Source organism: Alnus glutinosa, chromosome 12 (genome assembly GCF_958979055.1).
Source record: "Alnus glutinosa chromosome 12, dhAlnGlut1.1, whole genome shotgun sequence".
NCBI classification, from domain to species: Eukaryota; Viridiplantae; Streptophyta; class Magnoliopsida; order Fagales; family Betulaceae; genus Alnus; species Alnus glutinosa.
Window position 1 is genome coordinate 1,841,189 of NC_084897.1, and position 70,652 is coordinate 1,911,840.

The 70,652-nt window shown below is 37.7% G+C and overlaps 6 protein-coding genes across 7 annotated transcripts; 4 read left to right on the forward strand and 2 right to left on the reverse strand.

Annotated features, from left to right (window-relative positions):
• Positions 1 to 9,050: 9,050 nt before the first annotated feature.
• LOC133852166 (pentatricopeptide repeat-containing protein At3g62470, mitochondrial-like) lies at positions 9,051 to 11,469 on the reverse strand. Its single transcript, XM_062288859.1, has one exon. The coding sequence runs from the start codon at positions 11,291 to 11,293 to the stop codon at positions 9,245 to 9,247; it is 2,049 nt and encodes a 682-aa protein (XP_062144843.1). The 5' UTR covers positions 11,294 to 11,469; the 3' UTR covers positions 9,051 to 9,244.
• Positions 11,470 to 13,625: 2,156 nt separating this feature from the next.
• LOC133851213 (DNA mismatch repair protein MSH6) lies at positions 13,626 to 25,364 on the forward strand. The gene is made up of 21 exons (XM_062287543.1): positions 13,626 to 14,785; positions 15,379 to 15,475; positions 15,838 to 15,940; positions 16,032 to 16,085; positions 16,192 to 16,266; positions 16,409 to 16,477; positions 16,597 to 16,680; positions 17,225 to 17,419; positions 17,944 to 18,494; positions 18,578 to 18,707; positions 19,255 to 19,346; positions 19,463 to 19,641; positions 19,728 to 19,930; positions 20,034 to 20,135; positions 20,721 to 20,883; positions 21,189 to 21,478; positions 21,559 to 21,696; positions 23,612 to 23,691; positions 23,832 to 23,931; positions 24,179 to 24,308; positions 24,655 to 25,364. Exons 1-21 carry the CDS (start codon positions 13,879 to 13,881, stop codon positions 24,903 to 24,905), a joined length of 3,993 nt encoding a protein of 1,330 aa, XP_062143527.1. The 5' UTR covers positions 13,626 to 13,878; the 3' UTR covers positions 24,906 to 25,364.
• LOC133851214 (uncharacterized) lies at positions 24,761 to 28,118 on the reverse strand. Of its 2 annotated transcripts, none has more exons than XM_062287545.1 (7): positions 27,862 to 28,118; positions 27,679 to 27,750; positions 27,187 to 27,254; positions 26,823 to 26,961; positions 26,050 to 26,130; positions 25,865 to 25,960; positions 24,761 to 25,761 (listed from the first exon to the last, which is right to left on the reverse strand). In XM_062287545.1, the coding sequence occupies exons 1-7, from the start codon at positions 27,994 to 27,996 to the stop codon at positions 25,690 to 25,692; spliced, it is 663 nt and encodes a 220-aa protein (XP_062143529.1). In that variant the 5' UTR covers positions 27,997 to 28,118; the 3' UTR covers positions 24,761 to 25,689. The 2 variants fall into 2 exon arrangements, with proteins under 2 accessions (XP_062143529.1, XP_062143528.1); XM_062287544.1 differs by having other exon boundaries at positions 26,823 to 26,964.
• Positions 28,119 to 39,826: 11,708 nt separating this feature from the next.
• On the forward strand, positions 39,827 to 40,907 carry LOC133851769 (universal stress protein A-like protein). Its single transcript, XM_062288343.1, has 4 exons — positions 39,827 to 40,108; positions 40,202 to 40,311; positions 40,409 to 40,527; positions 40,656 to 40,907. The coding sequence occupies exons 1-4, from the start codon at positions 39,937 to 39,939 to the stop codon at positions 40,738 to 40,740; spliced, it is 486 nt and encodes a 161-aa protein (XP_062144327.1). The 5' UTR covers positions 39,827 to 39,936; the 3' UTR covers positions 40,741 to 40,907.
• Positions 40,908 to 44,550: 3,643 nt separating this feature from the next.
• Positions 44,551 to 48,946, forward strand: LOC133851334 (GTP-binding protein SAR1A). Its single transcript, XM_062287696.1, has 3 exons — positions 44,551 to 44,903; positions 45,328 to 45,459; positions 48,285 to 48,946. Exons 1-3 carry the CDS (start codon positions 44,775 to 44,777, stop codon positions 48,603 to 48,605), a joined length of 582 nt encoding a protein of 193 aa, XP_062143680.1. The 5' UTR covers positions 44,551 to 44,774; the 3' UTR covers positions 48,606 to 48,946.
• Positions 48,947 to 54,639: 5,693 nt separating this feature from the next.
• LOC133851807 (uncharacterized) lies at positions 54,640 to 55,550 on the forward strand. The gene has a single exon (XM_062288391.1). It carries the CDS (start codon positions 54,796 to 54,798, stop codon positions 55,384 to 55,386), a length of 591 nt encoding a protein of 196 aa, XP_062144375.1. The 5' UTR covers positions 54,640 to 54,795; the 3' UTR covers positions 55,387 to 55,550.
• Positions 55,551 to 70,652: the final 15,102 nt, after the last annotated feature.

Sequence of the window (70,652 nt, forward strand, 5' to 3'; positions counted from 1 at the left end):
GGTTCTCTATATATACAAGTGCTAGCCACCAGTGGAAATCACGGTTGAAATACAATTCAGATAAATCTTTTATGGTATCAGAGCTACTAAAAGACTAAACGTCTATCCTCTTTCTTTCTTCTATTTTCTCCTTCATTGTTCAATGGCCGAATCTAGTGTTACCGCTGATTCCACCTCTGCTCAACCCGCTCCGATCTTCAATATTCCGCACATGAATCATTCTCCCTCAATCAAACTAGCCAAGGACAACTATATGGCCTGGCAGTTTCATCTTCTGGCGTATCTCCGCGATCAAGATGTTTATGGCTTCATTGATGGCACGATTCCTACTCCTGCTCAATCGATTGTCAATCCCACTACTGCTCCTGGCTCTCCTGCTATGATTGCCAACCCGGATTACCTCTCTTGGTACCAAAAAGACCAGCTTATCATCAGTGTTCTGGTCTCAACATTATCCGATTCTTATGTATCCCATGTTGTTGGCTGCACCACTTCTCGTGCACTATGGGAATCATTGGAGAAGATTTTTGCTTCCCAAGCTAATGCACGCATCATGCAGGTGCATTTCCAGCTAGCTACCTTGAAGAAAGGAAATTCATCTGTCACCGACTATTTTCATAAACTGAAAACTCTTAGTGATACCCTTGCTGCCTGTGGCCAACCCCTCAATGATTTTGAGGCTGTTTCCTTCCTACTGGCCGGTCTTGGATCGATCCCCTGGTTACCTCTGTAACTACTCGCATAGATCCCATCTCTCGTGATGACATTTACGGCCTTCTCCTGGCTCATGAGATGCGACTCGAGCAGCAAATGGCCACCACAGATCTCTCCAATGCTACTGCTCATGTAACTGCACGCAACACTAGCCACTCTGGCCAGCGTGACTGCAGCTTCAATGCTGCCCGAGGTTGTGGTTTCCCCAATGGTTGTGGCTATCGTAGTACCTTCCCTGGTGGACGTGGTCCTTCCTCTGGCAAACGTGGCCGTGGCCAGCAGTTTCATGGCACCAGTTCCTCCAGACCCATCTGCCAGATTTGCAACAAGCTTGGCCATTATGCCAGCACCTGCTACCAACGGTTTGATCAATCTTCTCAGACTCACTCTCAGTCACCATTGCAGGCCTTTTACTCCTCTCCCAGTCTCCCTACTGATGATAGCTGGTTCCCGGACTCAAGTGCTACTCACCACCTCACTCATGACTTGAACAATCTCGCCATCTCCTCAGATGCATACACGGGTTCTGACCAGATTCGTGTGGGAAACGGTACAGGTTTGTCCATAAATCATATAGGTTCTGCACGTATCTCTTGTCCACGTCGTTCCTTTGTTCTTAAAAATTTACTTCATGTCCCTTCTATATGCAAAAATTTGCTCATGACAATTATGTATTTTTTGAGTTTCATTATTCCTTTTTTGTTATCAAGGACTGCCGAACCAAGTCCATCCTCCACCAAGGTCCTCTTAAGCATGGTCTATATCAGCTGCTGCCCTCCCTCACCAATTCCACATCTCCTACTGCTCTTCTTGGTGAAAGGACCTCTGCTGACCAATGGCACAAACGCTTGGGCCATCCTGCTCTCCGCACTGTGAAGCACGTGCTATCCAAGTTTTCCCTTCCAGTTTCATCCAATAAGTCGGTTGCTTCCTGTGCTTCCTGCCAGCAAGCAAAAGCTCACCAGCTTCCTTTTCCGACATCTAGTTCAATTTGCACTCGTCCTTTAGAACTTTTATTTTTTGATGTTTGGGGTCCTTCCCCTGTTGTTTCATCAAATGGAAATAAATATTATGTTACATTTATTGATGCTTTCAGCAAATTCACTTGGTTGTTTCCCATTCAATGCAAATCTGATGTCTTCTCAGTTTTCAATAAATTTCTTCTAACGTCTATTCAATACTAAAATTCAACAAGTTCAAACCGATTGGGGTGGGGAATTTCGTTCTCTCAACACCTTTTTTCATAAACTTGGCATCATTCATCGTGTGTCCTGTCCTCACACTCATCAACAACAAGGTTGTGTTGAACGCAAACATCGACATATCATCGATACAACACTTGCTCTTCTTGCTGAAAGTCATGTTCCCAAATATTTTTGGGATGAGGCTTGCCAAACTTCATGCTATCTCATTAATAGACTTCCCACACCAACTTTGCAAAACAATTCTCCTTTTCAAAAACTTTTTAATCGCAGTCCCGATTACAAGTTTTTAAAAATCTTTGGTTGTGCATGTTTTCCCAACCTTCGTCCTTATAATAAACATAAATTTGACTTCCGGTCTCAGCAATGTGTTTTCTTAGGATACAGCCGCAATCATAAAGGATATAAATGTCTTCATCCTCCAACTGGTCGTATCTATATCTCTCGTGATGTTGTATTCCATGAGTCAATCTTTCCATTTTCCTCTTCTTCCTCAGTATCTAAACCTGAGTTCCAGCCCTCCTGTACTGTCTTACCATCTTCATTAACTTTGCCAAAGCATTTTGTCCAACTTCCGTATACAACATCCACTCTTGCTTCCAGTGCTGTCTCTCCTACTTCGGGTTCTGCTTCTTCCCCATCCAGTATTTCCTCTAGCTCCTCAGCATCTCCTTCAGTCTCTAGTTCACCTATTTCCCTATCTCCCACTCCCTATCCTGCTCCCACCCGAATTCACCCTATGGTCACCCGTGCACAGAATCAAGTTGTGCTCCCACGAGTCTTCACAGATGGCAGAATCAGATATCCTATATCTTAGGCTTTATTGGCTGTACAAGATTCTGAATTTGCCGAACCTACTTGCTATTCCAATGCTGTCAAAATACCCTAATGGAGACAAGCTATGTGTTAGATGATGTGAATTTTAAATGTACTTGCAAGTGCACGAATCGTTTGCAATAAATGGTTTTGCAAGTGCGAGGTCGATCTCACAAGGAATTTTGTTTTTGAAAAACAATTTTGTTTCTAAACTAATTAAATCTTAACCTAGTTCCAAAAATTAATAGATTTTGATAAAAAAAACTAAATAAAGTAAAATAAAACAAAAGAAAAGGTACGAAGGTTTTGAAATCCACACCCACCAAATCATAGCAACATATTCTTATGTTCATCAATACACATCTGAAGTTCTCACCATACAACTCTTATGTATGTTCTACTATGCTTAAAAAAAATCATTAAATCATTCAATGAATCTGTTCTTTGCACAAATCATAAAAGATATCCGGTTTAAACCAAATCATCAAATGTATCCGTAGAACGAAACACAATGAATATCCAACGTTTTGATAAATAAAAACCGAAGCAATCAATTATGTGAAATTATCTCAAATCATCAAATGTATCATTGAATTACAAAAGATATCCAAGAATCATCCCACAAATTGAAAAGAAGTAAAACATTGAAAAAATTAAACCAAATAAAATTGGATAGTATAAACTTACACGAAAATATTGTTGCTCTTCAATGGTGAGGCTTCATCTTCAACCTTAGTTGAAAAATTAGCTACACATGGCTATTGAAAATAAAACCTACCCTAAAGAAAAACTAAAAAAAGAAAATATATTTGAACTCTAGCTTCATCCCTTTTTATCTTGAGGTTTAGAGGTCTATTTATAAGGGGAAAACAAATCCTAGAAGCCCTAGAATTCCTAGAAAAATCGGAGGTTAGTCTCCTAGTTTAAGTAGGAGACTCAAAACTCAATTCAAGAAGGAAAAGGACTCCAAATCTGTCCAGATTTGTGGTCTTTTATTGCGAGACACTCTTGGCATAGCAGACGTCCGAATTAGGAAAATCCTATTTCATAAGGATTTGTAGAAAATTGAGTTAACTTTCCAACGCCACTTGATTCACCTTAATCGGATACTTGAGCTTAAAGTTATGACCAAAAGACTGTGACATATGCTGAATTTAAAATTTAGTCCAATCCGATTTTGACTCCAATTAGAGAAATTCCAATTTAGTCATCTTCTTGATTTGGTTGAACATAACCACATCATCTAGGTCTTCTCAAAGTGTGCTTTCTTTCACCATAAAGCTATTGTTTTATCTCAATGACCTGCAAAATACTAAAATAGCAAAACTAACCAAAAACATTAGAAAATAACAAAACTAAAGGTTTAGTAAATGCAAATTAAGGAGTCTACATATGCAATATTTGGTACTCATCATTAGACACTAAATAAGGCAACTAGCGTATTAGGATTATTTATCAATTAGGGTTTCTGTTAGACACTAAATAAGGCAACTAGCGTATTAGGGTTATCTATCAATTAGGGTTTCTTCACCTAAGGCAAGCAGCTACCTCCTAAGGCAAGCAAAGCTACTTTCCTACTCAGCCCTATCCCTATATAGCAAGTCAATAAGCCATGTTTCTTTTCCTTGTTTGCTGAATAATCTAGCTTATAAATGTAACCCTAGCCTATGAGCTAATTATCAAATGAATTATCAATGAAAATTTCCCTCTTTTAGTTTCAGTAATTTAGGTTCCTATCAATTGGTTTCAGAGCCAAACAAACTCTGAATTTTGTGTTGTTCGATTACAATGACAACGACGGGATCAGTTGATCCAGATCATCTCGCTCGTTTCATGGAACGATCGGAGCGGCACATGAAGGAGGTGACAAAAGCCCTTGCCACCCTAAATCAGAAGTACGATAGGCTGTCCACCCGCGTCCAGCGGCTGGAATCCGAGTTCAGCAAAGGCTGTGCTAATGGTGGTGGTGCCCCACCACCTCCTCCACCGCCTCATGCCATGGACAACAACTCCAGTACAGGAAACAACCACGAGCCCCGGTGCAATGACAACACCGAACATACAATAATTCCAACAACAGATTCGGTGGAAGACACCTACCATCTGCTCGACGAAATTCTTCCACATCACGGTTTAGAATCTATCGTGAAGAAGAAACTTCCAGATCTAGTTGATTGTGATAACACTAAGCAGACCTCGTGGGATGGAAGGTCTGATCTGAAAATCACTTTGGTTTGTGCAGTACCTAGTGTGATTATATCTCAGTCCTCGAATGCGGATGCGGTGGACTTTGTTGTCTTGAAACACCGATGGCGTTGGAAGCAAGTGGAAGAAGAAGAGGATGCAGAAACTACCGAGGTACTAGGGATTTCAGTTGCTGCCCTTGCCGGAGAATGTTTTCCTAATTTCCAACCTTGAGGACAAGGTTGATCTTGAGAAGGCGGGAATGTTAGACACTAAATAAGGCAACTAGCGTATTAGGATTATTTATCAATTAGGGTTTCTGTTAGACACTAAATAAGGCAACTAGCGTATTAGGGTTTCTTCACCTAAGGCAAGCAGCTACCTCCTAAGGCAAGCAAAGCTACTTTCCTACTCAGCCCTATCCCTATATAGCAAGTCAATAAGCCATGTTTCTTTTCCTTGTTTGCTGAATAATCTAGCTTATAAATGTAACCCTAGCCTATGAGCTAATTATCAAATGAATTATCAATGAAAAGTTCCCTCTTTTAGTTTCAGTAATTTAGGTTCCTATCATTATGCAGACAGAATTTAATGCCCTTCTTCAGAATCAGACTTGGACTCTAGTTCCTCCTCAACAAGCTACAAATCTAGTGGGCTGCAAGTGGGTGTTCAAAGTTAAGAGAAAGGCGGATGGATCTATTGAACGGCATAAAGCTCGTTTTGTAGCTAAAGGGTTTCATCAACAGGCTGGCCTAGACTATGGGGAGACTTTCAGCCCGGTTGTTAAACCTACAACCATTCGGACAATGTTATCTTTGGCTTACTCTCGCGGCTAGGCTATGCGTCAATTGACGTTCAAAACGCCTTTCTACATGGTTTTCTCGATGAAGAAGTCTATATATCTCAGCCACCCGGATTCTCTCATCCAAGGCTACCGAATCATGTTTGCAAACTACAAAAAGCACTCTATGGCTTGAAACAAGCCCCACGGGCCTGGTTTGCCCGACTGAGCACCAAACTATATGATCTGGGTTTTACTAGTTCTAAGGCAGATTCATCTCTTTTTATTTTACGGACTACATCATTAACTATGTTTGTTTTGGTCTATGTTAATGATATCATCATCACTGCCTCTGTTCCAGCAGCTATTTCTGATCTTTTGCAGCAGCTTCGGGTCTCGTTTGCAGTCAAAGATCTTGGCAAGCTCAACTACTTCCTCGGTGTGGAAGTTGTTCCACTGAAATCTAGTCTCTTACTCTCTCAAAGACGCTACATACTTGATCTCCTCAAGTGTACCAATATGCTGGAAGCTAAGCCAATTTCATCTCCAATGTCTTCTTCAAGTTCTCTCTCAGCATTTGATGGTGATTCTATGGACGATCCTTTGCTCTATCGTAGTACCGTGGGATCTTTGCAATATTTATCTCTCACACACCCAGACTTGGCCTTTGCAGTAAACCAAGTATGTCAATTTATGCACAAGCCCACTAAACTTCATTGGCAAGCTGTCAAACAGATACTACGCTATCTAAAGCACACGGTCTCTCATGGTCTTCTGCTCACTCGGTCGAATACATCTACTCTTGAAGTCTTTTCCGATGCGGATTGAGCCGGATGCCCTGATGATCGAAAATCTACTGGCAGCTATTGTGTATTTTTTGGATCCAACCTGATTTCTTGGAGTTCTAAGAAACACCCGACAATGCCCAGATCGAGTACAGAAGCTGAGTATAAGTCTGTTGCCAATGCCACTGCCGAACTGCTATGGATTCAATACCTTCTTCGAGATCTTGATGTCCATCTTTCTTCTCCTCCAAAGTTATGGTGTGATAATATTGAAGCAACATACTTGGCTGCCAATCCGGTTTTCCATGCTAGAACCAAACATGTGGAAATTGATTTTCCACTTTGTTCGGGATCATGTTGCTGCCAAAACTCTACAAATTCTGTTCATCCCCAGCAAAGAACAAATAGCTGATGTTCTAACCAAACCGGTTGCTTCAAATTGGTTTCCATGGTTTTGCTCTAAGCTCAACGTGCAAGCTTCCCCGTTGACCTTGAGGGGGGATGTTAAAGCACTCGGACTCTTGTCAAAGAGTCCGAGCACTAAAGGTCTCTTATCTTCAACCGAAGATAAGAGATAACTTCTAAAGTTTGACTTGTAAACAAACCAGTTAGACTTAGACTAGAATTCTAACTGGTTATATTTGTTTAGATCAGAATAGGTTTAAATTAAACCTATCCTTGAGTGTAATCCTATTTCTATGTAAACTCTCCTAGATAGAAACCTTCTCTATCTCAAACTTTTGTAATCAGGTTCTCTATATATACAAGTGCTAGCAACCAGTGGAAATCACGGTTGAAATACAATTCAGATAAATCTTTTACACGGGATTAGTGGCCAATGCAAGGGCACTTACGTTGTCACACCAGATTGTAAGGGCAGTGGTTAAGGTAACACAAATATCCTTGAGTAACATCCGTAGCCAAAACATTTCGGCAATGGTGATAGCTAAGGCTCGATACTCAGCTTTGGTGCTGCTACGAGAAACAATGGGCTATTTTTTGGCACTCCAAGAGACTAGATTGCAGCCTAAGAAAATAGCAAAACCTGTGGTAGAGCGATGATCATCAAGGTCGCTGGCCCAATCACTGTCATAGTAGGCAGTGAGATGAAGAGGACCTCGAGTGTAATGCAGGCCATGATCAACAGAAGATTTGAGGTAGCGGATAACTCTTTTGGCAGCAGACCAGTGAGCAGAGGTAGGAGCATGCATATGCTGACACAGCTGATTGACAGAAAAAGAGATGTCTGGGCGAGTGAGGGTGCAGTATTGTAGAGCCCCCACAATTTGCCGATATGCTATAGGGTTAGGCAACGAATCTCCATAAAATTTGGATAACTTGAGACCAGAAGGTGAAGGTGACTTTGCAGGTTTGCTTCAAGCATCTTGGAGCAATTGAGGAGAGTGTGAATGTATTTGGCTTGACAGAGATGCAGGCCAGTAGCTGTCCGAGAGGCTTGAACACCAATAAAAAAATGGAGAGGCTCGAGATCCTTGAGAGGGAATTCCTGTCGCAGCTTAGAGATTAAGGCTTGAATGATGTTTGGATTGGAACCTGTGATAATAATGTCATCCACATAGATTAGCATGATTTGGCAGTGGCTTGATATGGCAAGTTGTATCTTGTGTATCCTGCTGTTAGGTATGACTTGTGCGATGGAGGGCTATCTTGCCTAATGTGATTAATTACCTCGGCTGATTCCACAATTTGAGGAGTAACAGGTGGATTGGAGGATACTGCTTGGACATCACGACTGGATCCCATGATTTGAGGAGTTGCATGATTTGGTCTCTTAGTTTGGGAAGTTCCAGAATATGCTGGAAGTGTATCATGCTCTGGATGATTGGGTGCATTGACAGAATGTGTGTCAACGGCTACTTTTGTTCCAACGGCTATATTGTCTCTAACAGGATTGGCATGCAGCAAATGTTAGAAAATCTTTATAGGACCCACTTGTACAAGCAAGTGGGTGGACAGCCCCAATTTTTCTTGAACAAGTGGACCTCATATTAGTTTCCTCACATTTGCTACCTTTTAACGGACAAATTATCCCGGCATATTTTAATAATCAGGATTAATTCCTCTTCTATGTGGTTCCTTCCCCAAATCACTTGCGGCAGCTGCTACGTTCAAAGGACTAGGACCATACTGTACTTATCACCTTACATATTTATGAGATCCGGATTCTCAACAATTTTCTTGCCAGGATTACTAGGCACCAAATGTGAGAAAATCTTTATAGGACCCACTTTCTTGTGCAAGTGGGTGGGCAACCCAAAATTTGCTTTGACAGATGGACACTATTAGTTTTCTCACAATTACTGCCCAAGTTACAAGCAATCCGGATAACAAAATTGTTATAGATCTATATCCATAATTCTGAATCCAGTTAACCAAAAGTAATTCAAAAAATTGAACCAGGCAAAATTGTGGCTCCCTTAATCCCTGCCTTGTTCCTTAGATTCTGTAAATCATAAAATGTATGGTCAGAAAGCAGTCAAAATGAAAGAATATAAGGTTTTGGAGGTTGTATTCGTTAATAGAAGATCCAGATTAACCAAGAGGATGTCACTAAAAAAATTAATTGAACCAGGTTGATAAAAACACTTACAAATACAAAATATAACAACTTCCAAAAATATACAACACTGCTCCGGTAAGCCCAGTCCCAAATAATAAACTACAAATCATACCAAAAGTTGGGCAGTCAAGTGTGGACTTCAGTCAGACGGTCGCAGAATCATTGGCCCTGAGTAGGTAGCTTAGGTGTACAGCTCACTAGCTTTAATAGGATCTCTTCTCTTAACCCTTTTCTTCATCATGTCAGCCCACCTGGCAAAGACATTGGACTCTTCAAACTTACCCGCAAACTTCATCTTCCGAGCCAACTCCTCAAGTATGTCTGGTTTCCCAGCTCTAGAGAAATCAGCTGCAAACCTGTTGTAATCAAGCTGAGGTGCTTTCATTCCTTTCTCTATCATTTCCTCCAAATATTTACAAGCATCTCCCGATCTTCCCTGACTTATGAGCCCTCTAATGAACACCGTATAGGAATTATCATCGGGGCAACACCCCTTCTGGATCATCTCATCCCAAACTGCATGACCCATTTCGTAGTTTCTTGTTTGGAAGTAGGATTTCATTATCATGTTATAAGTGTGGATTGATGGTTCGATGTCACTCTCAATCATCTTCTTATATATCCTCACTGCATTATCTGGCATTCGTCGACACGTCATCAATTTAATCAAGGCATTGTATGTGTGTCCATCAGGAGGACAACTCTTTTCTTTCATCTCCTTAAGCAATCCAAATACCATGTCCATATTCTTCTGGTTCCCAAACCCTGTGATCAAACATGTGTAAACCACAGCATCTGGCTGGCATCCAGATTCAATCATTTCATCAAAATATTCAACCGCTTCTTCCATCTTTGTTTGCTTGCATAAATCCCGAATCAAAATGGTATAGCTCCTAGCATTGGCTGATGGACCCTTGGCCTTCATGACTTCGAACAATTTGATGGCGTCAGACCTCTTCTTACACCTCAGCAACCCTTCAAGCATAATATTATGTGCAACTATATCAGGCTTGAATCCCTTTTCAATCATCTCATTCCACACCCTGCCTGCTTCCATCAAATTCTTTACTCTGCACCAACCATTAAGCAGTACTGTATAAGTTTGCAAATTATGCGTAAACCTACCTTTCAACTTCTCAAAAAGTGTCTGTGCTTCTTTACCAAGCTTTGCCCTCCCAAGAGTATCAAGCAAGCAATTAATTGTATCGACACCCACTTTAAATTTATACTTCTTCATCAGCTCAAAAGTTCCAACAGCTTTCTTCCTTTCCTTTGCAGCAGCAAAAGATTTAATTGCAATCATAAAAGTCTCGATTGTCAAAAGCCCTTTCTCACCCATCTCTTCAAGCATTGACACCATGGTCTCAAACTGCCTCGTCTTCCCTAATACATTCATCATCACATTATATGTCCTCGAATCATGGACAAACCCTGGCTTCTGCCCCGCCCAACAGAAAAACCGAAATGCCGGTTTTCGAGCGTGTTTGAACCGTTGCAACACATCCACAACCAAATCATGCGACAAATCAATCCCACATTCATCTAGAACCGTCTCCATGTTCCTATCCAGTGCAAACAATTCATCGATCACCTTGCATACCCGATTGACCTCATTTGGGTCCACACCCGACTCACCCCCAACTCCTTCGGTACAATCACCATCACCATTACCATCATCCCCACTATTATTTTCGGCATCAGAATCTATGCCACCGCCTGTCACACGAGCAAACCCCCTATAACCAAAATCTAACACTTTTCCTGGCAAATTAACAATGGGCAACACTGGAAGTCTAACATTGATGACCCTACAGTTTGTACTCGGCAAACCCCTATGCCTCAAATCTAGCATTTTTCCTCGTAAATTAACAGTGGGTAATGACGCAATTCCAGGATTAACATTTCTAGAGCTGTGAATTAGCAATTTTTCTTGTAGATCAGAGAGTGAAGTGGGGTGTGGCAAAAGAAGTGGAACTTGACAATGAGAATGATAGAGACTACAATGAGAATGAGAATGAAGCATACGAGACAGGGGCATAGAGCTACCATTAGGAAGTCGCACTTGCTCTCCGCGATGCGGTTCTTGTCCTCGTCCCTGATCGAGAGCGCGTAGCTGGGTGGCGGTGAAGTGGCCATTGAGGTTGGGTATTACCGTTGAATGGGGCTGAGAATGTCGGTACTGACTCACCAAGGTCGATGCTTTGATGGGTTTTCTTAGAGAGAGCGCCATCGGGTTGCCATATATATATGTGAGTGGAAGATCGAGATCGGTGCGCCGGTTGGTAGTGGAAGGTAGGGATAGCGGGTGAGAGAGGGACACAGTGTCTAAATGATAGAGTTCAGTGGCCAAATCTGCAACGAAAATGGGCAAAATGTCGTCGTTTAACTTGTCACAACGAAATGCTTAGCATGCTACGATGAAAAGCTTCGCCTTAACAGAATATGTTATCAACTCTTGATGTTAGGCTGTTAGAGCATTCCTAGCAGCTTCCCTTCCCTTTCCCTTCATTTTTCCTAAATGTAGGGAATAAAACTACTTTTTACTTTCCTATTAAAAAACACCCCACAGCAGCTTCTCTTCATTTTTCTCTATATCATTAAAATATTATTTTGTTACTTTTACTTTAATTAAAAGTAAGAAAAGAAAGAGATAAAGTAAGAGAGAGATTATATTTTTAGAATAAACAATTGAATGGGAAGTGAACAGTGCTTCCCAATTCCTATGGAACAAATAATTGTAGGGAAGCTGCTGTGGGATGGTTTTTTTGACTTTCTTAAAATTTTTCCTAAAATTTAGGTAACAGATCCCTTATAAGGAAGCTGTTAGTAATGCTCTTATAATACTTCCGACCTAATAATTGTCGTTGAGTAATGCAATATATTACACAATTATCTCACTAAACTGATGTGATATTATTCACTCACTGTTAATTTTTTTTTTCTTTTAATAATGACTATTACAATGGTGAATTGGTAATTTCGCTTTAGTATAATGAGAGTGGTATATAGTGTTCCTCAATCGTCAATACCGTTTTACCACAATTTTACTATTATCTCACTATTTTAATGTGACATTGCCAATTTATTATTGGATTCTTTTTTCTTTTTTAATCATGACTAATCTAAAGGTAGATTAAAAACGTTATGTTAGCATAGTTAGATGATAATGAAATAATAACGTGGTGTATATCATTACTCTTTTAAATTACACAATTTTATGTTTGATTGGTTGTCCATATCAAATGGGTTTCCTTTTTAATTCATTTAACATTTTATGATCCATTAGCAAGAGAGTAGAAAATAAGATACACAGTGAATGAGGTAATTAAGATGAATGTGTCAAATTTTAAAAGGTTACAACTTTGAACAGAGTTTTATCCGGACTCTCTTTCAATTCAGTTTATAAAATTGTTATATATATTATAAAAATGTGAAAAATACATAATTTTTTTTATTAGCATTAAAAGAATTGAAGATATTCTATTTTAAATTTCAAAAAAACATATATTTCTCATATGTTAAGTGACATATGACAATTTTATAAATTGTGTTGAAAAAACTCTTTACAACCAAATTTTGGATAAAAACTTTGTTTTAAACATGTAGTGTTGCGTTACTCGACAAATAAATGTGTCATTTCGGGTTTAGAAAGTCAACAAGTTTAGCTAATCGTGTTGGGTTTAAGTTGACGGGTCAACTCGAACCTAACATACCAATTGTGACGTCCTACATCGCATGAGAATGAGGATATGCTTATATGTATAAATCACCCTTCTTGACGCAACGCCTTTTAAAGTCATGATGGCTATAAATCTATCAGAATTCCTTAGTTTAGCGTGCTTCTGCGATAATAGTACTAAGATGGGTAACATCCAGGGAAGTCTAGTTTGGGAGAGCTAAAAGTCAATAATATTATGTCACTGAGATGAATCATTACAAATTGTATTAGAGCTATTGCACAGCCTAAGATAAGGACAGCGTGCATAAGTTCACGAGGGTTGCCAGCAGGCATATGCTGGAACGCTAAGAATAGGATGATCCCATAAGGGTGCAATGACATTGGGTGAGGTAATTATGACGTCCCATATCGCATAAGAATGTGAATGTGCTTATGTATATAAGACATTATTCTTAACACAACGCGTTTTAATGCCGTGATGACCATAAACATATTGAAACTTCGTAATTAAACGTGCTTCTACGAGAATAATACCTAGATGAGTGATCTTCTAAAAAGTTTGGTTTGAGGGAGCAAAAAACGGACAATATTGTATATTTGGGGTGGGTCGTTACACCAACCTGTTTTGTCGGCCCTAGTCCGAAATGCTCATCTTTTCCACCACGTGTACTTATTTATTTTATTTTATTTTGATTTTGTGTACTTAATTCTGAACAGTTCATATTTGCTCATAAATAAAAAAGTATGGGAAATTTTTAATGAAAGTAATGAACAATGTTTTGTTATTTATTTCCATGATGATGATCGGTCATAATTTAGTGGAGAAAGTGGCATGAGGAGGTGGCCACTTTATCGTACGGGGAACTCATTTTTTATGGTCCATTCCATTGAAAGGCAATTAATCTTTAAACATAGAGACGCACAAAGCTCACGCTTCCACAAGATTCCCGCCAAACCACATTTCCAGACCCGAAACCCTTTCCCGGGAATTTCCCCTGCATTTCCCGCCATCCCCACACTCTCTATCCCACATACAGAGCTCTGTGTCCTTCACACCTTTTCCATCTCTCTCTCTCTCTCTCTCTCTCTCTCTCTCTCTCACGCGCGCACACACTCACAGAGATTGGTTTACATCAATGGCACCGGCACGGCGCCAGAGCAGTGGCCGATCGCCACTCGTCAATCCGCAGCGCCAAATTACTTCTTTCTTCTCCAAAACGACGTCGTCTCCTTCTCCGATTCTCCCCAAGCAAAGCCCTAAAACTGTTTCCGATTCCGTCCCTAAAAACCCTAAATGCAATCCCAATCCTAGTCCAAGCTCGAGCCCTGGCCCCACCACCCCTTCCCCTCTCCAATCCAAGTCCAAGAAGCCCCTCTTGGTCATCGGCTCATCTCCGTCGACTCCCGACGAGAAGAGATCCTACGGCGAGGATAGTGTGGGAAGGAGGGTCAAGATCTTTTGGCCGTTGGATAAGGTCTGGTACGAAGGTTCTGTGAAATCCTTCGACAAGGATGCTAACAAGCATTTGGTTCAGTACGATGACGCCGAGGAGGAGTTGTTGGATTTAGAGAAGGAGAAGATTGAATGGGTCGACAAGAGCGGGAAGAAGAAATTGAAGCGGTTGCGAAGGGGTTCTTCGGATTCTAAGGACGGCGAGGAGGTAGAGATCGTTAAGGAGGAGGAGTGTGTTGAGGAGTTCAGGCGGCCGCGGCGGAGAGGTGGGAAGGTTGTGGTTGAGGACGAGGAGGTGGAGAGTGATGGTGGTGGCGTTGATGGTCATGATGATTCTAGCGATGAGGATTGGGGGAAGAATGTGGAGGAAGAGGTGGTTGAGGATGGTGAGGATGATATGGATTTGGAGGAGGAGGAGGATGAAGGAGTGAAGGCCTCGAAAGGAAAGCGCGATGGCTTGAAGAAGCGGAAGGTGAGCGAGGGAGAAAAATTGGGTTCTGCTAAGAAGAGCAAGAATGGTAGTGGCGGTGGTGGTGGGGGTGTGGGTAAGGGAGGTTTGAAGGTTTCTTCGGTGGAGCCTGCTGGTAATGGTGAGAATATGTAATGGGGTTTCGGTTTTGGGTGTGTTCTTGTTGATTTGTGTATGGAGACAAGAAAAATGTCGGATAAAAGAAATATGTAGGAAAAGTATTTGCTATGTTTCATATATTTGTGTATCTTTTCGAAGAATTCATACTTCATATGTGAGGGGTTTTCTATGGACCTCTTTGTTTCTGGGATTCGGGTGTTTCTATGATCATGACTGCTCTTACAATTGCAATCTCGTGAATTGAACCATATTTTTTGAATTGGGTTTTTCTGTAAATGTGGAGATTTTAAGCTAAAGAGTATTGCTCTGTGTTTTATGGTCATATTAGAATAGAAAAGGATCCATTGGAGAAGGAGGATTGATTTGTAATTAGAAATAGTATGTGATCGTATTCACTGAATTCTTAAACTTTATCCCATGACTCCTTATGGTCTCCTTTCTCTATCGCTTTTTAGTTAAAAGAAAGGATTGCTCTTCTAATTTTGCTTATTCTGGTTCTGATGTCTGCTTTGGCCATGAAACTCACAATTTCAGGTGCAGATATTTGAGCTTTATATCTTATTGGGTACTGATACTGAAGTTCTTTTTCTGTAGGTGGGAAGGCATCTAACGACCTTGGTAATGCCCTAATGGGTGATGCTTCAGAAAGGTTTGGTATGCGTGAAGCTCTAAAGTTTCGCTTCCTTGGGGAGTGAGTTCTCGTTATACCTTTGTAGTTCTTCGTTTCCAGTTCTCTTTCGTTCTATAACTGTAATTAGTTGCTGTTGTGAAGGACTGGCAGAGTCATGATTGCTTCTCTGTCAGTGGCAGCCTATGTACACTCTCATTAGTCATTAGGTAATGCGATACTGTAAAATGTACCTCTTTCTACTTGTTCATCCATGTATGGCATGGATGAAGCGTTATTATTGGACAATTGGACTGCTTTTAAGTGAGAAGGAACTTGGCGTTATTAAGCACAGATTTATATTTAAAGCTTTTATGGCATTTTAGCTAGTAATCTTGATAACTTTACCTATTTGTATATGCTGAAATTGTCTAGTCTTGATACAGAGAACGCAGGGATGCAAAAAGAAGACGTCCTGGGGAAGCAAATTATGATCCGAGGACACTTTACTTGCCTCCTGATTTTCTAAAGAGTTTATCAGGTGGTCAGGTAATTGCTTTTAGAGAATAAGTGATTTGAAAGTCTTTATGCGTTTTTCATTTTGTTTGTTTTTAATCTAGATGCCTCTTTTATTATGCAGAGACAATGGTGGGAGTTTAAGTCAAAGCATATGGACAAGGTTTTGTTTTTCAAGGTATAGATGTAGTTAACATTCCCTAAATAAAGCTAGATACTGTTATCCAAGTAATCATTGTCATTACTGTAGTCAAGTTATAATCATTTGATCTTTGTTGTAGCAGATGGGCAAATTTTATGAACTTTTTGAAATGGATGCACATATTGGATCAAAAGAGCTTGACTTGCAATATATGAAGGTATTAATTGGATTGAGTGCATTCAACTTTAATTATCTTTGACTGTTCACTCTTGGATAGCATTTGATGTCTGTTTGAGTATATCCATGTTGTTTCCCGGTTGTCTTTTCAAGTTAATATTGACAGCTACTTGCATTTGTAGGGAGAACAACCACATTGTGGATTCCCAGAAAAGAACTTCTCAATGAATGTGGAAAAATTGGCTAGAAAGGTTGGCTCATTCTGTCAGTTGGTTTTCTCTTTAATGAGTTGATTATATTTGGATTTCTTTGATGACCCCATTTTGTACCCTGAAGAGGAAATTGAACGTAAGCTGCCTTGACAGAGCAGGGTTATCGAGTTCTTGTTGTAGAGCAGACAGAAACCCCTGAACAGCTAGAGCTTCGTCGCAAAGAGAAAGGTTCCAAGGATAAGGTCTGTTTACCCAAAGACTCAATGTCAATCATCACTTTTATCTATTTTAGAAGTAATTCATTTTCCTGAAATTCGTTACTGTGTAGGTATGGTTTTGTTTTAATATTATTGTGTATTATAATTAAAATTCTGATTCCTAGAGGTCTAATTGTTATTTCTAATCTAGGAAGTTCTTCCAGTCCAAAGATAGATTAGATGATTAATTTATTAAATTTACATGTGACGTCTGTCTAGATGGCATTAATGGAAAGTTTGAATTTACTTTGTGATGGTTTTAATCATACTATCCTTCTGGATTGTTTTTCAGTAGTAAAATGGTTTTTGGTTACTGATATTGATTGAAGAATTATTATGGGTAGAAAGTATGACAAGATTTTATGCATGGTCGATTCACCATCTCTTTTCTACACTGTCTGATTGTTTATCATAATTATTTTCTTAGTTTGGCGTCTATCTTGAAATTCTATGGTGGATTTTTGAACAGGGGGAGAACAGAAAGAAAGATAAAGTTCAGTGTTTTTGACATTCTTCTCTGTGTTGATAGGTTGTGAAACGTGAAATATGTGCGGTGGTTTCCAAAGGAACACTAACTGAGGGAGAGATGCTGTCAGCAAATCCTGATGCTTCTTACGTAATGGCAGTAGCTGAAGGCTGTAAGAGATTGGTGAACCAAAAGGCAGACCGCATTTTTGGTGTTTGTGTAGTTGATGTTGCTACCAGCAGGGTTATTCTTGGTCAGGTGTGAGTCTAGTAGAATGTTCAACTGCTATCACATGCATCTCTACTGTTCTAAGGCGTAACATGTGTGTGATTGTACACTATGGACGTAGCAGACTAATGTGATTTGGCTGATGCTCTTGTTCTCTACACTGGGTTGGATTGATTAGTTGTCAAATGAGAGCTGGTTTCATGTAGCTGGTCCTTTCTTTTATCTTCTCCCTTTTGGATTAGGTTCCAGTGTGGGTTATGGGTTGGGGGCTGCATGTCATTTTTAATAAAAGGTCTTATGGACTGATTGTTAGTTGTTTATGTGTGTTTATTCTGCTGTTAACTATTGGCTGAGATGGGTGGCCGTTGCATTCCCTTTTGCAAATTTAAGTTGTTTGTGGACTGGTAAGATCACAAGAATATTGTCTTTACATGTAATGGGCAATGTTTTGTAGTTTTCTGTACATGTATAACATTTCCCGTTAGTTACTCTATTAAATCACATTTTTGTGCGAATACGTGTTATTTGACTGAGTATGTTCCTCTGTTTACCAGTTTGGGGATGATACGGAGTGCACTGCCTTGTGCTGTCTCTTGTCTGAGCTAAGGCCGGTGGAAATTGTAAAACCTGCCAAACAGCTCAGCCCTGAAACAGAGAGAGTATTGCTGAGACATACAAGAAATCCTTTAGTGAATGAGTTAGTTCCACTCTTGGAATTCTGGGAAGCAGAGAAAACTGTACATGAAGTCAAAAGCATCTACAGCCATATTGTTCAAGATTCAGTTTCTGGATCTTTAAATGAAGCAAATTTGCATTGCATTAATTCTCACATTGAGGAAAATGGGCTGGGCTACCTACCAGATGTTCTTTCAGAGCTAGTGAAGGCAGGCGAGAATGGCAGCTTTGCACTTTCAGCTCTTGGGGGCACCCTTTTCTATCTTAAGCAGGCTTTCCTGGATGAGACATTACTTCGTTTTGCAAAGTTTGAGCTACTTCCATGCTCTGGTTTCGGCAATATTGTCTCAAAACCATACATGGTTCTTGATGCAGCTGCCCTGGAGAATCTTGAGATTTTTGAGAATAGCAGAAATGGAGACTCGTCAGGGTAACCTTCCTGTGTGTTCATATTTATCTCTTGTTTATTGTCTTTTGACATTACTCTGATGTCTTTGCCCTGCCTTTTTGAAGGACGCTCTATTCCCAATTGAACCATTGTGTGACAGCATTTGGGAAGAGGTTGCTGAAAACATGGTTGGCAAGACCTTTATATCATCCAGAGTCAATTAGGGAACGCCAGGATGCTGTTTCAGGTTTACGGGTGAGGTCCACATTGATATTCTTACTCATTATATTTCATTATTCTTAATTCCTTAAGGGTTCTGAATATGCAACATGCCTTAAGGTATAGCAAAATTATGTGGTGTTTATGATCTTATAAATTTCATTGTCAGAATGTATATTACCAACCATCGTTTTTAGTTTCAAAACTCATGGACTTCTTAAATAGAGTAGAAACTGGATTGTTAATCATGTTTCTCAGTCCACTAAATGAAGAAGGCTCTCTCATTTGTTCTAATGTTTCACAACCTAACACTGCCTTTGTGGAGGGAGTTTTCTAGAGGTCAGTAGTTTGCATGGTAACCATCAATTTACAAGTCCAAGTCAGAGTGTGAACCTTTTGCTCTTTCACTTGTTCTTTCTCAATAATAGTATTTATTTTTAAGATGACCTGCACAGACTCATTAAATTGTTACTGTTACACATCATACTACACTTGTATGAGGCTGGGCATGAACATGACGGCAAGATTTTTAGCAGTGTTTTTGCTGCTATACAAACATTTTTATATATACTTCGTTTTTCAGGGAGCTAATCTAGCTTTTGCACTTGAATTTCGAAAAGCATTGTCCAGGCTCCCCGACATGGAGCGGTTGCTTGCACGTGTTTTTGCTATCAGGTAAATCCAGTCTGCCTAGGTGCGCATGTTTGTATTAACTAGATTATATACCATATAGATGATTTACTGATGGTTAGGTTGTAAGATTTTTGTTCACTGACATTAACTTAATGCAGTGAAGCAAATGGAAGGAATGCCAACAAAGTGATTCTATATGAGGATGCAGCAAAAAAGCAGCTCCAAGAGTTTATCTCAGCTCTACGTGGTTGTGAATTGACGGCCCAAGCATGTTCTTCGCTTGGTGTTATTTTGGAAAGTGTTGAATCTAGAGTGCTTCATCATTTGTTAACACCTGGTACGGTTTGCTTTGATGATTTTTTTTTTTTTTTTAATCTTTTTGGAAGAATCTAGTTTGGTGTCTTATTTTTCATATGTATGCAGGTAATGGTTTCCCTGATATCAATTCAGTTATAAATCATTTCAAGGGTGCCTTTGATTGGGTGGAAGCCAATAATTCTGGACGTATAATCCCCCATGAAGGAGTTGATGCAGAGTATGACTCTTCCTGTAAAAAAGTTAAGGAGGTTGAATTTAGTTTAACAAAACACCTCAAGGAACAGCGTAAACTACTTGGAGATGCATCTGTAAGAACTTTCTATAAATAGTTTGGTGTTTGAAGCTTGAGTAGTCTACTTTGTTTATTTTCCAAATAAATAACTAACTTCTTTTTTCCAATTATCTGTTAAGATTACATATGTCACAGTTGGAAAAGAGGCATACCTCTTAGAAGTACCAGAAAGTTTGCGTGGGAGCATTCCTCGTGATTATGAGTTACGATCATCTAAAAAGGTAAGCGCAAAAGGTGTGGTGAATGAAGTAGCCTTAGCGGTTTTTATTTTTGCTTCCTGACTTGAACAAATTTTGGATACCTGGGCTAAGCTCATTTATCTTAATTGCAATTTGACTCTGAATTTTAATGTGATAATGCAAATGAAGTAAGCTCTATCATGTTGAATAACATGGCATGGTTATTTGTAATACCAGTATTTATGATTCTTTTGGGGGTAGTTCGGCCACCCCAAACTGGCCTTGGGGGTGGCCGGCCACCTCCATATTTTTTTTTAGTTTTTTTTTCTTTGATTTTTAAATTGTTTTATTTTTTATTATTTTTTTAATTGAAAATATAACACGTGGCAAGGGTATTATAGGAATATTTCGACAAATGGGGTTTTCTTAGCACTTTTTGGTAGTTTGGGGGCTATAGTGCTAGGGTTGGTAGTTTAGGGGGCTACTTAAAAAACTGCTGGTAGTTTAGGGGGCTTAAATGTAGTTTTCCCTTAAAATTATTTCTAATGTTTGCCTCATTTAGCAGTACTTCATTTTGGAATTTATATCCTTCACTATTGTTCTTACTTCTTTGCCCGGCAATTTCAGGGCTTCTTCAGGTATTGGACTCCAAATATCAAGAAGTTGGTGGGAGAGCTCTCGCAAGCTGAATCTGAAAAGGAATCCTCACTGAAAAGCATTTTGCAGAGGTTAATTGGACATTTCTGTGAACATCATGATAAGTGGAGACAGTTGGTTTCTGCTACTGCAGGTATCTCTTTCTCTCTCTCTCTCACGCATGCTAGCATGATTATGCATATGAGAAGAATGGGATATGTCATGTGCCTCATTTTGGGTATCAATGGTAGATTTTCAGATCATAATATATAAATGTCAGCCTTTATATTAGTCCAAATTAAATTTTATGTCTTGGAGACTTCTTTTGTTACTCTTAGAAGTTATTTGAAAGATATTGTAAGAGTTCAACACCTTGAAATATAAAAACAATACTCTCTAGTAGTCTACATGGTATAAATTATGCTCATTTTGTATGGCTGAAATTGGCACATGTTGCAGAGCTGGATGTTTTGATCAGTCTAGCAATTGCAAGTGACTATTATGAAGGGCCAACATGCCGGCCAAGTATATTAGGCTCATCAAATCCAGATGAAGTTCCATGCCTTTCCGCGAAAAATTTGGGACATCCTGTTCTTAGAAGTGATTCTTTAGGCAAGGGTACATTTGTCCCCAACGACGTTTCGATTGGCGGTTCTGATCATGCCAGTTTCATCCTTCTCACTGGTCCTAACATGGGTGGAAAATCAACTCTTCTTCGCCAAGTTTGCTTGGCTGTAATTTTGGCCCAGGTAAGGTTTCTTTGGTTTTTGTTTACACAACTTTGCAAGTTTTATTATCTTTACTAGGTTTCACCTTTGGTTCTTCACAGGTAGGAGCGGATGTTCCTGCAGAAAGCTTTGAGCTGTCATCTGTGGACCGAATATTTGTTCGAATGGGTGCCAAAGATCATATAATGGCAGGCCAAAGTACATTTTTAACAGAACTTTCAGAAACTGCATTAATGCTGGTGAGATTTCTCAGTAGATCAAAGGATTTTCATTACAGAATATTGTTATTCGCTGTGCAAGTATATAGATTATGTGCAGAATCGTAGATAAAAAAAATTTCAGTATGTAAAAATTGATTAATTTGTCCATGTAGCTTACTTCTGACAACAATTTATTAGATCTCAACTGTCAAAAGACAAACCAGTTGTTGATTTTCTTTTATGCACATGAATGTGTTTTTTTTTTTTTTTTTTTTTTTAGTCTAGACATAAATTTTCTCCTCTGTTACTTCTTTCCTTGAGTCATGCTAAACATTTCTGTCAAAGAAATAATAAACCTGATTCTCCTTGCAAGTCCTTTGAGTATCTCATGATACGAACCCACTAATAATAAAACATAGAAAAGGGTAAATCGACTACTTCAAGAGAGCCGTGATCTCCAATGGCTACTTCGAGTGAGTCTTGACCTCAAAAACACAGAAAACTGTATTCTAAAACAATAATCAACTCCTACTTTTCTAATTGATAGCTCCCCTTTAAATAGAGAAACAATATATTACAATTTACATAATAGACTAATTAGGTCTTGACTTCTAAGACTATGACAAATGTAATAAGGAAGGATTCTAACTCTTTATTGGACTATAAAATCTACAGAGATATACTCCTTATTGGACTCTAGCACGATATGGGAAATATAAAATAATTATGATCATATCATTCCTTTTCCCTAATAATTTCCTTGTCCCCAAGGAGAAATTCTAAAACTAAACTACTAGACAATGAAAATCAAATAACAATAATAAATACTAAAAAGAAATATCATAGTAAACGAAGTCTCAACTTTATCCTGGTGCATGTCAGAGACTTTTCTTGTAGTTATTGGGATTGTGGGATCTTATTTCCCCATCAAATTTTTTTTTTTTGAACCAAAGCCAAAACAAAAGCTCTCTTCTTTATCTCTCTCACACCACAGTGAACACAAGTGACTCCCAGAGGCATGGAGGCGCCACGTGGGTTGATGATGGCGTGTTTGAAAGGTTGGGTCCGGTGCTTTTTAAATTTGCGGCTGGGGTGGGCTGATCTGCCGCCGGTCAGCGGTGGTTTGGTGGGATGCCGGCACGGATGGATTTTTGTTGCTTCAACAATTCTTTTCTTCTTTATTGTGACGGTGGCAGCCAGTGGGGTAGGTGTAGATTGGCTTGCTGGAGAGGGGAGTGGTGGAGACAAACTTTTAATTTCTTTTTCATATGCTCCATCTTTTTGGTGAATATTTTATTTCAAGCGAAGAATTCTGACCGCATCTTTTCTAGTCTTGTTACTTTGCACTCAAGAAAATTTGGAAAGACATGGTAATGGGCATGGATTGGTAATTGTTGTTGAACAATCAACCTTGCTTTGATACCACTTGATACCAACACACTAATAACAAAACATAGAAAATGATAAATCGGCTCCTTTGAGAGAGCCGCGATCTCCAATGACTACTTCGAGGGAGCCTTGACCTCCAAAACACAAAAAACTGTATTTTAAAACAATAATCAATTCCTACTTTTCTTATTGATAGCTCCTTTTTAAATAGAGAAACAATATATTACGGTTTTCATAATAGACTAATTAGGTCTTGACTTCTAAGACTATGACAAATGTAATAAGGAAGGAATCTAACTCTTTATTGGACTATAAAATCTACGGAGATATTCTCCTTATTGGACTCTAGCACGACATGGGAAATATCAAATAATTATAATCATATCATATCATCTCATCTCATGAGATGTTTCTTCTTACACGAAAAGATTCAGTATGGTTTGATCCACTATTTTTTCAAACTTTTGAAGACTTGTTTACCGAAGTAAATTTTCATTATGAATGCAGATGAATTTGAGTGAAAAGTTTTCGTGACATTGATATATTTTTTTTATGGTTAATGCAGTCTTCAGCAACACGTAATTCACTAGTGGCACTGGATGAACTTGGACGTGGGACATCAACTTCAGATGGACAAGCCATTGCGTATGTATCAGTCATGGAAGATATCAAAACATGATTTTGCCTTCAATGAATTCATTATTAGTGATCAGTTCTGGACAAATTTTCACTCTGTTGTATCTGGTTGAACTTAATTTCTACTTTGGATTTCCTATCCTTGGCAGTGAATCAGTTCTTCAACATTTTGTCCACAAGGTGCAGTGTCGAGGAATGTTTTCTACTCACTATCACCGATTAGCTGTAGACTATCAGAAAGATCCCAAGGTATACCTCTGTTTGTTTTTTTGTCATGTCTTTTCTCTCCTTTCGGTGAAGGGGGGGTGCACTTTGAAGTGAAATCCACTAGCACTGTTTATTGGCAACATGATTGCGATATATACTAGCATCATACTTTATATTAGATTTGTCATGGTTTTAAAATTTTTCATATGGGCAGTGATATTGACACCCTACCAATAGCCACAATTTTTTTACCATTTTGCATGATACGTTTTTCTTCATGTTTGTACAGGTTTCACTCTGCCATATGGCATGCCGAGTTGGAAATAGAGTTGGAGATGTGGAAGAAGTTACATTTCTTTACAGGTTGACACCCGGTGAATGCCCTAAAAGCTATGGTGTCAATGTTGCGTGGTTAGCTGGTAAGACTGTTTTCTGTGCTATTACCTCTTTCTTGAGGATCTTTTCTCAAGAACCAAAAAGAGTAGTGTAGCCAAAATGCGACCCTGGCCTCAAATTTTGCATTTACTCTTTTTAAAGTAAATTATGGTTTGAACTTTAAGTTGGGGGACTTATTAGGTAGACATGGTACAACTCAGCATTTTATAATGTTTGTCGTTGGTGTCTAAAAATTAAAATTTGCGCATAAAATGCTAATACCTGCAAATGATCAGTTTTTGTGTATGATGAATTTGCCTAATAATCACTACTTTATTAGTCGATAGTTAGCACTGCTTTTAGGTGAACTGTTACTATTGTTTATTTCAGGACTTCCTGATTCCGTACTTCAAAATGCTGCCGCTAAGTCGAGAGAATTTGAGGGTGCATATGGTAAACACTGGAAGAAATTTGAAGATGGCTTGTCTAATCAAAGTTTGGTTGACGAAATGGTAGAATTTGTCCAAAAGTTTATGGATATTGCAGCAAATTTGAGTTGGCACAAGTCTCCTGAGAGCATTGGCACTAGCTCCCTGACTGAACTTCAACATAGAGCACAAATACTCCTACAGAAAATTTGAACTGATTGAAAATATTGCCTTGTGAGACTTGGTGGCCCTTCAGCAGTTAATTATGTATATTCAGAATCTACCTTGGACGGTACCAAGTCATTGCCAATTTTGTTGGAGCACTGCTTTCATACTTCAAAATCACCTGATGTGATGTGAGGCAAATCTCTGCCTGTGCTTGATAGAACATGTGAGATAGAATCGGACGATTCGAACGACTCAAGTCTAACCCGATTTCCGCCAGACTTTCTGGTAAGTTGGACACACCAACATTTTTGTATAGAAATTATGTGAGAAAATTTCGAAGCAAGCTTAGTTGTTTATGCCTGAAATGGAAGGAAAGTGGTGTTCCTGCTGTAAACAACAGTTGAATGTCAGTGTCAATGTAGTGGGTTCAACTTTTAGCCAACAAACCAAAAGGTTGTTGGCATTTTGCTCATTTATTTAGGACTTGGGTTGCTTGTTTTTGAAGTGAATATATATAGGTAAAAGTTAGGTCGTTAATCCAACTGGCCAGTGTAGCTGTTGCAATGTTTCCATCTTTTAGTGTTTTATTTTAATCTTTGGGTAAATCTTTGGGTGGGTGGTGGGTGGGGCAGAAGAAATCTGTTATATACCGAACTTGATAGTGCAAACAGGGATCTACTCTACCTGAATATCTAGAAAGAATGCTTTTTTTTTTTTTTTTTCCTTTTTCATTTGTAAACCCCCCAAAAATGGAGTTTTGACAAAGTGAGCAATGATATAATGCCCTGATACAATTCAACCAACGAAAGATCATAAATAAAGAGCAGCATTAGACTGCATGATGCTGCTGTTCGTCTTCTTCGCCGTCTCCCTCGAAGTTTGAGGTGTCATCATCGGTATCCTGTCAAATGGAAAAATGTTTCCATTGTCATATATATAAGCTTCATTTAGGGTTCCTAAGAAATTGAAATTTGTTTGATTTACAAATGAGAAAAGGAACTAACCTCATACTGACTCCGGAGGCTATTATGAATGGCTGTGATTGTCCGCATCAATATCAACATTGGGAGAATAATTCCACTAGCCCTTAGAATAAGTACCTGTAAATTACAACATGATCAGTTTAAATGACTCAGAAACTGGAATTTCAGTTCAGATGGCCCCGGAGGGAAGAAAATGGGCTACTTACAGTAAGAAGTGTGAAGGGGTAATCTTCCGTTCCACCACTAAGCACAGCAAAGAGATGTCTCACTAGCAAGATTACTGTAAACTGCAAATTAAATCAACAACTAATCATACCTAATTCTATGTAAAGTAGCATCACTAATACAACAACTACAAATGTGATTTTCAATGTGCTTTTTACTTTATGGGAAAAAAAAGAAAAAGAAAAAGAGGGTTCATTTGTCCAAATAGGTGCTCGGACAAGTACAACTTATTTGGCGCCTCTTACAATTACCGGGGATCTCGGTCTCTAAAATAGGTCAAACTTTTAAAATAGTCTATTTTTTTTTTAATTTGCATAGACACTTAAGCATAGTAAATACAGAAAGGGTAATACTATTTAATAGACTGTCATATAACTGAGATGATATGAAAGTAAAAATTAATTAATTAATTTTTTTTTTGTTTTACAAGTACGGATTTAATGGCTGAATCTTATATTTTAATCTATCAAATAAAATGCTGCAGAGGAGAATACGTCTAATGTCTAATTATTGTATTTACATTAATGTACCAACAAGCTACAACTACCCAAGTGGCTGCCTCATAGTCAATGTATTATGTATATACCTACAACTGGCCTTGGAAATGGTCAACGAAATACGCAGTACATATTTTGGTAAGTCTAGTTCAGCATGTGTACGTTTAGAATAATTAATTAAATATAAATTAAGAAGAAAGGCAAACAAGAGGCCAGTTGTCACCCCCATAATCCTATCCAATGGGGTCAAAACTTACAATCAGCGCCAACGTTCGACAGCAAGACGCGCCTCTGTTTTCCCCGGACGTGCACTCCGAGTACTCGCTCACGGCCGCCAACCTTGGGCTTATTTCCTCCGCCTCCTCTTCCTCTCTTCTTGGAATTTGCAGGCTCTCTCTGCTTCAATTTACACGTGAATTAATTCTTAATCAAGAGGTGAACAATCAGTTGTAAAGTGCGTTTAAGGGCTTGCTTCAATTATAAACTACGTAAACATAGGTGGGTGCCTTTTACTATTATTGAAGCGAGAGCCAAAATTCTAATGCCATGCAGTGAGTCGAGTCGACGCAGCCTCTGTTTTCACTTTTTAGATTGGTGCAAATAATGAAGAGGGAAAAGTACCTAATTGTTACCCCTGCATCAATCAGCTGAGACTTCTTTGAAGGTGCCGTGTATCCTGGTTCATATTGCTGCACAAATTCGTAGTTTCATTATCATTAGTTACACCTAATTAACCTTGAAAGAAACAGAGAAAAGCATGTTATTTCATCTGATTAAAGTCCTCGAGCAAGAATATCATTAAAAAAATTAGTACTATATTAAGGATATCATTAAGAAAAAAAATCAAAACCAATTGTAGGATTCCAAATTTCATTAATATAAGAAAGAGAGAGCCAAGAGAAAGATTACTTAGCAAAAGACAAATTTAAGACACCCAGAATCCGAAAAAAAAAAAAAAAAAAAAACAGAGGACGACGCAAAGTAGTAGACCCAGTTTGAATTACAAGAACAAGAACTCATAAACACATATCCGAACGATTCATTTAACAAAAAAAATCCAAAAAATAAAAGAACCCAGAAATCAATTCCAATTTGAATAAGAGAAATTCAAACCTGGAGACATATTTCACAGGTTGTGCTCCCCTTCTCGTTGCACCACCTCTGTATGCAATCTCTGTGTGCAAACTGGAAAGGAAGATAACAAAAACAGTGAAATTTAGTGGAAACAACTTGGAAATCAGAAACAAGACAGACCCATATCAAGAAGAAAAAAAATTAAAAAGCTTTTTCTTTTACCTTAACGGTTCCTGAACAAGCACAAGGAGCTTCCAAGCTCTTACAGCTCTCTAATTCTTCTTCGTGACAAATTCTACAGTATGAAATTGCATAATTTGATTTCAAATCATCCACAAACAACACAACATCTCCCATTTTTTTTCACAACGCTCTTCTCTCTCTCTCTCTCTCTCTGTTAATTCAAAAAAATTCTCTGTTTATTTCTTTTTCTGTCTCTCTCTTTCTCTCTTTCTCTGTGTCCTAGTGTCTCCTTCCATAGAGTCTGCACTTTAAATAAAAGGAGGTGAACCTGGAGTTACAAAACTGCCCTTGTATTTTTCGAATGTGTTTGAATATTCACTTGTTTTTATTTTATTTTAATTTAATTTAAATTTTTTGGACGGGCATTGAGGTGTCCAGATCAAGACGCGCTTTGAAGAGACCTCGAACATGAAGAAGTCATTGACAATTTCACGCAATGAATACGGCAATGAGAATTATTGCGAAGGGTCAAACAAGCTAAGCTCGAATGTTCCTTACAATAATATATTTAATAATTTTTTTATTATTTTTAAGAATTTCATGTATTTTAATATCTTTTTGGACAAAAGGTTTTTTTTTTTTTTTTTAAATTAATTTTTCCAATTCACTCTATTAAATTGACATATATTTTTAAAACATGTGAGAGTGTGTTGCGTGTGTTTTTTTACTTAATTTTCTACAAAATCAAAAGGGTTTAAAAACTCTTGCCCTTGGTCGGACCATATGAGAAATACACTTGCTAGTATTATAATTGTTGATATAGTGACGTCACACGTGAAATGTTCGATGTCGAAAATTTGCAAAAAGGCTAAGAGTTAGAGTGGTACGCCAGTGGTGCATGCTACTTTTACACATTTTCTTGCTTACAGTTTGTTTATAGACTTTCGCTAATTTAAGCATCAGAGGTGGTTCTACAATTACTATTGGCATGTCACTCTAACCCTTTTCCATTTTTGTAGGTCTCCGACATCGGACAACCGACATGCATGACCGATGTATCAACAATCCTATTACAATATATATATATACCTTTCGTTTTCATTGATTGTTGGAAGAAATGGGAGTATGAGGCTTTTAATTTTAAATTTTCTCCAATCTATCTTCTTCTCATTTAAAACATCCATTCCTTGCAGCTAGGAATTGAGCATTTTTTCCATGAAGGATGCATTTCCAACCGTGATAGTGATCTCAAACATGATTGATTTTGGTGTAGATCTCATGAAAAAATTGCATTACGAAAATTACATACATTGATGAATTTGACATGAAAATAAAATATATATATATATATATACATATATTCAAATTGAGTTAAAAGAAATGTTTCTAATATATTCTTTCAAATTTATATGTGTCTTTAGAGCATGTGATGCTAACATATACATTTTCACGCTGATCTGCTGGGAAGTGCCAGGCACAAGTCAACTTGTGTCGGATCTTGCATTCTCTCATATAATCTTAAAATGCATGTGATAATCATATGCTTTAAAGACACATATTAGTTTAATAAACTAATTGAAAGAATTTATTTCAAACTGATTTATAGAAAAACTCTGTAAAAAAAAATAATAATAATAAGATTAGAAAGGGTTTTAAAACCAGAAAACTAATTTCTCTAAAAACCTTTAATAAACAATTCAAAACACAATACTTTTTAAACACAAATTCCATAAAAACACTTATCACTTTTATACCACATTGAAACACCTTTTTAAACTCAAAAAATTAAAAAAAAAAAAAAATCATTATAAAACAAAAGCGTAAAATAAATAATCATGATTATAATGTCAATAGCCGCTCCCTTATGCGTATTAAATTATTTTGTTGGTGCAGATGATCACGGACAGAGGGGGCAATGTTGTCTTATACTGTTATTCCATGACACACAGATAGAACATCATCGGATTCATGAAAGAAATGGAAAATTTGCATTATTTAATTTGTGATGCCCTTTTCTTGTCCCTCCACGCCCATTTCAAAATCCTCCCCTTCCAGGTTTGAATCTGGACCCTCTGATCCCCAATTTAACGGCTCCAATCATTTGGACCACCTCAAAATTTAAATTTAAGGGACCCTTTAATTTTAAACCAAAAAACAAGAAAGAAACGCGGTCACCGAAATGTATGAGCAGCTGTGATTTAGTGGGCCCTTTTGGACGCTCGATGATGTCGTGTTCCTTTCTTTTTCAAAGCCTTGATATTTTAATTCTTATTTTTTCAAAAAGAAATTCCTAATTTTTATTAGAAAACTAATATATCTTTTGGTGTATGGGCTTTGCTGACATTTGTGCTTATCCCTTTCTCGGTCTTATCGTCTATCTAAGAACTTGGATCATCTAATTCACAGATTTTTTCCTCTTTAATCCATCTATACAATTATTACGTGGATTTTTTTTTTTTAAAAAAAAAAAAAAATCAATAACAGATTAACAGTATCACATCAACAAAGCGAGATAAAAGTATAATATATAACATCACCTTTTTAAAAATAAAAAATAAAAATTATTTACTCATTTTTCTAAATGCTTAAGAAACACGTAATAATTTTATAAATAATTAAAAAAAAAAAAAAATTAAGAAAAAAAAAAATCAGACCCAATTTAAAGAAAAAAAACTCTATCCTTATCTGATTATGTGCGATATATCCTCTAGATATGGAGATCACAGAAATGGCACCAAAGGGATTGAAAACTTGAAATTATTTGAAGGTTTGAGCAAGTTGGTGGGGGGGTGGGGTGGGCGTGGGGACAATGATGTTTACACGAAGAAGAAGCTGATATTAGCCGCCCCGCTCACGACTTGCCCAACCTATGGCTGTTCACGACGTCTTTGATGGAAATTGAGATATTTAATTGAAGATAATTAATTAAGCTGCTTAACAATCTCATTAAGTTGAGATTAAGCTAACATGCAAAATTGTTGGAGCAATTTATATATATGGGTATATAATTTTATGATATCTAAACCCATGTGTATACTTTGCACGAGTTCCACGTCCTTTTATGGGACCTCACCTCATACAGGGGTGGAGCCGGCCGTTGTTATGGGGTGGGGCCAATTTTTTTTATTTTTTTATTTTTTTATTCTTATATTAAGATAGGGAAATCAAAGTATAAACGAAAAATATATTATATTTAAATATTAAATTAATATATATATATATAATGAAAAATAAATCAAAACTCAAATACTTTTCAAGTAGATAAAAACTTTTTAGATGTGTTGTTTTTGTTCAATCACAAATTTATTTAATATTTTAACACTTACGTTATGTAAAATTTTTAATCAAAATGAGAATTTTAGAGCGAGGGTTTGAATTTATGACATGCTCTGATTTCATATTAAATTATTAATTACTCAAAAAACTTAAACTTAAAAAATTATTATTATTTAATTAATGTTTAAACAGTTTTAGCAATGACAGAATATAAGTACCTAAATACTTGTTTGGCAAATGAAAGTCAAAATGCTAAAACCCTTTCTCACATGCCTATTTGATTGGGAAAATAAAAACACATGAAGTTATGAAGATGTATATAGTTCACTCAGATGCAAATTTCTCTCCATTTCTAGGAGATTTTGTCATACTGTGCAGATTTATTATTTATTCAGCAAAATAATGATGAAATGAAAAGAAAGAGCAAAGCATGAGACAATAGTAATTGAGAGAGAGAAGACGGACAAGCTCACAAAGATTTGTTTTTTTATCCCTTTCAGTCGTTGCTGCATCATTTAACTGTCTCTTTTTAACTTTAAAAAACAAATTGTATTTTTCAAATTTAAAAAACGATGTGTTTTGAGCTTTATTAAAGCTGTGCATTTTGACAAAAAAAATAAAATAGTCATTTTCTTCCTTCTTCTACCTTTCTTTTGACCTACTCCTTAACCCTAAACACATAAACAGAAACAGATAGCTGGAAGGGGAAAAAAAAGAGACAGAGAGAAAACAAATTTGCAAGGTGAGGGGGTGTAGGGACAAAAACAATTTGGGTAGGGTCCAACTAGGCTTAAAATAATATTTAACTTTTTTAAAAAAAATATAACCGTCCTGTCGCCTCTCTCTCTAAAAAACTAGAGTCTCTCTCTCTTAAAAAGTCTCTCTTCGTCTGTAGCCTTTCTTGCCCGGGGGAGGCTTCATGCCTTCCCCCCGGTTGCTGTTTTCTTCCTCTTAGCCTTTTGGGCTAAGGGGGTTTTGTTTCCTCCATGGTTTTCTAATGGAGGCTAGAAGTCCCCCAACCATTAGGGTTGTGTGGTGGTTTTTGTCCCCCCGGTTTAGGTCCGGTGGTAGTAGTGCCCCTTCTAATCCTTTTGGACTATGAAGGTTTTGGTTTTGTTTGTTTTTTCGCTGTTTTATGACAGGAAAACACCTAGTGCGGTGCAGGAGGAGTGGTGTTCTTCTAGTGGCGTCGGTGGCAGCGTTGGCCGTTCCTCAACGTTTTAAGCATGCTGCGAGGTCAGATCTGTGTTAATCCGCTGTCCTCTGATCGTCATGCGCCTCTCAGCTTATGTCGCCGGGGTCTTCTGGTCTTGCTACTGTTTTCTATGGCCGGAAAGATGGTTAGTGTTCGGCGCGTAGCCCTTACGTGCTAGGTTTTATTGTCATTATGAGGCGCGCATGAGGGCCATGCTCCGTTCCTTTTGCCGTTGTGTTCGGTGGCGTCCAGTGGATTTTGGTGGTTGATGTTGGTGGGGTGTCTTCTAGGAGGCGTTCTTCTGGTTGTTGATTTGTTTTGGGTGTTTTTCCTGTTTGTTGTTGTATTGGTCTGAGCTTGGCTCAGTTTGGGGTACACACCTTAATGGTGTTGTTCTATGTACACCAGTTTGGTGGTGATTTGTACTTTTTCTGAATGATTAATGAAAGTTTAACTTTCCCTCAAAAAAAAAAAAATTAAAAAAAATTAAAAAAAATTCATAGGAGTTGGGGTTGTAGCGGATCATGGTTTTCAGTTATTTGCTGTTTGAGTTGCTAGTAATTTAGATGAAAATTATGAAAAAATCCATATGAAACCCATCGGTCCAAATAGGTGGTTGAGCAGCCTAAAATTTATTTGGACAGATGAATTTTATATGGGCTGTCTCACAATTATTGGAGATCTCTATCCGGTTGTAACGGTACTTCAAATTGGGTTAGAGATTTTGTTTTTTTTTTAGTTCAGTCTATTAACTTGATATTTGTCTTTAGAGCACGTGATTCTCATATGTAGAAGCGGAACTATAATTTTTTGTGTGGGGAGCCAAAAATTAGTTTTAGAGGCTACTTCATATGTGTTGAGATTTTTGTAGAAATATGATATTGACCTAATTAGAAATATACATGATAAATATATTATATTTTTCATATATTCTAATAATATGAAAATACAAATTTTGTTAAAAGACTTCAAAAGAATTTATTTTTGGAGGACAAAAAATATAAAAATTTTAAAAAACTTTGGGGGCAGCCATATAAAATGTAGTTTTGCCCCTATCAAATACACAGAACATATGCTAATTTATATTAAAAATGTAGGTAAAAATCACGTGCTTTAAAGACATATGTTAGTCCCAATGGTATTATCTATTATTTTCGTCAAGCAAATCCATACTAATGAATCGGTTGAAGGTTTGAAGGAGGGAAAAAAAAAAATATTGTGTTCCAGAAAATATAAGAAATACTATAATTATGGTATGCTTCATGTCCCCTCTGATTTATTGAATGCAAGAGTATAGAATGCTCCAATCTTGGTGATCATGACAGAAATTCAAAATTAAATTAAGGTTTCTGAACATCAAGATCCTCCTTTAACTTAAAATAAAATAAAAATAGAAACATTTATGATCCAAAAATTTTCAGATAGTTAAAAAAAATAAAGAAACACAATTGAAAATTTAATATGATAGGTATTTCCTAAAATATTTTACTCGAATTTCAGAGAATTTGAATAAGAAGTGAAACGGGGAACCCCTAATCATGAGGTGTTCGGACAATTAAGAATGCGAGGCCTATCTGCCAAGGCAACTTAGGCCCGGGTCTCCTCTCTCATTTTTTTTCCGAATTTCTTGAAATCTCAATTCAAACTTATAATATGATTAGGAGTGGAGTCTACAGAGTGGTTGCAGAGTTGCCTTTGCTTCAAAGTTCATGTAATAAGGGATTCTAAACCTTGTCAAAGGGGTTTAGAGAAGCTGGCCCATGATTTGGTTAAAAGATTTATATTTTAAGATGCATTGGCCCAATATCATTCGGTTTATATCGGGTCCAGTCTTGGGTCCCTACCCACTCCTAGCTAAACAAGAAATAAAATAAATTTAGTCGAAGAAAATTCTTTTACATCAATCTATTAAATTTAACCTTACTTACAAATAAAAAATTAAAAGAAAAAAAAAAAAGTTGTGACCCACGGACGACGGCCGTGGGTCAGCAGACCCAGCCGTGGCGTTTGTTTTTCCTGTGCAAGATTTATTTCTTTTCAAGCTTCTCGTCTCCATTAATATTGATCGACAAAAGGGACACGGCATCCACGCCGTTCCAACTTCCACTTCAAAACAAATATGTTCTAGCGTTGACATGGCGCATGCGTATGTTCAGTTCTGATAAAGTGGACGGTGGGTGATTGGCAGCTTGAACGAGGTTTCCATAACCGACCACTGTTGATGCTGGAGTTGAAGTGGTCGGTTAAGGTACACGTATACAGGGCGTTGAACTTCACTATTTGTACGTGACTCGAAATCCATCAATTATATATGAAAATGGAAAATGCTTGCTTTTTTTTTTTTTTTCAAATGATGTGTCGTAGGACGGGGACAGATTTTTCAAAATAGTAGATCTCGTTCATGATTGATACATTATTTAAGAATAAACATTCAAATTTTTTTTTGATAAGCAAAGTACTTCTCTTTGAAAATTGCATCAGAAGTGCCGCAAAGCAGCGAAGAAAGATAACGTGAATTTTTTGTGGTTGGGTCTAGTGACCTACGATAGGTCAGTGACCAACTAGACAATCTAGACCTACGGATTACAAAGTGGGTGGGTTAGATCAACTCATACCATTTAGAGTGTATTTTAAAAATTTCACATCTCTCCGTTAGGATTTAATATAAAATCTGAACGGATGAGAAACATTGCAAAAAAATAAAGTAAAAGTTCAATTCACTAAATTGAAATATTTTGAATTTTAAGAGAACATTGGAAAAAAGAAAAAAAGAGAAAAAAAAAGAGGAGGGGGGATAACATTCTTTCCCCTTATAATTATTAGCGGTCATAATATTTAAGTTTACCGATTGTGTGACTTAGTCCTACGAGCTACGCAAAGAAGATAAACTAAGTAAAAGGGTTCAAAGGTTCAATGCAATTTAGATATGTTTTACATTGTTTTTCTAATGCTCTTCCACTCCTTAATATCCTAAAACAAGCCACGATAACAAGTTCAATACCTCATTTTTTTATACGCATTTGAACAAGGAAAATAAAATCCCAAACCACTCCTTAATATCCTAAACCAAGCTACTCACTAGTCTTGTCCTAACGACCAGCATGCATAGAATCTAATGCATCATTAAGTCACGGCCACAACCTGCTCATAACCTGTAATTCGGTGCCAATGTGCCACTGCTAATCATGACTATACCTAGTTAGCAGACGGCACTTGGCCAAAGCCATACCCTATTATTGAACACTCTGCACAAGGAGAAGACACATGATCATTTTAGGTACAAATGATCATGTGTCTTCTAATATGGTGCGTTTGGGTATTGAATTTTGAGAATTAGAATTGAATTCTAATTCTATTTACAAATATCGAGGTAAAAAATTGTGTTTGGATGTTGAATTTTGAGATTGAAAAATATTATATTTTAATGGTAAAAAATGATTGGAAGTTTAAAAAGTTGTGTATAATGATTGGTATTTTGAAAAGTTGTGTAAAATAATAATTTAAATAATAATAATTTATTATATATTGATTATTTAATTAAAAAATAAATAAATATTTTTTTAAAAAAAAAAAAAAAAAAAACTGATGCGGGGGTGGCCGGGGGAGGCCGTGCGGCCACCCCCAAGGGTCGGGGGTGACCGCGCGGCCACCCCCGCTGGCCTGGGGAGGCCCGCGCGGCCACCCTTGCTGGCCGGGGGAGGCCTGCGCGGCCACCCCCGCTGGCCGGGGGAGGCCCGCACGGCCACCCCCGCTGGCCGGGGGAGGCCCGCACGGCCACCCCCGCTGTTCGGGGGTGACCGCGCGGCCACCCCCGCTGGTTGGGGGTGGCTGCCAACCGGCAGCCACCCCTATTGTTTTTAATTAATTTCTTTTATTTTATTTTTATTTAAATTTGTATTATTTTATTATTTATATGTGGGACCCACGCGCTTTTTGGGAGACAGTTTGTCCTGCGCGTGGGGCCCAGCCAGTACTCAAATTATCAGCTTAAAATTCAAACAAAATTCGGGTCAAATTCGGGTATTCGGGCGGGTGGGCGGGTTTTAGAAAAAATCCGAGTGGAATAATTATTCCACTCGGTTGCCAAACACATATAATGATTCTCTCTACAATTTTCCTAGCTCTCTTTCTTAGAGCAATTTCACCCTTTACCCTAATCCCTTGCTAACTTAATCATCAAAGGTCACCTTCCGCTTACATCCTCTACACGTCTCCGATCGTTTGAATCTCCTTTGCATGCATCCGTTGGCCGAGTTCAAATTGTGTAATCAACTCATCAATGTTTAAAGGGTTTTTTTTTTTTTTTTTTTTTTTTTTTTTTTTTTTTTTTTAACTTTATTTTTTGTTAAAAAAAAAAAATGTAATTAGGGACAGTTTGGAAACTAGAAGCCAATGGAGTTGAGTTTCGTCCTCGATAAAAGTAGAAAGTTACCACCTAAGGTTGCTATTGGATTTCTCACCGTAGAAGTTAAAGTGTCATGTTCTCCGTAGATGCTTATGGCCCACTCAACTAGGCCCATCATAGAAAGTAAGAAAAATTATAATTTAGCCTCTAAACTACCGGTCGTTTTATGGATAGTTTCTTGAGCATTAACGTTTGGACTTTGGCCCCTCAACCTATCAATGCCTTTAAAAATGATCCATTTTGGCAAAATATGCCCATAATACTCCTGTCACAAGTCATTTTTCAATTATTTTTTTTTTTTTAAAAAAAGCATTAAAAAATTTAAAAACTTCAAAAAGAAAAAAGAAAAAAAAAGTGGGTGTTTGGGGGTCTTGGGGAAGGGGTAGCCTACGAGCCACCCCCCGGCCTTTGGGGGTGGCTTTCAGGCCACCTTGAAATGGATTTCGGAGTGGCCCAAAGGCCATACCCAGGCTTAGGGGGTGGCCGCGCGGCCACCCCCTCCTGGTAGCCATTCCTAAATACCCATATTTTTTTAAAAAAAAAAAAAGAAAAAGAAAAAGAAAAATGACACGTGGAATAGGTATTATAGGCATATTTCACAAAAGTTGACATTTTTCAAAGGCATTGGTAATTTGGAGGACTATCTATAAAATGACTGATAGTTTGAAGGGGCTAAATTGTAATTTTTCCTAAAAAAATATAGGATTACAAGCTCGTTAGGTGGCAAGCATCTAAAGCCATTTTTAAGGAACTCGTTATATTAAAAGCGGTCACCATCCCCAAATTAGGGATCATACTTTCTCTCTTTCTCTTAAAAAAAGAAAAAAAAGAAAAAAAAGAAAAAGAACTCTCTATTTAGTTTTTCATCTTAAACAAATTTACTAACTTAAACATAAACAGTTCTTCACTAATTATTATCTCTGTTTTGCAGATAATCCGTCACAGATCTAACTTGCTTGATCATCATATGTTTAGAGTGGTTTTGAGACCACTCGTTAATGGATATATTATATGGATAAGGAAATGGGCCAATCCCGCAATAGAAAATGACACCGGCCTCCACCAAGTTGGACAAGTAATTCTGTGACATCAACCAATTTGGACCCATGATGAAATGTGCTATACACTTCAATTTCAATTCTTCTTTACGTGTCAAATCTGACGCTTCCTGTCACGCAATTTCAAACTTGTAGGGCCTTCGCCCTCAATTATTTTATTCGATCAATTTAATTCTCTCTTCTTCTATAAACCCACCAAGCGGCAAGCATTGCATCCAAAAGACCACCCCCCATGTAGCTTTCCATAAAAAGAAGCACATATCTCTAACTATCTACGCACATCATTCCTCTTTACCACTCTCTTCATTCAATTTTCTCTCGTAGAATTATTTATTGATTTAAGCATCGAAAGTACTCTCGGTCCTTCAGGGCATGCGGTTTATGAACACTTTCTTTCTTATTTTGCAAATAACCAACTGCTAATCAATTTGTCCATCCAAAAATATGCTTAAGTAGTTCTAAAGATAAATGTTATTAAAATATATTTATAATATAGTCTGAATATAATATTATTGATTTATATTTTTTAGTCTAAGTCGATTTGTGCTTTTTAGTATAAGTCGATTTAGGTTTATTAGTATAGGTCGACTTATTTAACTATAAATAAGAGCCTATGTATTTTAAATAATCAAGTTATTGAGTACAATTAATGTAACCTTTTAAACTTTATCTTGTAGACGTAGGTCATAGGCTGAACCATGCACGTAAATTCTCTGTCTCTTTTCTCTTTCTAGCTTTCGCTACTATTTCTCTTTTATTCTATTTTAGATTTATATAAAAATCTTAACAGAATTTAATATTCTAATTTAAAATAAAAATTGTTGGAATTTAATTGAAATTAAGAAGTCAGGAGTCTGTAAAGGAACATGCACTTTGTTGCAAGTTGGACAAATATACTGCCATCCATGTTAAATATCTTCCCCATGCAGAGTGTGACATGCACCAGCCAGTCAATTACGTACCGGATCAGGATGAGCCTATGAATGTAACACGATTGGTAGCTGCTGTGGCTCAACTTGGCTGGTTAGATATTTTCTCCGCCGTCGATAAGCTTCGCTCAGCTAGATGTTGACCATAAGATATACCAGAAAACGAAGTACGACTTTTGGGTTGGTGGTATTTTTTTTTTTTTTTGTCGGTTATTAAATAAATAATTTTTTTTTTTTTTTTTTAATATGGGGATGTTCATGGACCTCTACACAAGAAAAATTATTACTGTGTGGGCTAGTTGACATGTGGTATCGTCCATAAATGAGCACCTTGGGATACCATGATAAAGAAAGAAAAAAAATGTTTTTGATCGACTTAACAGTGTCACGTGAACTCTCACATTAATTTGTAAGAAAATTGTAGTAATAAAATGACATGTTTTTCTTATGGTCTATAAAAATGATATGTGTCATTTGAACATGAAAAACACTTACTTTTTTAATAGCATTAACAAAATTGGAGAAAATTTTATTAAAAAAATCATGTTCTTTTCACGTGCAATTAAAAAAAAAGCATATTCTTGACACTTAACATTTTTATAGGTTGAATTGGAAAAAGTTTCTCTTAGCAAAGAGACTGTCCTGGAGAACATGTTTTGTATAAGAGCATTCTTAGTAACCTCACCAAAATAACCAAAATTTGGTGAGTCAATTTGGTGAAAGTGTCCAAAATGACTCTCTCAAGCATCACACACCACCTCCATTTTAAATAAGATTATTTAAATTGAATAATGATAGTGAATAGATAAAATGATGAGACTATTGGAAGTGCTTTAAAAAATGAATAATGCTATACATACTCACACTTCTCTACATCAATTTTTCTATACATTTAGATAGTTTTTAAAATTATTATTGGCTTTGATATGAATGTTTATTAAATTTTAATACAAAATTAATTTTAAAAGTTGTGAAGAAATAAGTGTGAGGAAGTGTGAATATCTGGACATTTACTCATTTAGGAATCTCACCCCCTCCCTCTTATCCATGAAGGTGCCAAAAAAAAAAATAATAAAAAAAAAATTATGTAATCCCACAGAATCCGAAAAGGGAAGCTCCAAACCCGAGGGCAGCCACCATCTATAAATGCTGGTCCTTTTGCCTCCGTTATCAACAATTTAAGGCTGAGAAATTCGTGAAGAGCCATATATTAGAGATTTCAGGCCAAAACACTTTCTTTGGGTCATAGGAATGGAAGGAGCGAAGGAAGAGTGCAAGATTGTGGTTGCTGTGGACGAGAGCAGGGAGAGCATGTACGCGTTATCATGGTGTCTCAGGAACCTCGTTTCTCACAGCAGCAAGAACACCCTCGTGCTTCTCTATGTCAAACCACCACCTACTGTCTCCTCCTTTGATGCAGCAGGTTTGCAATTGCTAGCTTCTCATTCTGTTTGAGCCAAAGGCCAATTTTCAGCAGCTCCATGTTGATGTGGAGAATATGTATTTGATGTTACAGGGTATATGTTTTCCAGTGATGTTGTTTCAGCCTTGGAAAAATATGGCAGTGACTTGGTGAATTCAGTGATGCAAAGAACAGAAGCTATCATCAGGAAATTTGGCACCAACGTAAGCCTCGATCTCTTAATTCTTTAGTATACCAAGGATGTTTTGTTGGGTGTTCGCGTGTCTGAGTGGTGGTTAATTATTGATAGCTTTTGTGCAGATAAACGTTGAGAGAATAACTGGAACTGGAGATGCCAAGGATGTGATATGTAGTATTGTGGGGAAACTTGGAGCTGACACCTTAGTAATGGGAAGCCATGGATATGGTTTCTTTAAGAGGTACCCACCAAATTTCCCTTCTGTTTAGATTGTGTGACTCAAACCCTTTCCTCTGTTCTTCTTCTTCTAAATTCCTTTATGGTCTTGTACTCTTGTTGGAATCATATGCTGATTTTTCATACTTGCAGGGCTCTTCTTGGGAGTGTGAGTGACTACTGCGCCAAGCATGTCAAGTGTCCTGTGGTGATCGTGAAGCATCCAGAGGATATATGAGTGTCTTTATCTTCTCTTTTTCTCAAATTATGAGTGAACATTCACCACTAAGCTTGGTGATTAATGTAAACGGTGGTGGAAGGGTTTAAGAACATATTGTCCATATCTGCAGAAAAACCAGAAAGAAAAGAAAAATTAATACTACTAATGAATCTAGCTTTCTGCAAGCATATTTGTATATATATTTTTTTTAATGTAAATGGGTGAGTGGAAACAGAGCACATTGCATAAAAGGAGAATGATCGAAGCAACAGATCCTATACAATGCCAAAACTTCAAACTTCCAACACCTATCAGTAAGACCAAGAATATAAAAAACAAATACAAGAAAAGGAAACTTTAACTAAGAAATATGATAGACCTAAATATTCTTGATGAAAGAGTTTGGAGAAACTCTGTTTTGGCTTCTGCATTAATTAGATGTGCCAGCATAACTACAACAAAATTTGTGGTGGTACTATCTCCTCAATTAAATGTGCAAGCACTAGAAAGGCCCCAGATGATTCACAACTGAGGACACCATAGTGACCCAGTCATGTACTATTGCTAAGAAGACCCTGATCTTCGTTGATATGTAACATATGACACCAAGCAGTTGCCCATTCAATCTAAATTTATAACATGCAAGTAACCCGTCAAAAACCTAAATTTATAGCCGATAAATTCGGAGGTTACTAGTTCAAATCTCATTTCTCCTCCTTGGGGCCAATTGAATTATTTGGCAAGAACTAATAGTCAAAAAGCCAACCGTAACAACTGCATTTCAAAATACTCATTAAAAGTAGAAATCCCAAGAATTAGGTAGAACCACTTAGACAAGCACATTAAACGAAATAACTACAAAACACAACCATTTCCCACTTAGCATAAGAATATCTACGGAGTTTCTGATGCACCATTCTTGTTGTGCTTCTTTATGTACCTTCGGTTTCTTAGAAACCTGGATCCATCTAAATCACCAAAAAAAAAAAAAAAAAAAAAAAAAAAAAATTGAAACTAAAAGCCATAACCTAAAAAATCTTATCTTCTAAATACTACGTATCAAATTGTGTATATTATGTGGTCATACAAATGCTTTACCTGCTTCTTGAAAGATTCTCTCAAGAAAACTAGAAAAGATGCTATCTGTGCGAAATTGCTTTACAGAACAAACAAAAAAATAATAATGGGGTTAGGCTTAATTACGAGTTATCCATCAAAGTTGGTTTGTATAACTTAAACCCCCCCATAAGCAAGAGATACACATGAGAATCTCGTGATATTAATAAAACCCAGTCAGATTGGGCCACGTACATCACCTATTGATTCTATATTCCATTTATGTTCATTCTAGGGGTGTACACCTAGAATTAAGAGGTTTAGCTGAAGTGATATATACATGACGTTAAGTGTTTTAAATCTTTTGAAGAAGAATAAGTGATATACATGACAATGCGTGGAAGCCCACAGAAATGAATAAAGTGTACGTTTGTAAGAAGTCTTGAGAGAGGAGCATCTGTGCGGCAACTTGTGTGTTGGCTTTGCCTTAACGTTGGTTAAACATAGTTTTAATCTATTGCGTCTGTAACTGCAAGGCATCCGAACACAAAAGCAATCCATGAGCATACCTGGTGTTGTGCCATTGTATAGTGTGAGTGTAAGGATCACTCTTCATAGGCGAAATATCACTTATATTGTGTGCCTTCGTTAGGTAATTTGTCATTAATGAGTTGCCTTTCTATAATTTTTGATATATGATGCTTTTCATATATGGTTTTTCTCGATATGTATTCCGAGTAAGTTGTGTGCGCTTTCTATGGAAGTTGCATTTTGGGCTTTGGGCAGGGCTTTGACCTGGGCCCCATTTAAGTTTCTCCATTTTAGTAACCCCCAAATCCCTTGGACCACAAGTGTGGGCCAATGAGAATGAGTTATGAGAGTGAGAGAGCCATTCCATCATGAAACATATATTGGATGTCAGTCAAGGCTGGCAAAGCGGGTTATCGTGCTAGATTCAGGTCGACCTGACAGCCTGAACCCGACTTGATTAGCTAAATGGGTTGGCGGGTCAATTTAACTAATCGTGTTATAAACAAATTGACGAGTCATAAACGGGTCAACCCGTCAACTCGTTTAGCTTAAATTTTAATCCTATAACTTCATGTCGTGTTCGTGTCGGATTTGCAGGTCATGTAAAAATGACCGACCTTAGGATCACATATGTTGAACCAAAAAAATACTCAAAATGTGACATCATAAAAAGTTTTCACAAACTTTACAAATACCTGAACATTTTCCAATCAACACATCTAGAAACAATTAATTGATTATCCTCCTCTTTCAGCTCTTTGGTACTTTTCAACGACTTTCAACATTAAGTAAGTCGAGAGCTCCATTTAACGAAAATATCTAGACACACCATCTTCTTACATTAAATATTTTCCCACCCTACACTGTTATGAAATAAATCTACTAAGGGCTATGTCCACCGAGTTGCAGTGAAGTTCCACTATTTCTTGATAAACAATATAAATAGGTGTCAATGCAGGATTGAACCAAAAAAAAAACCTATAAATACGACCCTCAATCGGGTTAAAACACCGAAACCAGTCAAAAAAGATTCATCGGAGCGTTGCCCTCAGACCTCACAAGACTTGTTATGTTAAGAATTTATTTAATAACCTATTACGAGATAGATAACTCAATCAGTTAACAAAACTTATTATCTTAAGAATAATCAGCTCATCCAAGAAATCAAAGGAAGCAAGATGTTGTAGATGCATTATTACTATTATAAATAGAAAACCAAATAAATAAGATTTATAAGATAAGTGATCCGGCCGGTTTACTTTAAAATGGTTAATCACGATGCTTATGTTGAATAACAAGCATATAATTACATAATTGTACTAAATTACAAATGGTTATGAGATTTTTCGGTGATTAGATGGTTATGGACAAAGTTTTCTTGATCAACCTAGACTTTTTTGTTCCTTGTTCTTTACTTGGTTCCCTTACCTTCCTTTGTAAGGTCCTGTTTGTTTTTCCATTTTTCCTTATTTATTCAGTCGTAATCTCAAATCAAATAGAAAAAAGGGGGGGGGGGGGGGGGGAGATAAAGTCTTTCAACATGTCATCAATCAAGTATGACTTCAAAATAAAATAAATAAGATTTTTTAAATAAATATAAAAAAAAACCCTAAAACTAGGTGACAATTCGTGTGGCCTTTGTCGAGGTACGGATATAAGATTATATAGGTCAACCACAATTCGGCTCATTTAATTATATGGGTCAGACTTTTCAACTATAACCTTCTAATTTTATAATGAATTATTGTCAAATTTGCAAATCGTGTTAAAAATTACTAGCTTTATCTCGCATGTTAGGTTCGGATCATGACAAAGTGTGTATAAGATTATATGAGAAATGCTAGAACTCCTTTATAGTATTATTTTGGAGTCCTTCTATGCTAACATGATATCCTATTTTTAATAATAATAAAAAAAAAAAAAACCTACAGCTTGATTTTTCTTTTTCTTTTTTTTATTAAAAAAAATAAAATACCATGTTAACATAGAAAAACTCTATAAGGACACTAAAAGAAACTCTAACATTTTTTAAAATTATGAAGATCAATCTAAGCCCGACCATATACTTAAATAGATTAAACTCTTCATTAATTTTATTTTAAATTCGTGTCGAATTCATTTATTATATCAAAACCCAAACAAACGTACCCCAAAATTTTAACGCCAGTAAAACAATAAAAACTAAAAAGGCAATTATTTACCATTCTTTAAAAAAAGAGCCATCTTGTCCGTAGTCGTTTTGGTCTCACTCAAAACGACGTCATCTTCCACTTTGCAAACCAGATCCAGGGTCCATTGATTCACTTCCCAATATTCTCTGCTTTGCTTTGCTTGGCCTTGGCATTCTTCTCCAGGGAACTTGGGGGGTTTCGGACGATCCGGTTCTCTCCTGCACTCTCACACTCCGATCCGATCGTCGCTGACCGGAGAAACCAAAATCCGAATACAGAGATATCAAGAGCGACATGTTTCTGCTGGACTGGTTCTACGGAGTGTTGGCCTCGCTGGGTCTCTGGCAAAAGGAGGCGAAGATCTTGTTCCTTGGCCTCGATAATGCCGGCAAGACAACCTTGCTCCACATGTTGAAAGACGAGGTTCGCTTTCTTCCAGATTATGCTTAGAAGAAAACTTGGTAGATTTTTTGTTTTTTGAATTAACGATCTGTTTTTTTTTTTTTTTTTTTCCCTCTAATTATTCGTTACTCGACGAAATAAAACCTTGATTATAAAAAATACATTTTATTGGTTTATTTATTTATTTTGAAATACTTCTAGGCTCAATTTGCTTGTTTGAGGCTATATATATATTGTTAAGTGTATATGTATGTATGTGTTTGTGTAACTTAACAAAGATTTTAATTTAACCTCCGTAAAAAAATATGTGTTTGTGTTTTGTGAAGATTGAAATTAGTCGATTTCATGATTTTTTGTGCTTTCAGTTGTCCAATTGGCCGAATTGATTTTGAAAGTTATTGTTTTTATGTGGTGTGATGTTGATCCTTCTTTGATCGATTTCCAGAGACTGGTACAGCACCAGCCGACACAGTATCCCACATCGGAGGAGTTGAGTATTGGGAAAATCAAGTTCAAGGCGTTTGATTTGGGAGGGCATCAGATTGCTCGCAGAGTCTGGAAGGATTACTATGCCAAAGTAAGCTATATGCAAAGAATCGAGCTAGTTTTGTGGCTTTGCACTGTGTTATCTGTGCCAATTTTTGTTGGTGGTGTCTCTTTTATGTAGATTCATATTCCTTCCCTGATCGCTATTCAAGTAGCTGTACAGTTGGTAGAATTAGTCACAAATGTTATCATTAGTTACCCAGGTTTGGGTTTTCCGTGTTTTGATAAAATCTATTTGCTTTTGCCATCTGAGGGCAGTTGTGGGTATTTTTGTTTTCTTTTTCTTTTATTTGAGGAGGGGGGGGGGGGGGGGGGGGGGGGGAGATGTGCTTTTAAATTCTAATACCTGCAACCTGAAATCCGGTTTCGCACTTTTGTATCCTCTGTCAAGTACCAGCATCAATAACTTGTCCGACTGTTTTCTGAATTTCATGTTGTCTTCATTATTTTATTCGGCAGAGCTGCTTTGACCTTTATTAGTGTTATTAAGCCGTAAATGTCTCATTAAAAGTGCAATTGATTGATCTATTGCTTTTTATACATGAGCTAAATTTTACTTATTGAAAGAAAAACCATACTAAGATTTAATACCTCTGTCAGACTTACAGTGATCATTTACTGGTATCCATCACTCTGAGCTCTAGTTTTGTTGGATTCTTTTTTTGAAATCTCAATACATTATGAATTCTTCATATCGAGCTTGTTTCATGGTTCTTTTTATTATCACCATGCGATGTGCACTTGCTTTTGGCGTCATTCTGCATTTAACAGTAAAACTTGCCTTGTCTCGTTTCTGGTTTTAAGTTCTTATTGTAATATTTAATATTAAATCGATTACCATGTTAACTATCTGTCTATATTTGTACGTTTCCGTAACCCGACTAAGCGAAAGAGGTCTATCTCTGCCACCTTTGCCAGTCACTTCACTTACTGAACTTACCAAAACTAGGTACTGTAACAGCACAGAAAGAGTTATTCGCCTTAAAGGAGGCTACGCCTAGCTTCTGCAGGCTTAATGCACGCTATGAGGTCTCTGCGACTTTGACTAGTCTACATTGAAATTATGTGGCAGATGTACTTATACCCTGCCCCATCCATCTGGAAACCTTGGTTCAAACCTCCATTAGGGGGACCCAATTTCTCCATATCTGTTTGTGCTGGCAATGGAGGCCTTTGGCTGAACCCAATCACACATGAGAGATGGGGAGCCGGCCTTCTAGCCTGAGGAAAAGACCTTTCCAGACATTGTTGAAATGTATGTACAGGCTGAAGTTGAACTTCAGCCGGAGAGGCGGATTTTATATGAACATCAAGAGTTGCGTATTTGTACATTTGCATAGCTATCTGTGGATAAACACTTTTACTTTTTCTCACTGCTTAGTAAAATTTGACATAAGCAAAAAAAAAAAAAAAAAACTGTATTCTTAGTTGCATTGCTTTTTGTAAATTCCAATGGTTTATTTGGGTTTCATTCTGAGGCTAACCTTGTACTTAGACTCAAATGACATGCCTTATGCTGAGATTTGCACCTCTAGTGTGACATCCTCATGAGGCATACACCTCCATAAAGGGTTTCACCTCTTTTTTGACGTTTCTCTCAATTACTTGCAAGGACATGTGATGTCTAATAACAACTTTGGTCACTATGAGCCATTGTTGGTATGTGGTATGTTTTTGGTAAGGGTTCAATGTTTGACTGCATCTCTTAGGGCCATGGAGCTGGACTTGTGCATTGACCTCAAAGCAGTTTGGATTAGGAGTTCTGTACTTCTTGAAGATCTCTTAGTAGAACTAGTGCTTGTTCTTTTTTTTCTTTTTTTTTTTGACAAGTAAGAAATGTTTTATTAAAAAGCGTAAATACACAAGAGAGTATACAGAGGAAGAACCAAACTAGCCTACAAAAAGAAACCCAATCAGACCCACAAGGACCTAAGCCCTTAAACTCAAAACCCACAAGAGAAAAAGAACCCAAAACAAACCCTAAAAAATCAAGAACCCTCAAACCCGAACCCTCAAGAAGCATTCTCCGCTACCGCACATGAGCCTTCCATTTCCTATGCCGAGTGGACGCCCTTGCATCGCTGTAGTTGATGGAGCTTACCAAATTCAAAATCTCTCTCCTGTCTTTGGACTTCAGGCGTGCATCCAGAATCGCTAAGGACATATCCTCATCCTCAGCACTATCCACCTCTCAATCCAAAGCCATGCTGGGAGGAAGAACACCCAAAGGGTATGGGGAATCACCTGCCTCCCCATCCCAAGTCTCATCAACCTGCTCCTACACAACTACTTCCCCAAACGGATCAAACCTTTCTGGCCACTTCTGAGAGTGGGACAAACCATTCACCCTGAATTCATTGCCCTTTTCAATGACGCAACCACTCAAGGGGGGAGGGAAGCCCTATCACCCCATCTTCCTTGACATTCAGAGCCGATGACGACACGATCGACTCTAAAAGTGAGGAATGAGGAGTAGAAGCTTTCACAGCAGGGCTCGGGTTGAGAAACCCCCTCCGAAGGAAACCCTTCGAAAAAAATGGCTTAACATTGTCCTTCACGGAATCTGTCACTCCTGCAGAAACCTTCACTGGAAGCATTGCAGCTGCTTCCTCAGCTGTATGCTTTTGTTCTTTCTACCTGGTTAGACCATATGTGGCAGCAATTTTTTAAATTGATGAGTTGGACCTTGGGACTTGAGATGGTTGTACGTGATTTCTCATGTTTTACATCTGGATTGTGTCTTCCCAATTGCAAGGGACTTGTAAGTTTGGAATTTCTGGTCCTTATTATTGTTTCACATGATGTTTAAACTACCAACATGTGCTGGTAACATGTATTTGCCTTTTCATTTTACAGGTGGATGCTGTGGTGTACCTGGTGGATGCCTTTGACAAGGAGAGGCTTGCGGAATCGAAAAAGGAACTGGATGCACTCCTTTCTGATGAGGCCCTCGCTAATGTTCCTTTCCTTATTTTGGGAAACAAGATTGATATACCATATGCTGCCTCGGAGGACGAGTTGCGATACCATCTTGGCCTCACCAACTTCACTACTGGCAAAGGGAAGGTAAACCTAGCAGACACTAATGTCCGTCCGTTGGAGGTATTCATGTGCAGCATTGTGCGGAAAATGGGGTATGGTGACGGTTTCAAGTGGCTCTCTCAATACATCAAGTAAGGTAGTGGTCGGCAAGATATTTACGGCCCCCTGCACATGGAAATCCCACCAAAACACACCCCACACCACCCCAAAAATGTATCAATTCCCCTGTTTGTTTTAGCCTCAGATTGGCTTTAGATTGGATATATTTTGTTTGGATCAGTGTGGAGGAGGCTTTAATTTCACTGCTATTATGTAACTTGTGGCATCAAATATTTCTTGGCTCTGTAATTTGTTATTGAACTATTTCATCTTTTATATATTTGTGAGCCATAAAGTAGAAAACTGTATTTGTTATTATATTTTGTATTTGGAATGATGTATTGATACGTTTCAAAAAATTGCTGTCATGTTTGTTATTTCTAGATGTTTCTGGAATTAGTGCTGGCTCAAATAGAGGATACAAAGTGTCCCACGTTTCTTAATTCTAGTTCTTTGTTGGAAAGGACCAGTGCTTTTGGACTCTCTCCTCTATCATTTTGTGTGGCAGGAATTCTTCCTTTGACTTTAGGGCGTAGAGCTGAATGAAATGGCTCGATGGGACAATAGGTTGCAGGTTCTAGTATTTTCCATGGTCTCCAAAGGTCGGCCAGGAAGATTCAAGGCTGCAATTGTCAAAGTCACACAATCCCCAAGTTCGATCTTAGACGAAAATCATGCCATCGGATATGAGTTGATGCTCATTATTTTGTTGTCCACAAGACATATATTTTTAGACAGATTTTCTTCAATCCTATCTAGTAAATTGAATTCTCTTTAGAATTCGTGTATTTTTAAAAATACATGTGAGAATCACATGTTATAAGGATAGAAGTCAATTTAATAGACTGAGCTGATAAAATTTCTTTTAGTCACTTTTTTTTTTTAATCAAATAATGTTACTAGCAGTCTATAGGGACGTATAATATCTCATAATATTTCAACTTTTTTGATTTTGTAGATTTTTGTTCCTTTTTTGTCTCATTAAAGGAGATTTTTCTTATATACTTTGTGTGTATTAGGATTGTTGGAATAATCTCTCCGTCCCCAAATTGCTCCTCTCTTGTACTATTGACACAAGTTTCTTCCCCAACCTTCCACAACAATCAAGTCCTTAATTTTTACTACTTTCTTACAAGATTTCATAGTGCGATTCCAAGTTGTGTGTCATCCCTTTTAAAAGCACACAGCCACACACCACATAATCCATCGTATTATTGCTGTAAAGTTAGATATTCATATATGTACTCCATTTGCGGAATCTCCATTCATCCCTCACGCACAGAAGACCCAATTGCTGTCTAGTCTACACCTCCTCCACACCACACAAAACAAACCAGAGTATCAAAAAACCTTCTCTCATTGGAAGAGGCCCCGCAGACCACAGATCGCCCGAGCATTTAATTATATCACCATCAACACGGACCGGGACCCCATCAACACACAATCTCAGCGCCACGACCACGCACGCCCCCCAACGCAACACCAAAATGACAGCAAATATCCGCGTTTCTAACACTACACTTCGCGTGTCAAATGGCTAGTCCTCCTTTTTCTTTGACCCTTCTCTCCTTCCAATTTCCGAAGCTTTATAAAGCCAAAACCTTCACTCCTCACTACTCTCACTCCGATATCAGCCATTGCCATAGTCTTTTGTAACATTCATATTCTCTCTCTCTCTCTATTTGAAGACCCAGATGGGAAACTATTCATCTTGCTGCTTTCCTCAATCCGCGGAAGCTCAAACAGTAAAGCTCTTTGATGCCCATGGTAACCTGCAACAACTCAAGCTGCCTCTAAAAGCCGCGGAGCTCATGCTGGAACAACCCGGCCACGCAGTTGCTCCGGTGGAAGAGCTACGACAAACTCGACGCATATCGGCCATGCGAGCCGAGGACGACCTCTCGGCAGGAAAGGTTTACCTTCTGGTACCCACGAGCAGAGCTCACTGTAAGGTCTCTGAGTTGGAGATGGCAATAATAGAGCTGGCTTGTAAGAAAAGAGCAAGCATGTTGAAGCCAAGTGGCTCCAAGGTTTTACCGGCTACGTCGACGGCGACGGAGCATACGGAGGCGGGAGAAGATGATCAGGTTAAGGGTTTTGGAGGGGATCAGGTTACTGGACTTCCCGGCCACCAGTTTTGGAACTGTAAGCGGTGGAGTCCTGCTTTGGAGCCTATTTCTGAGGGTTTTTGAGAAACTGTGTCTTAATTTCTTGATTGTTTTGTGTGCTTCGGGCAGGGAGTTTCCTTGTTATAATCTATGGGAAACCCCAACATGTAAGATTGAGGCCTTCGTTGTACGTCCAAAATTGTTCACAAATTAGTCAGTATTTTCTTTGACATATGCAATTGTTGCGTTATAGACTTATATATAGTTGATGCCTGCTTCCAAAATATTGAACATATTAAACTGATCGATAGATTTATCTAAATTCTTCTATAAATTTAGGAAATTCGGGAGTAATTCTGATGCTAGCTAGTGTGCAATTACTTGGGATATGCATATATAATCCAGGAAAATGATAAATGTACATCACATGTACAACAAGGATACAACACCCCTCTCACATGGGGTGGGCTCCACACACTGTGGGGTCTACCCCATGTGAAAGGGATGTTGTACCCTTGTTGTACATGTGATGTATAGGAATCACCTCTCTATAATCCATGTCCAACCTTGAAACCAACTTTAGTTCGATGAACGCCGGCCATTAGGTGCATGACAGAATGAGTGGCTGTCAGGGATACGACTTTTACAAACTGACGTAACGGTTTATAATTGGTGAAAATAAATTTGACTTGTCAACTGTCTACTCGATCTTACTCGTTTTATTAATTATGGCTGCGCTATCAATTTGTGAATGAATTTGGGTGTGCCCTTAATTACAAAAAAAACCTTTCTGCTGCGGATTGTGAATGCCTACTTAGTCGGGTGACAGTAAGAATGGATTCTTGGTTGGCTAAACATCTTTTTTTTCTGGAAGGTTACAACTTCTTACCTCTATTCTGTTTAGCCTTCAGGTTTTTTGGACAAGAATTGTTATTCTTTTCAAGAGGATAATCCGGCTTTTGGAGCAAAAGTTTAATAAATTTTTGTGTAATGGAAAGTATTTGAATGCTCGTGCTAAAGTTGCTTGGAAGAGTATTTGTGTGCCCAAAAAGGAGAGTGGCTTTGGGATTAAAAAGTTGGTTGTTTGGAACATTGTTTCAATGCTTAACCATATATGGAATTTCTTCTTTAGGGCTGGTTCACTTTAGGTAGCTTGGATTCATCATAATAGATTGAAAGGGCATAGTTTCTGGGAGTTGTCCATTCCCCAATACTGCCCTTGGAGCTAAAAAAAGCTCTTGAATATTCGAAATGTTGCTAAGCAATTTATCAAATTTAAGGTTGCAGATAGTAGAAGCATATTCCTTTGGCATGACAGTTGGCATCCAGTAGGTTGCTTGTTAGATAAATATGGGCATAGAGTGATGTATAATGTTGGACCTTCCATTGGACATAAACTCTCTATATTATTAGTACATGTGATTGGTTTTGACCCCATGCCAAATCAGAGGCCCTTGTTGAGATCCAAAGTAGATTACACGAGGTTGAGTTTGATGAGGCTGACCAACCGGTATGGGATTCTAGAAGTGGTAAGTTCTCAAGTGTTGATACTTGGGAAAAGCTTAGGGAAAAGAAACGATAGGTGGAATGGCATGATGTTGTTTGGTTTTCGGCTGCTATTCCTAAGCATGCATTTTTTATCTGGCTTGCATTCAAGGATGCCATTGTTACTAGGGATCATATGTGCAAATGGGGTTATAGTGGAAACAGCTTATGTCTTTTCTGTCACTCAAGGCAGGAAAATAGAGACCATTTTTTTTTAGTGTAGTTTGAGCAGGAGAGTTTGAAGAGCTTTGATAGCAGATTGTAGGATAGTTAATCCTCCATTATCTTGGAATACAGTTGCTATTTGGAGTTTGCAGATATGAAAGGGAAGATTGTGAAAGCTACTGCTATAAAACTTTGCTTTGCTTCAATAACATATAATTTGTGGTTACATAGAAATGCGTTGCTCCATAGCCGGTCTCCCAAGCCTGAAGAAGGTTTATTGTTCAAGATTAGATGGGAAGTTAAAGTTAGATTGTTAGCCAAGTTTTCTTATAAATAGATTTGTTTGTCTATTTTGGGATTATCTGTTTTTTTGTTGTTTGTTTTCTAGCTTGGTTGCTTGGAGGGCTCTGTGTAGCCTTTTCTTCTGTTTGGTGTTTTGAGGAAGTCGTTTGGCTTCTGTTGGATGTGATTCCAATATTTACTGGAGTGTTGTATTGGTTTGAGTTCGGTATATAAAGCTTTAATTCAACCCAAAAAATAAAAAAAATAAAAAAAAAAAAATTGTGAATGAATTGTAATAAAAGCTTTTGTAGTACAATCATTTTCATGGCCGCAATTATGCTGAAATTTATCAAGGGAATTAAGCAAGCTACTCTAGAGGTTTGCTTTGTCCATGCCCCAGTAATTAATTGTATAGAATAATCATGGGTTCTTAGTTAAACTGTGGCCATCATTCATGTTGGCTGCTGATCACTGTCACTTAATTGCGTTTAATTAACATTGTTCAGGTCATCTCTCTTTGTTTTTGTTCAAACATATATTATTATCATCAACACTAACTCACATTAATTATCTAATTCTTAAACCCAAACCTTAATTATATAAATGACCAATGTATCCTGTATCTGTTGATCACCATAATCAATCAAATAATCATAAACTTTTGTAAGCCTATGTCCTAAGCTATCTCATATAGTCTTCAAAACTAATCAATACACTATAATCTTAAACCTTTGCTCATGTACAGATATAAGGATTCTGGCTTTCTTTCTCATCTCCACTTTACTTTTTTTTTTTATTATTAAAAATGTCGATTAAATAATTAAATTTACTATTTCCTATTAATTTCAACTTTTGAGATAACTGTTGATTTAATAAAACATTAGAGTACAAGTTCTAAGTTTGAACATTGTTTTTGTATGTCATTTACCTTTTATTTCAATTAAATATTTCACGTGTTTGGTCTTGGCAACTTATAATTAATTAATAGGATGGTTGTTGAAACAATTCCTGGTTAGGTGACACAAACTTCAGAAAGTAATGGCAATCTCCTTATACAAAATAAGAAAATCAGTGAGGGTGCTTGCTAGGAGTGCCAGCTGATCTAACTCCGATGCTTAAATTAGTTATTTGGATAATCCATATAATGCCTCAATAACAATAATTTTAGCTAGAGAATACCTGGAGGTTGCTCTGTATTTATACTGTAGGATTGAGCCGGTTTATCCCTTGAAATGAGGAGAACGTTTCTCTGATCATGATTCGTGGGTTATTGCACGTTACGAACGTATGCCTTCCGATAATTTAGAATGTGCATACCCATGTTTGGATTGGGAGCAGCTTCGTGGAATGTGGGCTGAATGCCTGAGATACATCTGGGTATCTCGAGTTCTCATAATTTCGGATATACGATCAGAAGTAGGCTAGGCCTTAGTTAAATTAGACTCTAGTGACTGCATGTAGGCCCTAGTAAGACTTTCAGGCCCACCTGTGATCTGTTATGGACATTCTGGATTTCGGGCACTATAGAATCGAGTTTATCTGAATCGGGTAAACCACCTAAGCCTAACCTTTGTGATGGGCCCATTTGGGCTTCGAGAATTATAATTCCCTAACAACGGTAATATGAAAAATCTTGTTCTTTTCCCCTCAAGATCGAGAAAAAAAAAAAAAGAAAAAAAGAAGGGAGAACGCACCAACAACGTAGAATCCCTTGAATATGAATTCAAAATCTAGAACTTAATTATAGTTGAAGTGTCGAGTTCAACTCCTTCATTATGTATAATTTAAGGATTTGTTAATACAGTTACAGTTGAACCGTTCCTTGACATCTTTTTCGGATTAGGTACTAGAGATTCAAAGCATTTATAGCCGTTAGATCAAACACACAGATCACTTCACGTTAGATCAGTGCCGTTGAGGAGCAAATCAATTACGTCAATGTCTTCGACTAATCTCACCAAGTCCACCGGCCGACATGACCCTCACAAAGATGGAGCCGTTTAACAAACACCTCCTACAAATTCACACGCACTCAACTCAACTCAACTCCTTAATAAAACGCCATACAAACCCACGCTTTTACCAAGCGGATCCCATCACAGATCACACGCTCTCTTCTCTCTTTCATGGGAAACAATATAACATACCGTCGATCAGATGCTACCGGAAAAGTCGTTCTCTCCGACGGCACGGTCCATGAATTCGATAAACCACTAACCGTTGCCGAGCTGATGTTGGAGCACTCACAACAAGTTGTCGTTGAGTTACAGTCAGCTGTGAATGGAAAGAGGCCGACTCCATTACCGGCTGACATGAAGTTGGAGACGAAAAAGATTTACATAATGCTTCCCATTAAGCGAGGGAAGCCGGCCGCCATGTCCAGCGAAGAAGTTCGCCGGATTCTCTTAAGCGCAAATTCAGTTCTACGTTCGAGGTCTCTTTTGTCTTCGTCAAGGTTTCTTCCTCTGTTTGCCCGGATATGCCCGGCTGGTTTAGGGGATGGACAAGCGTTTGTGCTGCAAAAGAAGGAAAGCATGGAGCGGACCGAGGAGAGGTTCGTTCCGGAGTTTCTGCCGGAGATATTAGATGGGATGCCGGAATATTTGAGTAGGCAATTATCAGGCAAGGGGTGGAAACCCAGTTTGGATCCAATAACGGAAATGAAGGTTAAGAAGAAGTTATCTCACCGGATGAGACAGAGTTTCTTAACAAAGTAGGTCGAAGGCATGTATTTTCAGAACATGCAATTTTTACATTCATTTTTTTAAATGGATGTGGAAATATATGTTGGTTTAAAAATGTACGTAAAAATTACGTGCCCAGAAAGGGTAATGCTCAGGAGAAGTAATATATTAATAATCCAATTTGAAAGAAAATTTTATGCTCAAAATTGTCAAAGTTTGTGGAATATATGTATATATGGAGAACCCCAAGGGCTGGCCTGATGGTCAGGACCTGGGATGCATGGTAGGGCATTTCTCCTTTCTATCATAGGTTCGAATCTTGAGAGCCGGGTGCTACTTTTTCTTGGGGCAAGCCAGCCGAACATAGCTTGTGATTCAAGGCTCCATTCATAAAACAGCGTTGGGATAGGGTCAAGGATTAATCTATGGATCTTGGCAGGACCGAGCCACACCATTGTGTGTGGACTAAATAGTCCAAGGTACTATTAGGCTAAAATGAAACAAGATACACTGATAAAATGTGTTGGGGTGGGGGGGGGGGAACTATTTGTGGCAATGCAATATCATGGTAGAAAGTGTTGAGGTCTGCATGTGCATGTACATGCATTGTGTTTGTATGAGTTGGTCAAAGGGTCCAAACTTGCTAAAATGACAGAAATTAGTGCTATTATTATATATGTTCGATGGAGTTATGGCTAGTTTTGATCGAATTGGAGTACTTTGATTCAAATTAAATAAAAATATGCAAGGTAATTATATACTTTTCAAGCACATTAACTTTAGCTCTTGATTTCGTAGAGTAAAAACGCATTTTTAAACAAAATTATGAAAAGTATTATGTATAGAGTGTATTTGTAAAAAATAACATTTTAAAAATATGAAAATATCTACATTTTTAAATCGTAAACAAACGAGTGCTTTTTAAAAATGAATGATTTTAAAGAAAGATTCGTGATTGATTTTAAATGATGGATCGTGATTTTACCCAATTCTTCAGTACTAAGTTTTGTTTTCATTTTTTTTTAAATAAAAAAAAAAAAAAGAAAAGGGTTGTGATGACGAGATTAGGCAAGTTGATAAACTATGCTCCAATTGATGAACAAAATTATATATTATATGACGTTTCCCACCTTCAGTATATTTTAAATTAAAAAGTGGAGTATAATCTAAAATATTTGAAAAAGTGGGCTGTTTTCAATAAAATATTTGAAAGCATTTCTGGTTCTTCCCCTTTTCCCCTTCAATTACAATCAACAATAGAAAAAGATTCCACTGTTAAAATATATATATATGTAAAAAAAAAAAATAAAAAAAATAAAAAATCTGAATACTGAGGGTTGATTGCTCATGCTGAGTCATGCATGTCATCTCTGCTTCTATATGTTAATTAACTTGCACAGTTGCACCATACACCCATCCATTGCAATGATTTTATACATGCATTAATGCGATACTAAGTTTTGATTTGGTTCAAATTGGAGTTATAATTATTTAAGAAAAAGTTAGCTATATTTGTCTTATTATTTTAAAAGTCAGTCTTATTTAGGGAATAATAAATGAACGACTTATCATTGATGAACGTCTTTATAATTTACTTATTATGTGGACAATCCACTTACCTAATATGAGACTAACTTTTTATGTGTAACTGTAATACTGTGGAGGACCATATATCCATTGTTTGCCGGTCAACTATGAAATTGACTTCTTAATTTAGTTGCTACGATTGGGAATCGTTAGAATAGTTGATCGTGTGTCGAGGTACTGATGAGAGAGTGCTTGTAAGGAGAGAGAAAAATTAGCAAAAGAGCTTGTCGAAATGTGCCGTCAAAAGATAACTTCAATGCTTAAGTCAATATGAATAAAAAAGAATAACAGTGGGGAAAGCAAGATAGGATCGAAATGAAGTAGACGACAATTCTCTTTTAATTAGTTGATGTCTACCGCTTTTTATAAAGAATTTTATTACACTTTTATTGGAGATTGTCCTACTATGAATATTCTCCTACAATATTCAGCCAAAAAAAAAAAAAAATTGTCAAAAGTGCCTCTCTTTTTTTTCTTTTTTTCTTTTTTTTTTTTTTCTTTTTTTGGCTTTTAAATTGGTTAAGAAAACACATTTTAAGTCTTATTTATCAACTTTGGTCCCTGAAGAAAATTTTACTACAGTCTAACCCCCTTAAAATTAACTTTCTAGTTCCGTCCCTACCCTACACCCACAACCCCATCATGTATATTGTTTCATGCCAAAAATAATAGAGACGGTTATTGACATAGCTTAGGAAAGAATTCGGTGTAGAGCTATTTATATCATATGCTATAGGGTTGGTAAGTTGATGGACCGGGCAAAGGATTTACATGCCGAATAGGAATGAATTCGTAATGTTTGTGAGGGATTGCAGCCTTTAGTCCTCCGAAATATTATGTGAGTTTTAAAATTATTATTGAATTTAAGATAATTATTATTGAATTTTGATTCAATAATAATTTTAAAAGTCACGTGAGATTTGGCCGGCAAACGCCAATGAATTAATTAAGTTGTTAATAGTTATTGGTTCATTGTCAGTAATCAAAGCGACGTATGTATGATGGGCATTAACTATTTCGAATCTTATCTTATTTTATTTTTCCCATAAATTAAAATTAGGAAATAATTCTGATAGAGAAATCCAGAAATGGTTCTACTTCTACACTTGTCACAGATATAAATATAATGACTCAAAGAAAAAAAAAATGTTATTAGGTAATTATTCAAATGCTTAAACTTTAAAAATAATTTGTAATTCAACTTGGTATTACAACAATGATCATTAATTCGCTCCGTAATTTGCTTTTCAGAGTTTAAATCCCAACCTAATTCACCATTTTTTATACTTAAGTTTTGAGATAAGTATGATTTAACCCAGTATTAATAAGAAAAACTCTTTTCTTTTTTTTTTTTTTTTTTTTTTTTTTGTTTTTAAAAAAAAGAACAAAAAAAGGGACCCACCGTGTAAAAAACAAGATAATGGTCCAATTTCTCGGTTGGATGTGTTTACATTATTATCTTGAACTCAATGTCAAGAGGAGTGATTGGTTTACTGTCACCTGCCCCCTTCTCATTAAAAAAAGGAGTTTTTTTAATCAAAAACAAATTTTGATGTGACATTAAAAATTGTTCTTTTATTAAAAATATTATTTTTTTAATAAAAAAGTCGGTTGGAAGACGGTCCAACAATCATTTCTCCAATGTCAAACATTAAATACAAGAGAATTAATAGAGAGGGGACGTCCCCCTTCTCCTTTTAATAATAAAAAAATTAAATTTAAAAGTAAAAATACACACTTTTCTTTTGTTTTTGTTTTTCTTTTTTATTAAATTTGATTTTTTTATTATTAAAAGGAGGAGAGGAGAGGAGACGGTTGAACGTATTGTCTCTATCAATTCTCTAAATACAATGTTATTGCCTGTTGGGACTTGGGAGCAGTTTTATGGCAGCCAATTTTATTTTTAATTTTTAATTTTATTTTGTTTCTTTCTGGTGGTATGTATGGCAGTGGCACACATGGAAGCACATAAAAAACAAATTTTTATTTTTATTAAAAAATAAAAAGCGGGTCATGGGACGGAAATATCAGCTCTCCCTAATCTCCAACCAGCTCAGCTTATCCACACATTTGTCTTCTACGGGACTAAAGCTATGGTGTAAATAACATTGTATTTAGAGAATATAAATATAATTTAAAAAAATTGATGGCATTGTAGTATAGTTTAACATAGGCTTTAATTCTTCTTCCTTCTTTTATATATTTCTCTTTCATGTTATTTTTATTTTACATTTTATATATATATATTTATTTACAATCTGAATGATTCAGAGAGGTGATTGCTAGATTTCGAATCCATATATGATAAGAACAAAATTTAAAATGTTCGGCTGGAAAGCAGATAACACTGCTAGGTCAGACTTAGTATAATAATGAGAAAGCTGTTGATCCCATTTTTTCGCTGTAGCACTTTAAATCAAGTTGATCCAATTTGCTTCTGTTTCATTAGAGAGTAGGTCCACAGCTTTTATGACACCATTAGTTGATTTGAATTAGATCCTCACAAATTATTTGATCTTATTTGAGAGAATTTATGTACATGATCCGATAAGTAGTCGGACGGATTAGGCTTATCTATAATTATTTGCCTGAATTTAAGAGAAATTTTTCAATTTTTATTTGGTCAAATGAATTCCTTAAGTGGCATCTCATAATCACCGGCTCGAATTTTTTCAAATTGAGAAAGTAATTATAGACGATATTAATCCGTGGTTAGGCAGTTCAATTTGTCTTTACTCAGGTGAGTCCCATAAGTGATCTCTCACAATTAATTGTTCAAATTCTATCAAATCCGGACAAATAATTTGAGAGAATATGATTTTCCGGTGCATCTCCAGCTTATTATTCATGGTTACTGTTCTGCTAGTCTTTCGTCCTCATTCTTATCCAAACCCACACCATCAATCTCAAACTCCAACCCTATCAACCCCGCCTTATTCTCCTCCAAGAGTAATGATATTTCATATAAAATGAAGTTTATTAAAATATAAGAAAGAAACATAAAAAGAAATTTATTGAATAACTAGTTTTAATATAAAATGAAGAAGAAATAATTACTTGAAAATAAACAGACAATTAAAGCATGATGTGGGCCGTGAATTATCAATTTTGAAATGGAAAATTGAATAGAATTGATGATTCAAGTCATGCCGAAGCAAGAGTATAAAACTATATCGTTAATTTAAGTCGAACTCATTTAGTTAAACATGTCAAATTCTTCGGTCCTAATCCGTTAATCTCATATTAAGTCCGTGTCAAATTTTCAAATCATGTCATTCTTGTTTGGGAAAATGATTATAGGAGTTGAATCTGTGTCCTCATAAAGATGTTTCAATAAAATTCAGCTTTCCTTTTCTGGGGTAAAGAAATTCAGTTTTCCTAATCAAAAGTAATATGAAGAAAAAGAAAGGACAAGTTGGATTGATGTAAGATCTTGGAAACAATCACGAAGCAGTATTTGGATAAGGATATAAAGTTGCCAAGGGAGGCCGTTAAGGCTAATAAGGGGCAAATTGTTAAAGTAGCTTTGTAAAAGCAGTTCGTTATACATCACGGCCTATTCAATTATGTTAGGACAAAGAGCTTACGCAAGGTACCCTATTGGACCAAACCGTCCTAAACAAATTCCGCCCAATATATTCAAGTGCTTCTTTAACGGGCAAGAAGTGTAACACATACATTCCTGGAATAGGATCCTCTTACAAATTTCACACTTCCACCTAATAATTGTTAATACGGATGATCTATTTTACGGTTCAAATTTTATTTTGTTGTATTTAGCGGTGTATAAGATTTTATGCTATTTAAAAATTTTAAATGACGCGACAGCATATGGACCATTAGATTTGTGAAATCTAACAAGCACCATAAAATGGGCTCTCTCAATTTCTATTAAAATGAAAACGATCATCATTCTACATTCATTGTCTTGGGAAATTATTATTCCCTAGGCTAGGTGGGCCCGGATTATGCGCCATTGGAATGGGCATCTGGATTGTACCATCAGGGTATACACAGGTCGGGTATGATCAAGATCCTTAGTATTTATTAGGATCTTCAGAACTTGGTAACTCAATCAAATCAAATCAAAAATCATGTCAGGTGTCAGTACAGAGCCCCACGCGTAAAATCTACACACCTTATCGAGTGTCAGAATATCATAACTGATCATTGTTCACATTGTACAATTGTAAGCCTTTCACTATGCAAATCAACGATGGAAAAGGGCCAATATGTAGGCATAACACTTAAGAGGTAAGATACGTCATCTAATATGATCATTCTCTCTCTCTGACGTAGCGCATGCAGATAAAAGTGAAGAGAAGCTGTGTTCTCAAGCACAAAGTTCAACTTGCAAGTTGAAGAGGAAAAACAAACTTTCATTCAAATGATAATAAAAAATCTCCTAGTTCTTACATTGTCTCCTCCTTTTATAGCAAAACCCTAAAAGCTTATAAAAGAATTAAATAATATGAAAATATATCATCAAATCTTCCTTAATGAAGGAAATTTGATGGACAAGGTAATCCATCGATTTAAGGAAAAGAAAGACGTGGCCATTATTAACTAAAATACAGAAAGTCAACAAAATCTCCATGAAGTCAGCAATGGAATCTTCCAGGAAATCCGTATGGCTGTTTCTCTCCAGAAATCCCGGTCTTCGACTGATTTGCCAAGAAAAAGTATTCAGCTTGGATTCACCGAGCTGGGTCTCGGCTCTTTACCTAGTCAACATTATCAATCTGCCGAGGCGCTCCAGAATCCCTATCTCGGACAATGTTCGAGATGATACAATGAATGCTCCGAGGTGACACCTCGGGTTGTTCTACATCAGTCTCCCTTTCTTCAAGAAAACTCGTCCTCGAGTTGGAGTCAACGTAAATTGGTTCGTCGGGATGGTAGGCAAATAGGTCAGCCACATTGAAAGTGTTGGAAATGGCCATGTCTTCGGGAAGTTCCACCACATAAGCATTATCGTTTATTTTCCTCTTAATTCGAAACGGCCCATACTTTCGACTCATCAATTTGCCATAGGTTCCGGCCGGAAAGCGGTTTTTGCGCAAATGCGCCATCACCAAGTCACCTTCGCGGAAAATCTTTACTCTCCGCTTTGAATCGGTGGCATCTTTGTACTTGCCATTTACTTGCTCCAAATTCAGACGTACTTCTTCATGGATCTGCTGCACTCGGTCAGCCATATGTTCGGTTGCGACATTCAACCCCGGAAGCTTTGGAAGGGAAACTAAGTCAAGAGCATGCTTCGGAGGTTTGGTGTAGACAACCTCAAAGGGTGACTTGCCTGTGGATCGGTTGCTTATACAATTGAAGGTGAATTCCACCTGAGGAATGTTGATGTCCCACTGCTTCGGTTTGTCTGAGGAGACACATCTAAGCATATTTCCGAGAGTACGGTTGGTCACCTCAGTTTGTCCGTCTGTTTGTGGATGGCAAGTACTGCCATAGTTGAGGGAGGTGTTGAACCGCCGCCACAAAGTCCTCCAGAAGTGGCTAAGGAATTTGACATCTTGGTCCGAGGTGATGGATTTTGGTACTCCATGTAACCGAACCACTTCTCGGAAGAAGAGATGGACTACGTGGGTGGCGTCCAAGGTTTTCCTGCAGGGAATGAAGTGTGCCATTTTGAAGAACCGATCAACGACTACAAAAATAGAATCCATACCTCGTTGGGTCCTCGGAAGTCCGAGCACGAAATCCATGCTTAGATCTTCCCAAATGGTTTCGGGCACTGGCAAAGTGGTGTATAGCCCGGTATTCTGCATACTTCCTTTTTCGGTCTGACACACAAGGCACTTTTGCACAAATTTGCCGACATCTCGCCAAAGTTGTGGCCAATAATACCGATCCGAGACCAACGAAATGGTTTTGTCCCGGCCCACATGACCACCGAGTCCTCCTCTATGCAACTCCCACATTATCTGTTCACGTAGCGAGGTTCGAGGAATACAAAGTTGATTTCCTCGGAACAGATATCCCTCCTGGATGTGGAAGTCGGCATTTGGTTGCATCGTCATGCATTTCTCCCAATCTTCCTTGAAATCCTCATCCTCGGCATATAGAGCTCGTAGGTGCTCTAGATTTGTTATCTCGGACTGTAATGTCACGAGTAGAGTCGAACGTCGACTCAAAGCATCCGCCACCTTGTTCTGTTTTCCCGATTTGTGCTTTAACACAAAAGTAAACTTCTGCATGAAAGCAATCCACCGGGCATGCGTCCATTTCAGAGTGTTCTGTGTGTTGACAAACTTTAAAGCTTGATGGTCACTGTACAGAACAAATTCCCGATGAATCAAATAATGCTCCCAATGTTTCAGGGCTCGGATAACCGCGTAGAACTCGAGCTCATAGGTTGTCCACTTCTGCCGAGCTTCATTTAACTTTTCACTGAAGAATTCTATTGGCCGACCTTCTTGTGACAATACTGCTCCAATGCCAACAATGGAAGCATCACAGTTTACTTCAAATAACTTCTCAAAGTTGGGCAAAGCTAGGACCGGGGCTGTTGAAAGTCGCTCTTTGATCCCGGCAAAACTGGCTTCCTGCTATTCTCGCCATCGAAACTGCCCTTTCTTCAAACACTCGGTAATTGAAGCTATCAAGCTGCTGAAATTCCGAATGAACCTTCGGTAGAAAGTGGCTAGGCCGTGAAAGCTTCAGACTTGTCCGACTGTAGTGGGCGTCGGCCATTCACGAATGACTTGGACCTTCTCCTCATCTACTTGTATGCCCTCGGCACCTACAATAAATCCGAGGAAGAGCAAGTTGTCTGTGAGGAAAGTGCATTTTTTCAGATTAAGGTATAGCTTGTTGTCCCTCAGCACACCCAAAACTTCTCGGACCTACTCCAGGTGCTCCTCAGTATTTTGGCTATAAATCAGAATATCATCGAAATAAACTACAACGAATTTACCAATGAAAAGCTTCAGCACTTGGTTCATCACCCGCATGAATGTGCTCGGTGCATTCGAGAGTCCAAATGTCATCACCAGCCACTCATACAGACCTTCTTTCGTCTTAAACGCTGTCTTCCATGAATGTGCTCGGTGCATTCGAGAGTCCAAATGTCATCACCAGCCACTTATACAGACCTTCTTTCATCTTAAACGTTGTCTTCCATTCGTCCCCAGGTCAGATCCGAATTTGGTGATAGCCGCTACGTAGGTCAAGTTTTGAAAAGACTTTTGCCCCTGCTAACATATCGAGCATATCATGTAGCCTTGGAATGGGAAACCGATACTTCACCGTGATTTTGTTGATAGCTCGGCTGTCAATACCCATCCTCCAGCTTCCATCCTTCTTTGGAATCAGTAACGCTGGCACAACGCAAGGACTCAAGCTCTCCTTGATCAGACCCTTTCGGATCAGATCCTCTAGTTGCTCTCGGAGGATCTTATGCTCCTCGGGACTCATCCGATAGTGGGGGAGGTTAGGAAGACTTGCTCCTGGCACTAAGTCAATTTGGTGCTGAATGTCCCTCATGGGAGGTCACTCGGTCTGTAATTCAACTGGTACGAGATCCTTATACTCATCCAACATCGGCTGAATTAACTTAGGAATATCTGCCTTTGACTCCGACTTGACACCCTTAACTACCATAGTTAGGATTGTCTCGGCAGTTTTCAATTCTTGCATAAACTCTGTTTCTCCGAGGGTAAGGAAAGATGGTTTGCTTGCCGTGGTATGACTTTGATGTGTGTTATTAGTCCTGGCTAGTACAAATATAATCTTCTTTCCATGCCACCAAAAGAGGTAGACATTGTCTCGACCCTTATACGTGGCGTCTATATCATATTGCCACGGTCGTCCCAACAAAACATGGCAGGCATCCATGTCTACAATATCGCATTGAACCTCGTCTCGGTACGACTGCCCGATTGAGAAAGGCAATCAGCAAGTGTTCATGACTCTCGTCTCGGCTCCTTTCTTGATTCAATTGATTTTGTAGGGGCTTGGGTGCTTCTCGGTTTTTAGCTGCAACGTGTCAACTAAGTTCCGAGAGACAATATTCTCGTAGCTCCCACTATCTATAATCAGATTGCATACCTTCTAATTGATAGTACATCGGGTTTTGAAGATGTTGTGTCGCTGCGTCAGTTCTTCAAGCTTTGGAGCTAACAACACTCTCTGGACTATGCAATTGACGAACTCTCCGTTGTCACCTTCGGTGAATTCTCCTCCTTCATATTCACTGAGTTCGTCCTCCTCAGTCTCTACCGAATCCTCTGGTAAGACTCATTCCGCCGATTCCACCATAGTTACCGGACATCGGCTCGGGCATTCATTGGATCGGTGACCTGTTGGCCACACTTGAAACATTTGCCAAGAATAGGCTTGGCGTACGGGTTGTTACTACTTCCGCCAACTCCCTTTTCTTGAGGGGGAAAGGACACTCCTTTGGCTACCTGGGTGTTACTGCTCTCACCCTGAAACCTTCGGGCCTGTGAGCTTTGTTGAGGGTTCGGTACAATCGTCGATTCTCCCCTTTTCTCGGACTGCTTGAAAGCTTGTGACCGACCCGAGTGTCGTGCCATCTGCGACTCGATCTTCATGGCTAGATTCACAGCCTCGGACAAAGTCCACACTGTATGTAACGAGACTTGATCTTGAATGGCCAAGCGCAACCCACCAATGTACCGAGCTACTTGCTACCCCTCAGTCTCGGATAGATTGTTCCGAGAGTCCAGTCGATAGAACTCCTCAGTATATTCAGTTACTGACCGAGTCCCCTATCGGCAATTCTGTAATTGCTGGTATAACATTTGTTCATATTCTGGGGGTAAGAACCGAGCCTTCATCAACTTCTTCATTTTTAACCATGTCCGAACCGGTTGTTTTCCTTGCCTTCTCCGGTTGCTCTGCGTTTGTTCCCACCAAGCTGATGCCCCTCCACGCAACTTGTACGCCACCAATTTCACTTGTTGAACCTCTAGAGTCGCATGTAATCAAAGAAATTCTCTACCTCGAGAATCCAATCACGGAAGTTCTCGACGTGGAGATAACCATTAAAATTAGAAAGGTCAATCTTTACTCGGAAATTGTGGGCATTTTCCAGCCTTCTTCTATCGCCTTCTCCTTCCCGAAGGTGGTCTTCTTCCTCACTAGATGACTCTTCGAAGGGTTGATGCCTTCGTCGAGGTCCAGGACCACGTTCTCCACCGAGATGGCCACGAGCCTCTTCGTGGACGCGATTCCGGGGGTGTTCATGGTTCCGGTTGCCGTCAACGCCCAGTTCGGCAACTGCTTGCTGTAACGCTTCAAGTGTGCGTTCTATGCGAAGAAGTTGCTGATCATGGGTGTCTATGGCTGCCCAAAGGGCCTGCACTCCACGTTCTTCGTCGTCGGAGTGGTTTCCGTCGTTTCCGTCTCTTGCCATCAGACCAGGATAGTCAAGGCTCTGATATCAATTGACGTAGCGCAGACAAATAAAAGTGAAGAGAAATTGTGTTCTGAAGCACAAAGTTCAACTCGCAAGTTGAAGAGGAAAAACAAACTTTCATTCAAATGATAATCAAAAATCTCCTAGTTCTTACATTGTCTCCTCCTTTTATAGCAAAACCCTAAAAGCTTATAAAATAATTAAATAATATGAAAATATATTATCAAATCTTCCTTAATGAAGGAGATTTGATGAACAAGGTAATCCATCGATTTAAGGAAAAGAAAGACGTGGCCATTAATAACAAAAATATGGAAAGTCAACAAAATCTCCATGAAGTCAGCAATGGAATCTTCCAGGAAATCCTAGGAAATTCGTATGGCTGTTTCTCTCCAGAAATTCTGGTCTTCGACTGATTTGCTAGCAAAAAGTATTTAGATTGAATTCACCGAGCTGGGTCTTGGCTCTTTACTAAGTCAACATTATCGATCTGCTGAGGCGCTCCAAAATCCCTATCTTGGACAATGTCCGAGATGATACAATGAATGCTCCAAGACGACTCCTCGGGTTGTTCTACATCACTCTCCCTCTCCTTACTGACTTGAGCGTCAGAGGAGGCTCTGTCGGCCAACCCTCGACAGGCCTTTGCTGTCTTGCAGATTACAGGTGAACGAATGAATCTGAAGCCGTTGCGTCACCAAACCGAAAACTGCAATAACACATTGCTTCAAATTTAGGCTTGTTTTATTTGTCCCTCTCTTGTTTTCTTTTTGCTTTTCTCTTTTTATTTTGTGGTCGTGGTAAGGGGGAACTAATTTGGCAATGCCTCAATATTTTTCATATAAACAATGTGTTCTATTAAAGGATGTTGATGTAGTTTATCGCACACAAGCTTCAAATCGCGAATGCCTGCAAAAGAAAGAATTGGGTAAGCTTGAAGACTTACTAGGTGTGCCAGTAAAAAATACTTTAATGCTTAAGTCAATAAAATTCTTCTTACAGAAAAGAGTAAGACACAATGGAATAGTCTATCTCGTGTGTGTGTACCTTATAACGGTTGATTTCTCTTACGTACATGAATTCTCTCCCTCTGTGTGGGCTTGGCTAGGTGCCAGCCTCTTGATTGGATATTATTTTGGTTGGGTAAGGCGTTTCATTATTATCTCCAGCGAGGCATGTCTCCTGACGGACGTCACTCATTAGTGCAGTACAGCCTTGACAGGGTTGTATAGATGAATTAAATATCACTTGCTATTATTACTGCATGTCTGGTTGCAATGCGTGTATCCTGACTACGGTGTGGGTGTTAAGTTTGTTAACGTTGTTTGATGTCTCGCCCACAATGTAAAAAATAGTTGAGGTCATGGGGCAAGACAATGGTCTCCTGTGCCACCCATTCATGGCTCCATGGTGCCCCCATAACTTGGCATTTGGATCTTCTCCGGTTCACTTGAACTGGAGAGGAAGCAGTCAGTTGACTGGCTCTTCTCTCGTTCACTTGAACCGGAGAGGGTCCAGTCCCATAGCTAGGAGGCTAATTGGCCATCAATAAAATGATTTTGCAATTTTTCCAAAGTGCACAAAATCAAACAAAACTTTCTGCTACAAATTATGGGCGCATTCCGAAGTGGTTGCCATATGTTTTTTTTCTTCCCAATACCCAATATTATCGCACGTACAGTATTTAAAATTGACACTCCAGGTTCCCATACAAAGTCGCTGGCTTTTCATTTCCTTTTTTATTGGATAGTATTTTATTTTATAAAATAAATTGTACTTCAGGGGACCAATATGCAAACCTTTTATTTGCTATTTGTGATCCTCTTGGAAAACAAGTTAGTGGACCATCTTCAACAAATGAACCACATTTGAAAATGACATTGTAATGGAAAAAAATAAGGAAAAAGTACCCAAAAAAAAAAAAAAAAAAAATCCCTACGAAACTATAGGTTATTTTTAATGTCTTTTCTAAATTTTTAATCGAAGAACCTTTCAAACTATCAAGAATTACAATGTACTCTTTTTGCCCCAAAAAAGACAAATATATTATTAAAAACCCTCAAAAACACAAATACCATTATAAATTCAAAGAAAAAAAAAAATCATGGTGGTGGGTTACCAATTTTTATTTTTTATTTTTTTGTAAATTTTTTATAAAGGTAATTGACAGTTTTTAGAGACATTGCAAATTACTTGATTTTTTCGGACATGTATACCTTTTTTTTTAAAAAAAAAAAAGAAAAAAAAAAAGAAAAAGAAAAAACACAATATAGCACCCATATTACCCAACTCTTCTAAGTGAAGCAAAGAATTTGTTTTGTAGTTAGTTGTCAATAAGATCTCAATGGTTGGTTTTGAGAAGTGGATGTTTTTCTTTCTTTCCATTCGGTAAATGCAATCATGTCATGGTTTCTGTGCCTCTGACGCCTAACTTCTCTTCCAAGCCAAGCCACCGTACCTCTTTCTGCCACTTGCCTTGGTAAACAGTAAATACGATTCAAGGATGGGACAATTTTTAATAAACAAAGCTCGTGATTTCTTGATTTTTTTCCTCCTTAAATACTATATTTTCCTTTAATAAACAAAGCTCTCTAATATCGGAAAGTGGTATAATACGTTTACAATTTTTGTATAAATTTAACAAATTTATTTTAAAATCAACTATTAAATATATGGGAGACTCACATGTAAAAAAAAAAAACCCAATAATTAGTTTAAAAAAGAAATTGATAAAATTGCATAGGAGTTGTACAAAGATTATAAACGTATCATATCTCTTTTCGAAAATTTAGTGTTTTTCAGATCACCGGTCTTTGGATTAATCTGTTAAATCTCTAGTGTTCATAATATTCTCCACTTCGGTGGCCACCCTCCGCCGCCTTCCTAATCTAGCTTCATTTTTTTCTTTTTTTAACAAAGTACTTGCATGATAAAAATGCTTATTTGGCATTTCATAATGTAAGAGAAATTATATAAGTTTATGAGACATGAACCGGAATTAAGAGACATGGGCGGGTCTCAAGTGATGGGTCCCACCACATAGGTTCCACGTGAGACCCACTTCATGTTTTTTATTTCTTGCACAATAGTTGCATACAGGAGACATTCGCCTAAGTTTATTCCCTATCAATTTCTTACTTATTTCAGTTTTAAATTTACTATTAGATTAATGTAATAACACATCAGCAGTTTTAGATTTATTTATTTAGTAAGTAGTTTTAGTAAGTAAAATGAAAAATTAGAAAAATTTAAAGGATTAAAAGTTAGATTTAAAAAATTGGGGAGTAAATTAAAATGAGTTGGTACAAACCGTACAATAATTACCACATGCCCATCCTATCGCCCCACTACATGGCTACTACGTGGCTATATAAATGTACTACTTGGCAATAATTGTACAGCGCCATGTCACATGCATCCAAAGGACCATATCTAAGGAGCCTCCATTAAAAGAGGACACCACTCCATTTGTTCATCTCCACAATCTCCTCATTTCCCTCCACCCACCCCCCCCAACACACACAAACACTAACACACGTTTTCTTCCCTCACTCCCCCCTCACCCCCTCTCTGTTCCATATTACTCTCATACAACATGTATTGATTTAAACATGAGAGGTTTTTTTTAGTCACTCTTTTTCTCGTTTTGCAATGATCCCGTCGTCGGTCCGACTGTCCAAAAAATTGGATCAACATGAGTAAATTTTTATTTTTCCTATTTTTCATTATGGGCATTATGTAGAGATAAATGAAGAAGTCATAATTTTGTATATTCCTTGGAGTTAAAGTCACCACGAAGAAAAAGAAAGAACATATATAGGCGGTTCTGCTACATGGCATCATTGTTTATGCTTTGCCAGAAATGAGAAGATATTTTTTATTTTCAAGAGAAGCAAATATATAGAAAAGCCCTTCATCACATCAAGCATTGAAGTCAATCAGATGATCTACCATTCTACCTGCCACCTGATTACTCAATTAATGTCACATATTGACCAACAATCCCTTGGAAACAGCACACCAATGCCCATTCATGTTTTGGTAAACCTACACCAACAAGTCAATAAATAACACCTGTAACCCACATAAACCCCTCCATCGTGCAGCATAGCCTTTCAGAATTTTATTGTCAAAATTACTTGCCATATTCGAATAGTAAATACGAAATAATTTTTATGAGATTTATTTATTCGAACAGATTTTGAACCGTCCATCTTTTATTCGATCTAGCAAGTAGGTCCAATAAAGACTCTATCATATTCATTGTCTTGATGGTTAGCAAACTGCCGCTGATATACCTTTTATTATAAGTTATTTT

What these genes read in the sequence shown, in the direction of transcription:
- LOC133851213 (XM_062287543.1), top strand. Translation starts at nt 13,879, where the DNA reads ATGGCACCGGCACGGCGCCAGAGCAGTGGCCGATCGCCACTCGTCAAT. An exon ending in ATGCTGTTTCAGGTTTACGG is followed by an intron (nt 18,708 to 19,254) that starts GTGAGGTCCACA and finishes TTCGTTTTTCAG; the next exon opens with GGAGCTAATCTAGCTTTTGC. An exon ending in AACTACTTGGAGATGCATCT is followed by an intron (nt 19,931 to 20,033) that starts GTAAGAACTTTC and finishes TTATCTGTTAAG; the next exon opens with ATTACATATGTCACAGTTGG.
- LOC133851807 (XM_062288391.1), top strand. Translation starts at nt 54,796, where the DNA reads ATGGGAAACAATATAACATACCGTCGATCAGATGCTACCGGAAAAGTC.
- LOC133851214 (XM_062287544.1), bottom strand. Translation starts at nt 27,996, where the DNA reads ATGGGAGATGTTGTGTTGTTTGTGGATGATTTGAAATCAAATTATGCA. An exon ending in GATGCAGGGGTAACAATTAG is followed by an intron (nt 26,965 to 27,186) that starts GTACTTTTCCCT and finishes TGTAAATTGAAG; the next exon opens with CAGAGAGAGCCTGCAAATTC. An exon ending in ACCCCTTCACACTTCTTACT is followed by an intron (nt 25,961 to 26,049) that starts GTAAGTAGCCCA and finishes TGTAATTTACAG; the next exon opens with GTACTTATTCTAAGGGCTAG.
- LOC133851769 (XM_062288343.1), top strand. Translation starts at nt 39,937, where the DNA reads ATGGAAGGAGCGAAGGAAGAGTGCAAGATTGTGGTTGCTGTGGACGAG. An exon ending in CTCCTCCTTTGATGCAGCAG is followed by an intron (nt 40,109 to 40,201) that starts GTTTGCAATTGC and finishes TTGATGTTACAG; the next exon opens with GGTATATGTTTTCCAGTGAT. An exon ending in TCAGGAAATTTGGCACCAAC is followed by an intron (nt 40,312 to 40,408) that starts GTAAGCCTCGAT and finishes GCTTTTGTGCAG; the next exon opens with ATAAACGTTGAGAGAATAAC.
- LOC133852166 (XM_062288859.1), bottom strand. Translation starts at nt 11,293, where the DNA reads ATGGCGCTCTCTCTAAGAAAACCCATCAAAGCATCGACCTTGGTGAGT.
- LOC133851334 (XM_062287696.1), top strand. Translation starts at nt 44,775, where the DNA reads ATGTTTCTGCTGGACTGGTTCTACGGAGTGTTGGCCTCGCTGGGTCTC. An exon ending in TCCACATGTTGAAAGACGAG is followed by an intron (nt 44,904 to 45,327) that starts GTTCGCTTTCTT and finishes ATCGATTTCCAG; the next exon opens with AGACTGGTACAGCACCAGCC. An exon ending in GGAAGGATTACTATGCCAAA is followed by an intron (nt 45,460 to 48,284) that starts GTAAGCTATATG and finishes TTCATTTTACAG; the next exon opens with GTGGATGCTGTGGTGTACCT.